General features: G+C 35.3%; 3 protein-coding genes, 1 long non-coding RNA gene and 1 pseudogene across 6 annotated transcripts; 1 reads left to right on the top strand and 4 right to left on the bottom strand.

Annotated features, from left to right (window-relative positions):
- Positions 1-12,293: 12,293 nt before the first annotated feature.
- LOC113299041 (glucan endo-1,3-beta-glucosidase-like) lies at positions 12,294-14,360 on the top strand. Its single transcript, XM_026547968.1, has 4 exons — positions 12,294-12,377; positions 12,709-13,685; positions 13,776-14,085; positions 14,182-14,360. The coding sequence occupies exons 1-4, from the start codon at positions 12,308-12,310 to the stop codon at positions 14,202-14,204; spliced, it is 1,380 nt and encodes a 459-aa protein (XP_026403753.1). The 5' UTR covers positions 12,294-12,307; the 3' UTR covers positions 14,205-14,360.
- A 10,174-nt stretch (positions 14,361-24,534) lies between these two features.
- LOC113299040 lies at positions 24,535-30,481 on the bottom strand. 3 transcript variants are annotated; one of them, XR_003334551.1, is made up of 6 exons: positions 29,922-30,481; positions 29,726-29,787; positions 29,019-29,106; positions 26,724-26,858; positions 25,290-25,430; positions 24,535-25,092 (listed from the first exon to the last, which is right to left on the bottom strand). It is a non-coding gene; the product is annotated as an uncharacterized LOC113299040 (long non-coding RNA). The 3 variants fall into 3 exon arrangements; XR_003334550.1 differs by lacking the exon at positions 29,019-29,106 and adding an exon at positions 28,370-28,642; XR_003334549.1 differs by lacking the exon at positions 29,019-29,106.
- Positions 30,482-32,246: 1,765 nt separating this feature from the next.
- Positions 32,247-36,093, bottom strand: LOC113299039 (annotated as a pseudogene).
- A 568-nt stretch (positions 36,094-36,661) lies between these two features.
- Positions 36,662-37,120, bottom strand: LOC113295535. The gene has a single exon (XM_026543863.1). The coding sequence runs from the start codon at positions 37,118-37,120 to the stop codon at positions 36,662-36,664; it is 459 nt and encodes a 152-aa protein (XP_026399648.1).
- Positions 37,121-41,005: 3,885 nt separating this feature from the next.
- LOC113295533 lies at positions 41,006-42,431 on the bottom strand. Its single transcript, XM_026543862.1, has 3 exons — positions 41,669-42,431; positions 41,343-41,609; positions 41,006-41,040 (listed from the first exon to the last, which is right to left on the bottom strand). Exons 1-3 carry the CDS (start codon positions 42,429-42,431, stop codon positions 41,006-41,008), a joined length of 1,065 nt encoding a protein of 354 aa, XP_026399647.1.
- Between the last annotated feature and the right edge of the window lie 29,658 nt (positions 42,432-72,089).

The following is a 72,089-nucleotide window of genomic DNA, read 5'->3' as shown; positions in this document are numbered from 1 at the left end:
GTATCAATGTTTATAATAGACCAATAAAAAGTTCGCTTTCCTTAAAAAAAAAAAAAGAATAATTATTTCTTTTTCCATAGCGTGTATACATGCAGTTAATGGGAAAAGAAAATGTACCACGAACAAACAGAATAAAGAGAAAGATAGAAAATTAATTCGTAAGACTAATTTTGACATATTTTTGCCTTGCTACTTCAGGACCTAGGGTGATTATTTGGTGCCTATGACTAAAAAGAAAAAGGTCACTAAGAAGTAATTTCTAGAAACCCCTTATCATCCTATTTATGTTAATGCCTAATACACCCTTGTTCATTAGTGATGATTAATTAAGTTAGTATTAGTTAAATTAATTAGTGTTTGAGTTTGATTATGATAATTGTTAGGGGGAAAGCCACTTTTACTATAGGGAAAGTTGACTTTAGTCTAGTCAATTTGACTTCATGTCAAGATGGGGTGGATTGAAAAAAATGCTTCCCCTTTCATCAATAATTATTTTTTTTGTTTTGATGGGCAAAGTTATATATTGGCATTTCTTCTCCGGCCGATACAAGCCAGTAATGTATTTTATGATCGGTAAAGTTATATGTTGGCAGTTCGAAAGGCATGAACTCGGCACTACAACTGGAATAGGCCGACCAAAAAGAGGCTAAAATCCAATAAAACAAACAAAACTAAAGCAATACATTACAACAAAACTAAATAGACTCAAAAGAATTACAGGCGAACGAAGAACTGAGTTTTCGTTCTGAGGTGTAAAACAAGCACATTCATTTCATCACATTCAATAAGTGATTTGATATTCTAAATAATTAATTCCAACATCTAGATTGAATCAACACAACTATTCTTCATTTAAACCTGCCAAACCAAAAATTGCACAATCAAATCTAGATAGAGATTTTGTCCAAGTTAATCGTTCCCAGCGCTTCCTGTCTCTTCTGTCATTTGCTAATTTTAAGTGCGCTGCTGCGATTCTTTATAGAGCTAACCATTCCCTTCCGTAGTAGACAACCACAGTTGAGAAGGCCTCTGCAGTTGAATGTGATTTACAGAAAGCCGGATCTCCACTGGCAGTGGAACTGAGTAATATTCATTAACTGGGTCAGTTGATGCTTTTTTTGGCTAGTGATGTTCAGGGTATGCAGGCCTTGTTCAAAATTATGATTTTCTTTAACTTTAGCATCGTTTTGGATTAGATTAGGTGGACTAACAAAATATCCCGTTCTTTCGTTGGATTCTTCAACTACGAATAAGTGATTAGTGAAGCTCTTCATTGCACGTTCTAGATTTATCACAAATACGGTCACTTTCTTCCATTGGGTTTCAATTTCTAAACTGTTGATATTAAGAATAATATACTACAGTAAGCATTTGATATTATTAAGGATCAGTCAGTATAGTTAGTGTAAAGGGTGACATGGAGTAATCAACTTATTTTTAAATCAACCCAAAGTCAAATAAGCTTGACATAAGTCAGCTTTCCCTCTAGTAAAACTGGCTTTCCCCCTATCAATTTACTTTGATTATAGTGTTAGGATTAGACTAGAAATTCATTTCCTCTTTAAAGGTTTGGAGGAAAGAAGGACCAGAGGGGAAAAAGAAAAAACTAGGGTTTCTGATAATATAAATAAGTCTCTGAAACCATGATTAAACGGACAGACTCTCGTTTACGTAGAATTTCTCGAGCTATCACTCTCAGGAATTCATCAATCCATCAGAACTTATTAGAACTTATCAGTTCACCATTATTGCAGAAACCTTCAACACACCTACAATCCTCGATCATCATTGATCCCACACAATTCTCAGCTTCCCTCCTACAGATCAACCCATCTCCCTCTTTGCGACCGAATTGACTCTGGAACGGCCATTGTCTTGGTTTAGGCCGGAGTCATACAGATTGATTTCCCGAATCTAAGCAACCCCTTTGCAGCTGTGCATCTGTGTGAGGATTAACATTTTGCCTGGTTGGCAGCACGCTCGAATCTCCACTTTCCCGAAAAACCGGCGACCCATTTTTTCCCATCCACAGATTGGCGACCACAGTGGGAGATTAATCTCTCGGTTGTAATATCTCATTTTTCACAAGATGGTCAATCTTAGGTCAGGTTCAGTCCAACAACGCTAGCACCAGCAACAACAGTGGTGGTACTCCTGAAACCATTCCTGCTTCTTTCTTAGCAAAAATGAAACTTTATAGTGATGATGGAGACTCCAATAGTGATGAAGAAGTGGGTGCATCTGATAATCTTGATTTCGATCCTACCGAATTGGATAATTTGTTGAATGAAGAAGAGCATGTCAACCAAAGAATGCTTGAGGATATTATTCAAGCACAAGAACAATATCGTTGGGAAGAAGAAGGTGATAATGCTTCAAATAAACAGGTATGAGTTGTAACGATCTACAAACATGTATTTGCACGTCTCGATCGCCTAAAAAGGAACAAATTTTCAAAAAAAATTCCAAGAATCGGTTTATTCGATATCAACACATAAACCGATTCTGGGTAAAATCCCCAAATTGGGTACAATAATCGGTTGTTGTTCATCACCATATAATCCGATTGTAGTAAATTTTTGGCGCGATGGGTGGGTGACCAAAATCGGTTTTTGTTGGTGATGTACATATGTCGGTTCCTTCACCTGGATGTTCCAGTAAAATACACGAAGTTCACAATCAGTTACGTATATATGTAATCCGATTGTGAAGACGAAATGTCTCAGGAAAAAAGAGGAAGAAACTCGAATTACATGTTATGCAACGTGAACCAATTGTGGTATTTGGGAATTTTTCTCTGAAATCATCAAGTCTTTAATCGGACTTTATAATTGCTCGTATAATCCGATTCCTCTTAATCGGTTGTCTCAACTGTGACACATAAACCGACTCTAAATCCTCAACTTGTCGATATATGTTTTAGATTGTTGCAGCGTTCGACGAAGATCAGCCCAAACCCGTATCTCTGCTGGGTCCTGATACCTATGCCCACTATTTCACCGATTTAGACGGGAAAGAAAGAAACGATGCAAAGCAATGGTTTATAGACAAGGGCATAGAGATCAAATGTGCAATAGTTTTAGGTCGTCATTCAAGTTTTGATCTTTTGGAAGTTGTTTGTGAGAGAGGTGGAATGCAAGAAAGTCACTGGGCAAAGAACAAACCATACGTGAAGAAGACGACAAGGTAATACATTACTAAATCAAAGAAGTTTGGTTGCCCGTTTAAGATTATAGTTAATATACCCAATTGACCCAGTAGTAAGGTATACAATATCCATAAAGTGATGAATGGTTGTCATAATCATGATGATTCGGAATCTCTTATTGGATACGCGGCCGTTTGTGGGTTGAAACCACATCAATTGGAAACGGTAAAGTCGATGAAAGCGTGTAAACCAAGTGACATCCTTAGGAAGATTAAGGAGGATGATAAGAATAACTTATCCACTTTGAGGAAAATAAGAGCATCCTTTAGGAATAGGGAATAGTATGGTAGAGAGGTTATGGAACAATCTCAGTGGTTAGCCGGTCAACACGGATACAAAATGAGGAAGCAGGTATTGGAAGGCAAAGTGACTCGTATTTTCTTGGCGCATCCGGAGATGATCAAGTTGGCCCAATACTTCCATCAAGTTTTGTTAATAGATTGTACTTACAAGACCAACAAGTAAACATGTCGTTGTTAAACATTGCTTGCCATACTTCCGGCAAGCAAACTTTCATGGTAGCATGAGGGTTTATGGATCGGGAGAATGATGTGAGTTTTACTTGGATGTTAGATACCTTGAAGGAGATTTAGCGTGGCGATTAAACTCTGAGGATCATAGTAACGGATAAGGACCAAGCACTAATGAATGCCATATGAGTGGTTTTTCCGGATGCTAAGCATTTTATTTGCACATGGCACATACAATGCAATATTAGAAGTAATTGTAGGGGTCATATCCAAAATCCAAAGCCACAAGAAGATACCGCTCGTGAAAAGGCCGAAGATGAGCGTCTTCAAAAACTAACTCCGGAACAACGAGAGGAGGAGGAGAAGAAAAGCAAAACATAGTACAAAGCAAATGGGTTACTATGGAAGGCTTTTCAACATCATTGGGATTTAATGGTATACTCAATGTCCATGGCCGGGTTCGAATCTTATTTGCGTTGGTTCATAATTATAGCGTGGTTTCTTGCTTGTCTGTTTAACGAAAGGACCCCAACCAACTGGAAGCCAAAATATACTCTCATCTTGATGTTATTTGGGAAGATCCTTGACTATGTAATAATTTTTAACTCATTCGGTCTCTTCCTCAATATCTTCATTCTTTCCCTTAGTTGGAATTGCCCTTGACGTTTCTTTGCCTTGAGTTTCTCTTCATATTTTGTCGCAGCTGATGATAATGATATGGTTTCTTTTGTAGTTATTTGTTTGCTTAACACTTCATCCATTACATTAATATATTTTTTAGGTGATGAAGACGAAGTCGCGTTTGTAGTTGTTTGTTCGCTTCTTTTGCGTATCTCTTCTTCCATTGCCGCAATTGATTTGGTTGTTCGCTTGCATCTTCTAAGTATGTGTTCGATTGAATTGGTAATTGATGATGATGGACTTGACATCTTCAAACTAAAAAAATTACAATGGAGAAATATTTCTTTAGATTAGGTAGTGTATGATAGAGAATAGGCTATCCTCTTTATATACACAAAGTACAAACGGCTATAATTTCAAAAAAAAAATAAATAGTCGTTAACAGTCACAATCGGATTATATAGATGCAATAATAATCTTATTCTTGATTTCTCTACAAAACCGAACTTGAACCCAGAATCGGTTGATGTGTGCATTAGCGTAAACCGATTATGGTTGATGTTCATCACATCAACCCAGAATCAGGTAATGTAGGTGCATAATAAAAACCGATTGCTTGTAACATCAACTACAATCGGACTAATATGGTGCACACATAAACCGATTCTGGGTGGATTTTCAGAAAATTTGATGAGTGAATTTCAAAGATTTAGAGGTAAATCATTGTAGAGTACCTCTTAGAAGGAATGGATTAAAGGGATTTAACTCAAGTGGTAATTGAATTATTGTCCCTACTTTTGATGGTCTATACAAATATCCTTATCACATAATAAATGTATCCCTACTTTCTTTAAAAGAGATCAATTTAATCATCAATAACAACTTTACCCTCATATACTATCGATCTCACCAATTTTTCTTTCATTTTTCCAGATTCAGATCCAAACTCTCTCTCCTCTTCCACAAACAGTGGCTACCTTCTTCGTCGCACCACCGCCATGCCAACACCACCTCCACTTCCGCCATCACCTCTTATCACCATCAGTATCACCGCCTCCTTTAAAGAATCGGTTTAGATCGATTTCCTCTTTATTCAGCTACAAATCTCAAATCTGGTGATTGTTTAACGAGAAACAATGATGGTATGTACTTGATTTGCATTCCCTTCTCGAACCCTAGTTTTTATTTCATTCTTCTTTAGATCGATAACAGATTCAGGTAAAAATGATGAAATTGATGATGGAGATTTTAAGTTTGTTACTTGATTTTTCAGTTTAATTTATGATGATGGAGATATCGGTGGAATTGATGATGCAGATTTTGCGATGGTTCTGGTTGTATTTGATGATGTAGATGGAAGAAGGTTAAAACGATGTAATTGATGATGGAGATTGTGGTGGTTCTGGTTGGAATGATGGTTGTGGTGAGGCAAGAGTATTGAAATTGTTGATGAAGATAGTGGTAGTATTGGGTTTTGTGATGGTGATGGTGGATATTCTGTGTGATTGTTGGTGTTGTTTGTGTTTAGCTTCAGATGGAGGGCTTGGTCTTGAAGCTGTTGTTGTTTATGAAGCTACAGGTGATGATCTATATGTTTTTACGAGATCAATTGTTGTTGTTGATCCCATTTAATGGATCAACTGCTGTTATGGATCCAATTTTTTATGGGATCAACAACTGTTGTTGATCCATTTATGGGATAAATTCCTGTTGTTGATCCAATTTTTTAATGGATCAACTACTGTTGTTGATCCTTTCAACAACATTTTCTTGGATTAGTATAATCATGCTTGTAGTTTAAATCATTTAAATTTCTTCCAATGTTGAACTTGTGGTGCAATGGTAGCATGACTGACTCCATGTCAGATGATGCGTGTTCGACTCACGCCAAGTTCACTCTATTTACATGGATCAACTTTCATTGTTGATCCATTTTAGTGGATCAACTACCATTGTTGATCCCATAAATTGGATCAACTTTTACAGTTGATCTTTTTTTTCCGGATCAACTACCGTTGTTGATCCCCTTAATTGGATCAACTTCTACTGTTGGTTCCATTTTTATTTGGATCAACTACTGTTGTTGATACAAAATATCTGAATCAGCAACGGTGGCGGTGGTAGTGGCGGTGGTAGTGGCGGCGGCAGCGGACTAGTGGTGGCGGCGGCGACAGACTAGTGGTGGTGGAGGACTGGTGGTGGTGAAGGAGTGGTGGTGGCGGTTGGTAGGTGGTGGTTGTTGAACGGTGGTGGTGGAATGGTAGTTGAATGTTGTTGTTGGTGGTGGTGGTGCTGGTGGTGGTGGTGGTGGTGAAGGGGTAGAGGAAGAAATTTGTTTTGAAATAAAGAAAAATATTATATGGATGAGGGCATTAATGTAATCTAATTTTAAGTGGATAAGGTTATTAAAAAGTAGAGACATATTTATTGTTGTATAATGATATATTTATTGGGTGTCAAAAGTATGAACATATAAATAATGTACCCTTAACTCAATCACTTGAATTGTTTGTTTTGGGGTTTTTTTCCGAAGCCCAAAAAGAAATTAGATTCCATTTATTGTTTGTGATTGATTAGGTTTTAGTTTTGATTTTGATGTAACTTGAGTTTTGATTAATGATTTTTGTATTTGTTAATTAAGTGATTATGATTTTATATTGTATTTATATTAGAATAATTAAGTTTTCTTTAAACAAAAGTTAACTTAGTATTTTTACCATCATTTAGACACCCTATATTCTTCTCTTTAGGTTGGTTGAAGAAATTCATAGGCCCCAAATAATCATCATAGGTCCCAAATTAGCCAGGTAGTTTTGACATACAAGTTGTATTCAGCCATATTGTATTTAACCTATTTTGAAAGCATTCTTTTAGTAGCGAAAGAACGTAACCCTGAGGATCTAAGCTTCTTTTGCTAACTTATCTAGCAAAAACAGAAAATGTTTTGGAACAAAATTAATATCTACAACAACCAAGAAAAACAAAAATCAAAACAAAGTCCAAACTGGTTTTGGGCATTCCAATTTTAAGTATCTTGAGATTGGTAACTAATGCAGGCATTCACCAAACTAGGACAGTCCCTGAATAAACAAAAAGAAAATGTGATGTCCAACTCTTTGATCCACTTAAGTGCTGCATGGTGAGCTTTGAGTTCTGCATCTAAGGTACAAGTAGCCCAGCTACTTCCTCCTCTGGCCAGTCTATCTCCATCTGCCAAATTTGACATCACAATCCCATAGCTCGTTGAGTTATCACTTTCTTTAAAATCAGCATCAAACCAGATTTTAAATTGAGTAAATTACTCTAAGAAATAGAGGAATAACTATTTTTTGGTTTAACATTCTTTAAATGGTTTGCTTGTTTTAAAACTAACAAGTAGAAGCACGTGCGTTGCACGTCAGCACTAGTTTTTCACGCTTAATTTCCATTTGTTCAGAGAAGCGAGCCTGCACCACTGTGCACCAAAATCCCAACTGAAAAATGGGTTATTTAGACAATTACAAACACAATACTCATTCATACTAAATACTCCCTCCGTCCTATTTTACTTGTTTAAATTGTGTTTTTTTTAGCAAAATTGTTCCAAAAAACTGGTATATTTCCCATTAACATTTTCTTATTATCAAGAAAGAAATAAAAACTAGGATATGAAAACTAGTATATTAAACAAATAATTTGGAAGATCGATGGTGTATGTGGAAGTAATTTGAATTTCTTTCAAGTTTTTGCAAAATCCAATTTAGGCAAGTAAACTAGGACGGAGGGAGTAAAAAAGAGGGTGGAGCTGCATGACCGCTGAAGTAATCAATGAGTCAGAGCTTTTGCAAGGAGACACACTTGAGTGTCGAGTACTATCCATTCCTAAAAACAAATGACCAACAATGTGTTAGGATGTTTAGATTTTGTAGAGGTTTTGTAGAGATCTTTCTCTTTTATGGAAATTGAGTTTGGTCTTTACTCGTTTCATTTTATTAAACCACAGACAATAATTGGTTCTATTTTCAGTTAAGCATTTCCATGAACATTTATAGTACACAAACTTAAGTCAAGCCGAAAGTTTGAATTTAAGCCCAAAGAAACCACGTCTGTTCCAATTTGAGTGAATAATACTTGAGGTGAGTTCCTGAACAGTTAGATCATGTTAAAGAGATCGATCATGATAGCAAATTACTTCTTCACTTACCTTCTTTTGGTTTCATTAAGTAATAAAAATTGGATCAAGTTCAATAATAATAATTGTTCATGCTCAGTGAATTAAAAATATCAAAATTAAAGATAACCATTGATATGTACTACATAAAATCGGAATCCAACATATACCCATTTCAGAAAGCCACAGAAGAATTAAGTTAATTCTTTCTTTTAATTAATGTATTTTGAAGAGAGAAAACAAAGAAAATAGAAATAGAATTTGGGGATTTAGGGTTAGCAATTCCTCACCTCTTTTTTTAGTCTTCAAATCTCGATTTCTCAGTCGACTAAATCCCCAAACCAAATACTAAACCTTAGATTTCAGTTCGTCTCTCTGATCTTGGTGAGAAGAGAGGAATAATTTTGGGTGGAAATTTGATTCTGCTGCTATTAAGAGGAGAGATCTAACGGCTTTTGTTTGAGAAGGAGATAATCCAACGGTGTATGTAAAATAAACGGGTCTAACGAAAGAGACGTTCATCAACGAAAACAACGGCGACGAAAAATACGTGCACACACCACAAATTTGGTTAGCGTTTTTGATTTTGCTTGCTGCTATTAAAGTGGGGGAGATGCTCAGAAAAAATTATCTCAGATTGAATCTTTTTAACAGATTGTTAGGATCAGGTTTAATGTTCTCGAAAACCACTTTATTTCTGTATTTACAAATGGACAAAATGATAATGCAGATATTAGGAATGCTAGAATGCAGGAAGAACACCAATCTTTTTTTTTTTTTGCTTAATCAATTAAATTTTATTACTCAAAAATTATGGATTACAAGAGTTTAAGCCCAAAAGAAAACCAAAAAAAACAACAAAAACAAGGAAAACTCAAAAAACTATGGCAAAGCCCAAAAGCCCAGAACTAGCAGAACCTATAATAAATTTTGTCGGGTGATTCCATTGTAGCTAGGAAATTTGGCTCTGTGGAAAAAATAAGACTTGCACCCCTCTCCAAACCTGCACCCTTTTTAGCAAAAGAATCAGCTGAGAAATTTATTTCTCTCAAACTATGTACAAATTGAATCCTCCATAGTAACTCTTTTATTTTATTCCATCTAACTTGACAAAATCATGGCAACTTCCCAGTAGAGAATGCATGTAAAGCTGCACTTGAATCAGACTTTATTACTATATCCAATTTATTATTTTGTACTTCCCATTCAACAGCTCCTATAATGACCATTACCACAGCTATGAAATTGGTTGTAGTCCCTAGGCCTCTTGCTTCTGCATGAATAAATTCACCCTGATCACCCCTGCAGATTAATCCATAGCCAGCTGCACCAGGATTTCCCCTAGAACCCATCACAACATATCAGAGTTTGATTCATTCCAGGTAGCTTAAACTTAATCTCCACAATCCTCTGCCTCTTTATTGGTTGATGCTTCAGCTCAAAAATTTAAAAATCATCATATCAAAGCTGCACTCCCACATAAAACTTTTTATTCTTATTGCACAGTCTGAAGTATATTTCTTTATTCTTTGTTTGAATTTTCCCAAATCAATCTTGTCATCTTCATAGCAAATTTCGTTCCTTAAGAACCAAAGTTCCATCATTGTTATTGAAGCTGTTAACAACCAAATGTCTTTCACTTCATTACTCTTCAATTTTGCAAAACTTTTCACATCTTCATAAGACTTAGGAATCTTGAAAAGAAACACATCTCCCAGCCATTTCCACACCAATTGACTAAAATTACATTGCCACAAGATGTGATCAAGGTTATCAGTATTCAACTTACAAAAGTAGCATTTTGAAGCTAAGTTGAAACCTTTTCCTTGCATCTTTTCATATGTTGCACAAATGCCTCTTACCATTTTCCAAATATTAGAACAGCCAATCTAAAATATTAGAACAGCCATGAGAGTTACACAAATGGCAAATCCAAAAATATGCAATTCAGTTTCAAGACCAGTATTGCACAATTTACAACACAAATATGCACATATTTAAACATTTTGCCACCTAAGGGGAGCATGTTAGAAGCCAGAACATTTGTATTCTAGGCATATAGGGGGGTTTCCAAATTTGACTCCAGATGTAGTTAGCATTAGCAATTTAGCATACAAGTGACAATAACACTTATGTAGAAATAGAGGTAGCAGGAAACAAAGCTAGTCTTTATAGATGCGAGAGTCTATAAAAGGCCATGGGATGATTTTTTTTTTTCCCCCTGAATTTAAAGTAATAGCTCGAATCTCAATATGACAAACGAGATCAATGAATTCGGATACTAAGTTTAAGCTCCAAGAAACATCATTTTATAAAATTAATTTGAAAGTATGGGCTATCATTTAGTGGTTCTTAATGGTGCGATCAAAACCAAAGATCAAAGATAAAAAAAACGATAAAATTTGAGTTTAGTCCGTAGTGTCACGGCTACGGTAGTATATTTAGTGGAACGGTTGTATAGTCTTCGTTTGTTGTGGAGCGGTTGTATACTCTTCGTCCTATTGAGGCCTACGTATAGTTTGAGACGTACGTATAATTTACGCGGGTTGCGGGGCGTTGATTAAAGATGCGTCTAATGTGGGACTTACGTATAATTTACGCCGGGATAAGAGACGGAGGTATTACCCACGCCGGATGGGGCGAATGATCATATAAACGCCTGGAACCCGGCGTACGTTATATCTCCGCTCACCACACACAGCTTGGCTGAATGAAAGAAAGGAAGACAAAGTGGAGAAAATGGGACTGTTCGACTTCTTCATTTCTTATTATTTCACACTTTACATCATGCGAACTTCGCTATTTTATAGCCCATCAGAATTCCCAACTAGCGATACAATGAAAGACACGTATGAGGACAAGTGTTTCCATCAGTTTAAAAACTTAAGAGTAAAGATTAGTCTAGCTAACCCTTTTGGAGATAAACTTGTTGATGCTTATCTGTTAACAGGTTGGTGAATGAGTCAGGATTGTTCTTCACCGGCGTATAATGGTGGGCCACCCATACACTCATATTTACACGATACACGGAGAGTTTATCATCGGGCGTGAAGTTTATGCACGCCGGATGTGGGACGGTGACTTTATGAACGCCTGATTGGGGCGTAATTGGGGCGTACTTATAGTCCACGACTGATTGGGGCGTACCTATAGTCCACGCCTGGCATGAGGCGTACATTTCAACAACGCCTAATCGCACGTACACAACCGCTCTATTGAAGCGTAGTTTATATACACGCCTCATCATGGAACGAGGATTATACATCCGTTTCATGTGAAGCGCACTTTATAACTACGCCTAATGGCAAACGTACATTATACGTTCGCTCGACTATGTTTGGTTTTGGTCTTGGTCCCAGACTAAATATAGTCTGGGATTTGGTTTTGGTCCAGTTTTTCCTCTTTAATCCGTCCCACTGTGTCACGTTGCTAGACTATATTTTTATGTTTGGTCGTCCACTGCAGTTGCTCTTATGCTTCAAAAACATAAAAATGAAAAAAAAATTGGTGGTTCTTCAACGCAAGTACTGTGGTACACGATGATATAACCAAAAATTCAAACAAAAGCTCAATATCAAACACAAGGTAGATTCTATCCTAGTTTTATAAGAAAATCACGTTTGTAAATATTCATGACTCGGTAAAGCAAATGAAAGAGAAAAAAAGCATGGGTAAAGTTAAAAGTAATGTTAATCAAAAGGCACAATTCGGGGTATATTGAAGTTTCTTCCACTACACTTAAAACCATAGCATCAAGAACTCCTACATCTAAAGAAAAGCATCAACCCTGATTTCAATTACTACTTCTTTACCCATGGTTACTGATCACAATTCATCATCAGCCTCCTCACCTCAGTCATGGAGAAGCCTAACAGTGTCGTTACTGCCTTTCTCCTAGTACTACTTGTCGCAGTTACCCTTCTCAGAGGTATGTACACATACTTCGTTTTTTCTAGAATCATTACACCTTGATTTGATTATCAGTTTACTTGAAACATTGACCCAAGAAACAGCCTTTTACTCTTCTTACGGTTGCTATAAGTCGTCCACAAACAGTTCTCTGGTATAACTGCAGTTCAGGCTTTCAACTTGTGAGCATTGAGTTTCAAGATAGGTTCCTCAAGAAATATATTTCTGCCGCAGTACTTTTAATCCTATACATTGACACATTTGTCTCCATTTTTTTCTTTAGTACTTCAACGGTTCTACTGTTCTACGTTTTAAAGTGTACTAATAATATTATGGCATGTTTAATGCAGGGGTCCAAGGAACCATTGGTGTTAACTATGGTACAGTTGCAGACAATCTTCCTCCACCATCACAAGTTGCACGTTTTCTCCTCGAGAACACCATTATTAATCGTGTCCGTCTCTTTGATGCTAACCCCTTCATCTTACAAGCATTTGCTCATACTGGAATTGCAATCACAATTACAGTTCCTAACAAACTAATACCAGATCTAGCAAATTTACCTTTTGCACAAAAATGGGTTAAAGCTAATATTCTCCCTTACTATCCTGACACCAACATAATCCGAATATTAGTCGGTAACGAGGTTTTATCGGCAGCTAACAAACAACTCATTGGAAATCTTGTCCCCTCGATGCAGAACCTTCATACCGCTCTCGCTGGTGCATCCCTCGATAGAAGGATAAAAGTCTCTACCCCGCATTCATTAGGAATTCTCTCCTCTTCAAGTCCCCCTTCAACGGGGAAGTTTCGAAAAGGCTATGACGATGCTGTACTTAAGCCGTTGCTTAACTTTTTAAGAGCTACGGAATCCCCTTTTATGATAAACCCGTATCCATTTTTTGGATGCTCAGCTGAAACACTTGATTACGCATTATTTAGACCCAATTCTGGTGTTTTAGATGAGAATACACAGCTCATGTACAATAATATGCTAGATGCCCAACTAGATGCAACTTTTTCCGCAATGAAACTTGTTGGTTTCACTGATGTCGATATTGTTATTGCTGAGACTGGCTGGCCATCTGCTGGAGATCCATCTCAGGTCGGTGTTGATGCTAGAAGTGCAGCTCAGTATAACGGAAATCTCTTACGACATGTAACCTCTGGTATTGGTACACCTCTTATGCCCAACCGGACATTTGAGGCCTATATGTTTGCACTTTTCAACGAAAACAGGAAACCCGGACCAGTGTCCGAGAGAAACTTCGGATTGTTTCAACCTGATCTGACTCCTGTCTATGAGATTGGGATACTACGACCTACGGTAAGTCTTAACTATAAACAGTTATAAAGATATTAGCACTGCACAGCCCTTAAGATGTTGAGAAAACTCTTTTCATTCTGTTTGTTGCAGGCAAGAACATCAGTACCAGCTGCAAACCCAACTCCAGTTGCATCACCAATAAATCCAGTTCCTGTTAAGTCTAAAAATTGGTGTGTCCCTAAGTCAAGTGCTGAACAAGATGACTTACAAAAGAACATTGATTATGTCTGTGGTTTGGGTGTTGATTGTCGGCCGATCCAAGAAAGCGGTCCATGCTTTTTCCCTGACACTGTTCGGGCACATGCAGCTTATGCCATGAACATGTATTACCAAGCTATGGGACAGAATACTTATGATTGTGACTTTAAACATACAGGGGCCGTAACTACCGTTGATCCAAGTATGTATTTCAAACTAACAAAATGTCTGATTGAAGTGAATTTTCCTCTCCGCTAACACAGCTTCTAATCTTGTTTTCTCGTTCTGATTCTTTCAGGTTATGGAAACTGTAAGTATTGATGTTGGCAAATATGATATTCAGAAGTAGATACTTCTGTGCGTTTTTGTATCTCAGTATTTAATCTTTATGTATTTTATGATACATTGATACTCATGTGATCTTCTTGTATTCACAGCTATTATAGTGAAATAGGTTTTAGAGTGTTTTGACATATTCCATTTAGAACCAACCCATTTTGTATAAATGCTGAATTTATTATCAATATTTATTTATAATCTCATAAAACAAACATTTATAAAGTTATGAACGTGTTGTCAAAATTAAGGAACTATACCATCTTTTAATTTCTGGAAGAGGCTTTCTCAAGACCAATTTTGGGCTGTGCACACAAGGAAAAAAAAAAAAGAACTTACAGCGGATTCGCTCTTCCTCTTATAAAAGTCAGATGTGGGTGAGAAGTCATGCCGCTTACAGAAGATTCAAAACTACAGGTTGACGTAAAAGGCACATTGTAAACAGCGGGAACAATCTTCCATGAACACAAAAGATAATACATCACATACTTGAACAAACACGTGCAAGATTAAGCAAAGAGACTTGTTTTATGGTCCGACATGCGAGATGCTCATTCTTTTATTTTTCATCATCCATGTTGTATGTGTCCTCTTAGACCTAGCAACTACCAGAGTGTAACTGGGGAGAAGTATGGCATACATGATATCCAAAAATGACTTCATCCCCAAATAAAGAATAAACCATATCCTTGGCATGCAAGAATGAGGCACCTGTAGTCTGGTCTGTAGACTCGGGCTTTAGCCAGCCGTATAAGCACAAGTTACTCAGTCTAAGTAATGTGACTTGTGTTGAAAATGGCAAGAAAAGGAAGCCGGTGAACGACAGAAAAACTAAAGAGCTGCAACATAATGAACCTTCTTCAAACAGCAGACTGGACAGAGAAAGTAAAAATACCTGACCATATGCTTGTGTATCCAATTAAGCAAGCCATACGCTGTCCATCCATCATATATGGGAAATGTTTCACTTCTCTTTTCGGATCGCATGTACTAACAGAACAAAACTCAAAAGGAGGTCGCCCGGCAGAAGCATAGGATAATAGGTTACTGAAAATTTATCAAATAGCTTTGCATATATCTGCACTGTCACACATTCAAAAAGTAGAGGGACTTATCACGAACTCTTATTGAAAAAAAGAAAATACTGAAGAAGGCATCAATTTAGGGTGTTTTTATGCTTCTTTCAGCAGACATGATATAGTAGATAAATGAGCCAACTTGGAAGCCTAGTTAGTAAGTTAGCGAATTATACTTGTATAATTCGCGAATCCGTCCGTATTGCCCGAATCCGTACATATCAGCCGTATAACTGAACCTCCGACTTAGATTCGCGAATTTCCAACTCAAAACGAATTATACGCGTATTTACGAATTACCGAATCATACGGCCCGTATAATATTTTGCCACATCCTCACTAAATTATCATTTTTTATTATATTTTTGACTTTTAAAATTTTACATATACCAATCTGATTCCAATACCACCAACATACATGTTATTTGCTAATTGTAATTCATATATCATATATATAGTTTATGTCAACTATTAAATTACTGTATCTAAGGAGGGATTATATTAAAAATGGTTTTTTAACAGGTTAATATATGCCGAATTTTGTACCCCGGATTCATATCTCTAAAACGAATTATACACGTACGTATGCCGTTCCGTATTACTGCCGAATTACGAACCGTTGACCGGAGTTTTGACGGAATTTGAATTTTACAAATCCGTATATACTCGTACGTATCCCGTTCCGAACGTTTCCCGTACCCCGAATTGCTAACTAGGCTTGGAAGATGCGAGAGTGGCTACTGTAGAAACTCTTTTAATTAATACTCGATTATTTAATAAACTCTCTTAAATAATATTTTTGGCCGGTCCCCAAAATCGGGGACAACATGCCAAATTAATAATTCGCTAAAATTATAAGATAATACTTTTTTGAGTACCTACATAGGCCCCATATGAAATATAAATTAATAATCCATTATATATATATATATACATATATTCAATACATTAATGATTTATGAAGATTTTTTGAAAAATGATTTGATGGTCTTCTGTTTTTTGCTAAAATCAATATCGCTTTGAATTTCTTCTCTAATTTTTCTTATCATTGTAAGAATTTTTGGTGTTGTTTTCTCATAGTTCAGCAAGAAACTATTCAATGTGATTGCCGCTTTAATAGCCTCGTTTCGTGAAGGGGGCTCTATCGTAGAACTTTCATCATCTTCTTCCACATCTTTATCAGTTTCCATAATGTTCTCGATTATTTCTTCATCGGTCAACAACTGTGTAACTTCATTTTCTTCTCGATAATTTAGGACATCTTCGACATTCATTTAATTGTGGTAGCCCAACTTCTCGATCAAATTTTGCAAGTCTTGAGTGATTTCACTGTCTGTATGTTCATCCAGATTGTCTAAACTTGTATTTAGATATGTAATAAAAAATATGATTGGATATTGTGTTTATAACAATATGATTTGATATTGTATCTATATAAGAAATAGAAAAGATATGATTGGTATTTTGCTTTTTTGAAGCATTGATATGGTATTTTGTTTGTATTAATTATTTGATATGAAATTTATCTATAAGCTAATAAATATTAATTAATATATAAAATATTAATTATTAATTTATCGGTTAATTAATATCTCGCTTAATTAATAAATTTTGATGGTCCCAACAACATTAATATATAGAGTTTGTACAGTTTCTTTTGTTTTTGCACTCCCCAACTAGCTATACATGGTAGTGAAAGACTAATAGAGAAAGGTCATAACTGTAAAGTAGTGAACTAGAAACTTCCATGCTAATATCCCAGTACATGTTCAATTTGAAACGGCCACGATACCTTTTTAGCACAATCATCTCTTGCCATGGCCCATGAGTATAATCCCAGGATGCACTGCTTCATGCCATTGGAAAGCCTTGCAACCCTTTGGTATCAGACGCTTCACAAATGCTAGTTAAGCAAGCAAAAGGGCAGATAAACTACCAAGAATGCAATAAGTACTGCTGATTAAAAAAAAATGTATAGTGCAATTGCGTACTACATAATTTATATATTTATATACCTTATAATTCCTGCAAAAACCAAAAGCAGGGATTACAATTAATGGTACTGCATATAACAGCAATATAGAGAACAAATAAAACCTGGTTCAGCAGTATTAACTTTATCTACATACGCCTAATTAAGTCCTAATTAAACTATCCTTGATCCTTGCTATAATTTTCACATGGCGTGTGCTCTTGGTGCACAGTACAACTCAGCACTGGCAACATCTGACTTCATTATTTTTATGCTCAAAGAAAGAAATTTTAAAAATTTTGTTTAAACTAAGCATTTTCCAGCGTCACCCACTATTTTTTCCTGGCATCATTAGGTGCTATCCTGAAAAAATTAGAGGTGATTTTTTTATTCCCAATCAATAGACAAGGTTATAGGATGTCCAAATTTGCGGAGATTACCAAAATACCCTTATATAATCGGTAGTTAAGAAAGTGATATTATCTACCGATTACTAGTATTCTCAATGTTGTGGTCGTTAGCAATCGGTAGATAGGTGAAGTTCATAAATAACTTCATAAACTACCAAATTATTATAGTTCCCAAATTCGAAAAAATTGAGATTTTGGCAAAAACAAAATTTGTGGCATCTTAATAATCGGAGGTTCAATTCCCTTATTTAACTACCGATTATAGTAGTTCCCAAACTCGAAAAATTGATGATTTCGGCAAAAACAAAATTTGGGGCAACTTTATAATCGGAAGTTAATAAATATCACGAGTCCGCGGATTGCGAAAATAGAGAAATGCAAAATTCCAATAATTTTTGAAAACTTTAAATTTGGGGCACTAGCACAATCGGTAGATAATGAACATCACGAGACTACCGATTGTACAATTGGTAGATAATACGTATCACGAGTCTACCGATTGCGAAAATAGAGAAATGCAAAATTCCACTATTTTTTGAAAATTTTGAATTTGGGACACTAGAACAATCGGTAGATAATGAATATCACGAGACAACTGATTGTACAATCGGTAGATAATACATATCACGATTCTACCGATTGTGCATATCTATTTGAATAGAAAGGTATAATCGGTTGATAAAGTACTTCTTATCTACCGATTCTGAGACGTTAATGATGTTGAATACATTTAATCGTCTCTTTAATCAATATTGAACCTTGAACATGATATTTTTCATGATGTTTGTCACCTTTTTGCTCCATGAAAGTGTCGCCTAGGGTTTCCTCTCCACAAAAGTTTGGATCATTCAACATATACCACAAATCGTCTTCTCCATACGGTAGTGAAGCTTCAACATTATGTTTTTCACTTCTTCTTCTTTCTCTCCCTCTTCTCTCTCTCCCACCAAAAACTAAAACCAAACAATATGAAAAAGTTGCCTAAAACCAACTATATACGACTAAACTTCCGATTATAAAGTTAACTAATGATTATATACACCGACACTACCGATTATGATATAATCTACCTATTAAATACACAAATACACCCGATTATATAATTAACTACCGATTATGGGTTTCGTAGAAAAACAAATGAAACAAACCACATTAAACTACCGATTGTATTTTTATCTACCCACTAGGTATCACCGGGGCCTACGACCCCGGATCAACCTTTGATTAGTGTCATACGTCATGCAGACTCGGTATTTAACATAGGATTTTTTTACTTGGTATGTTCCATTAAAATGCTCTAAGACTAAGATGTTTTTTATTATCCAGGTACCCCTACTGATATAATATGGTTTATATTATCTAGGTATCACTATTGATTATTACCTAAATTTATTTCTTCCTATTTTTTTTATTCGTTTGTTCTATTAAATTATGGATATGACCAAGACCATTGATTAAATGTGAACATCACCTTTCAAAAGTTAATGACGGTGAAAGTATAAGGTGACTTATGAGGATGGTACTGGGCATTTTATCCAACTATGTAAAACATGCCAACACGGTCGGAATATATGGAATCGTTTAACAAAGTAAATTCTTTAGTGAATTGAACAAATCAACAACTGCAATATTTACTTTAATAAATTATTCTAAATAAAAAAGTTTGTAAAATTTAACAGCGGTAGGTCTATATCTTATGAAAGCAATCAAGAAAATTTATACCAAAGAGAAAAATAGTCTGATCTGAATAAGAATTCAAATTACTAAAACAATAATAAGGTAAATAATGAGGTGGGTAATGCAAAAGCTATTGAAGTGGTCAAGCTGTGAAGGTCTTTTGACGCAACAAAAACCTAGTGAACCATATAATAATGTGAACAATATAAACTTGAGTTATAGCATACCTTATCAAGAATATAAATGACAAAAAATTAGGATTTCAATCTTCTTTAATGCGTTGAGAAATGGCAGATGTATAGAACTCTTTGGTAATTCCATTGTCCTTACATAAAACGGTTGTTTAGTAGTTATATTCTTTCTCGAGTCCATGTTTTTTCTACGTTGGTTATGTATTTCCATTTTGGATGTTTTGAATAGACATCCAAAATGGATTTCAATCTTCTTTCAGTTTGGATTTTAATTCATCTAGATTTTCGTAGATTGGTGTTATGTATTTCCATCTCCTGGGAAAAGACCGATGAATGCTTGTAGTTCACACACCCGCTTCTATAACCTAATCTACACAAAAATACGATCATATCCTTGTTGATTTCCTTCAATGTTTTATTGAAGTTGTCTTTCTCATATTCAATGAACTTTTCATTCTTCAAATAAGACTCAGGCATCTTACTATCATGTGACAATAAAAGGCCAATGATGCAGTGACATTTATTTTCATGCTTAACCTAATCAATATCATACAACATCTAATAATGAAAATATTCAATACCATCAATTCTAACCTTTTTTCATTTTTTTTAAATATTTTTCAAATTTTTCTAGCTCAATACTTTTGTTTTTTTTTGTCTTTTTCATAATCATCCACCAATTTTTTTTCCGAGTACATGTGTTTAGACAATTATTTTTATATTTTAATGACTCAAAAGGTTTAAATCTTCCCCAATTATCAATGTTGTTTGTTGCTCTAGATCATGCAAAAACTATTCCAGTTCGCAAAAATATTACACAAAGGATACGTACATCTTGTATTGCCTTTTTTTCTCCAGTTCACAAATAGATTTCAGAAAGAGTATATGCCTCTTGTATGACACTTTTTTTATTGATATGTTTTCTTTAATTTTTGTTTTCCTTTTTTACCCCTTACCCCAACGCGAGAGAGTTTCGAATGTGGGTCGCTGGTATCATCACCCAACAACTTTACCATTGTACTACAATCATCACCCAATAACTTTTCCATTGCACTTCAGTGACACTTGCATGCCTTTTGTTTTTACATTACATGGCTAAGCAAGTTTTATAGGTTCTCCAAATCCAGTTCATATGCCGATATTTAGGACTCATTTAGCTTGATTGCTCTTTTCTTGGCCTTCTCTAACTTTGTTGCTTTTTTTTGTGCTTCACTAACTCAACTCTCACCTCTTTCCTGTCAAGTTCATATTCTTCATTTTCTATATTTTCTCTCATTTTTTTTCCTAGTAATTCTTGAAGTGTTGCATATTCTGTTCTTTAATTCTAAACCATCCAGTTAAATGTCTAAAATTTAAAAGAGATGGAAATAAAATGTATATATTTTCCTAAATTTTCTTCACGTTTTCCAAGTCAATAAAATATGTTATTTCTTTTATGGCATGTCAAAATGCAAAAGTAAACCCTAGTGTATTAGGTTTCTATCGGAGAATGTCATTGACATATGCACGGATTCTTTCTATGCTTATCGCCCTTTTATGTTTTTTCCTTGTTAATATCTCATCTTCAATTTTTGTCTTCTCCAAATCTGCGATCAAAACCTTAGTAACTTCATCAAGACTTTATTTCAGAACTATGTGATATGTGCACCAACTTTTAGCTGGATTCCATTGATTAAGAATCCTGGTTATTAGAAATGTTTATGAAATTCTACGTTGATGTATTTCGTGTAGGTTTGTTATTGTTTGAATCCATAATTAAATATATATATTCATCTCTTGGCTACGTAAGTGATAACGGAGATGTGAGTTGGTATTATATTCGTTCTCAGTTTTCAGTGTTGCAATAATCTTTCTTTTTTAGATAGTTTGGATCCTCCCATAATTTCAAGTATGTTTGAACACGTGATGTCGATGAATATTTTTGAGATCTTAATTTTGACTTGTTTTTATCTATATTACTTAATTTTTATTACTTTATAAAAATCCTTATTTACAAACTTGAAAAGGTGTCTTAATGCCTGTTTACTATGTACAAAACGAAAAGATATGTACTGACGTATGTATTTAACAATCCTTACACCTCCACAAATCTCAACGTTGATGTGGAAATTAAACATCCTAGGCACATTAGGTTTAACATAATGACATCTATATTGTTTGCGTTGTATCCCTTGCAGATGATCACCCACTTCCTTCACTGCATTGGTGACAGATTGGGTATACCTTCGTCTTGGGTTGTTTTATCAGCGTGTTTCTTTAGATATCTACTTCTATTTACCATGTAACATTTATTTCCATACAATCTGAATTAGAGATGGGTCATATTTTTTGAACAAATTTTTTTACAGATAGGTTTCTCAACCTATTCCAATGTACTAATATTTCTAGACCATTCAAGAATAACAGAATAGCATATGAGGCAAACCACGTTTCCGAAATTCAGTCGGAATATATATGCTACGGATTTACCAAACTTATTTCTTGATTTATTATATCAACTGAGTATTCAGTCATCTCTCTTCAACTTGCAAACATGGTTTATCAGATTGGGACAATTAAGCTCATTTTTTGTTCGGTTTTGCATCCAAGAAGATATATGGTTGATGGTTAAAACGTGTAATTTTTATTAAATATTGATAAATATTGAACATATGCCTAGGACCACCAATGAATTTCACATTCTTATCCATGGGACTGCCATTACTTAGATATCACGTGCGGAAGAATACTTAGCACATAACAGGATATGTTGTCAGAGAGTATTCTGAATTGTCCCAAAAACATCTTGGTCCAGCTGGGGATTTTGTTTTTCTCGTATACTAAAGACATGATTAGTTTTGTATATATAAAGTTGGGGGAAAGAATGGTTCCCTTCCTTCTCCGAGTACTAATGCTCCTCTCATGCGTTGAAGTTCCCTTGTATTGAAAAGTACTTTGGACCATTTCCTTTTAGAGATCTTTTATCATGACTACAACCAAGATTAGTAAATGCATTCGAAGCATTATGGTACTCTCACACGTGGATAGAAAATTATCTTGATAGTGCATCATCTCTTTAATTTATATGAATCCCTCAAGTATGAGAGGTTCAAGCAACAGAGAGATTTGCACTTTTTCCTCACGACAACATCTTTTATTGATTGTTTTTTTTCTTGGATGATATGGTTAATGTCTCTTCAATCTAGTGCATTTCCCCACACAAAGAGCATGCATGTCCATTTTTCTAAGATAATTTTTATAGACATGTCAAAGTTCTTATTTAAAACGCTTTGTGTACCCACGTCGTCATCTTCATCTGATAAACCAAAAAAATTATTTGAACCACCCTTGTAAAACTTTCAACAACAGTTGTTCAGTACATAGACAAAGATGGACACAATCAATATCAGATATTCTTAGAGTTACATCTAATAGTAAAAAAACCAAGTAAGAATTGAGTAGAGAAGTTGTGTTCATATATGTATGGAACCCAAACCGCTATCAATTGAACCCAAACCGGTATCAGTTGAACCATCATGCTCCGTACTAAACCACGACAGTAGTAACATTTAAATTTCAAATTGTAGATTAATGCCAGAAGTGTACTTCGTGCGAGGCCAGATCTATTTTTTTTTGGAGAGGTTCCTTTGTACGACGTGCTTGTTGTACAACTCCTCGATATAGAAATACAATACTAATTCCGTGACTCTTCATACATTCGATGGAGAGATGCTTACCCCACAGTTGTACTTTCCTCCCTGTATTACAGTACATTGGTAAAGTCATTAGATGATGATGCCAGTAACCTAAGTTCGAAATTCGTTAGCACCAGTCTCTTTATTGCTTGGAAAAAAAAATCAAGTCAACGAAGCTGAGTCAACCCAAGCATTACTGTAAAACAACCAAATCAGTTTAAAATCAACACTTATCTAAATTCGCTAGCAATCTAAATAAACCGTACATAAAATTTTAAGAAAACAAAATAAGTAAAACCCAGGTGGGCGAACCAATAATTTGTCTTTTTCCATTCACGTGTTTCCATATCATCAAAAATTACGTGATAAGATTCTTACCACATAATTAATGTTTATGATAAAGTATAGAGGAATATTTGCAAGGCTCATCCTCCATAATATCCTTCATTGGACTCATCGAGGTGTAGTTTCAGATTCCGTGGAACTGGTCTGCAGTTATGACAAAATTTGGAACTGAGATGTTTTCTATCATGAAGTAATCATGGTCAAAGGTTTTCTTTGTTGCTTTCATGATTTTGTTAAATAAATGTGTTAATTTGTTTTGGCAATCATTAAATACAACCCACCCTAAAACTGAATACAACCCTTTCAAAATGCCATTCACCTTATTGACGTGGGTAACCAAAACGTTCCTCTGTCATCTTCCTCACTCGCACAATAGAGTTTGCAGGCAAACAAAAATTCCGTTTATTCTTTCCTCATATCACAATAAAATCGGGGTGATAAACCTGTTATAGAAGATGATCGAGATTGAAAAATCACCTGGCAAACGGAAGATTTAAAAGCAGAAATTCAGATCTATGGATTTGTTATACTTATCCAGTAGTAAATAAATAAATTACTTGATTATAAATTGAATTGATGCTATAAAGATCTTTCGGTTGATGGAGACTTAGTTTTTATTTCATTTGTGAATCCATTCGGGTGACAAAAACATAAAAAGTTGTTCGAGAGATTCTACTAAAAATTAGCACAGAGATGGCTAGGAACTGAAGTCATAATTAATTTGATTTAACTAATTTATGGTAACGGAGAAATCAGATTTGAGGATTATTGGATCTAGAGTATAACATAGTGAAAATGAGAAAGATTATAAAGGTGAGTCTTGTCTACCTACATTAATAAGGTTAACAATAATTTGAAAAGGTTGCATTTAGCTTTTGCGTGGTGGATTGTATTTAGTCACTGCCGTTGTTTTTCATGTTCATTTTTTCCGTTGCATAGAATTGTTAAACAATATGGGTATACAACAAAATTCAGTAAGCACATCACTGACTTTTTCAATGCTGGAGGACTATTATACAGAAGATACAAAGACAACCACACAGAAAGAAAAGAAGAAAACAAAGCCTAGACCATGGGCTGAAGCCATTTCTTCCGAAGCGTTGGCCAGAGCCGTTTGCAACTACTGTATAAAAGAATTCCCTTGATTAAAAGCATAGACCTGGCGATCCCGTCCTGCAAATAGTTGGCAGATTATATGAACCGTCGTTGGGGAGAGTAAAAAGAGATTTTTCACCGCGTGATTAAGACGGCTCGTATAAGCCATTATTGTATGTGCCATTATTGATGAAAGGCATAGCCTGGCAATCCCGTCCTGCAAACACTTAATGAAATGATGTTAAAGACATTTGCTGCAAATCCTATATTCCTTGCTCCTGATGTTCCCTTCACTCTTTGGCCAAATAAATCATGAAATTTATACATTTTCAACCATTCCCTACACTTATACAGACTTCAGATCTTGTACCAAACTACAGACATACAGAATGGGACAAACCTAAGATGCTTGCTTTTTATCAATGATGAACATCTGTCAAACAAACAAAACAATAACAACAACATAGTCAAATATCTAGCTAGCCAACCACCAAATATTCTATCACCCATTAATTACTCATAAACAGAAAAGCTATATGTTATGTACAAACATCTTGATTAGAGAGGGGCAGAATATGACCAACTGACTCTACAGAATAGAATAGTTTAAAATAGATGAATTTCATTTACCTCCATCAAAAAGAGCAGCAGAAACACCATTTTTGGTTTAGTTTGCAAAAAAATTTCACAATTTTGTCTTTCAAAGTTATATTAAGCCTGTTAGTATCGCGCCCTGAAATCTTCCACCGTTGTTAAATTTTTTGGCTCCACCTAAAAATTAATACATAGAAAATTAATTAAAATATGTATTTGGTCCAGTAGACTCTTACTTAGGGAAGTTGAATAATCTCTGTAATTAAGCATAAGATATTAGTATTACTAACACAAAAATGTACATTTGTGTCAGCAATAAGTGCAACAAAATTGATTCGGAGAAGATGACATGGTTAGTTCAAACAATAAATTATTTAGAAGCCAACTTTTACTATACTCAACCATATTAACTTTGGTTAAGCAGTCGGCACAATAGAGTTATATGGTTGCACCATAATTTTCTAACTCAAACCTGGTTAGTATTTGTATGCGCAAGCACATATGCTTGTGAAAGCAAAAGGCTTGGACGCATAAACACTAACCCACTACAATCATCAGGGATAACACAACTCCATAATAAGCAACACAATTGCGATGTTATGCGGCAATTCTGTAGGAAGCCGGAGGAAACTTAACCAAAACAATTCTTGCCGGTATATACAATAAAATAACTAAGGTTAATGTCTAGGATGTACATCCCAAAATATTTACCGACTCTCATGGGCCACCCGGATTCCGAACTTCCTTGGCTGCACCGACATCCATTTACTATTAAAGTTTCCAAATTAATTGGTTTGCAAATTGGGATGACATAGTCTGTATTTCTTAGCATAATTACGAGCCAACCCAATATTTCTTTGCATTGGGATGTAGTGACTTCATGATTTTTTTTACCTTGAGTTAGTTCTCTAGCTTCCACTGTGCGAACAACGAATAAACTGCCTGTGAACTTCCATGATCCACTTGAGTAGTTATAATGGTGTTTTAAGTGTCGCTTATGAAAAATATTAAACCTTTAAAAGTACCCCTTGTATTCTAGATGCATTTGTAAGGGAACAACATCCAAGAATTGACTTATGGAAGAGAACAAACTACCTGGAAACTTTTTCAGAAAATTGGAGGTGCTACTACAATAGGGGATTAATTAGAGTCTTGTTCACATTGTTCAGTTTCAATTCGAACCCTAATACAGAAAATAAGATGCATTAATTAGGTGCCGTAGAACCTTTTTTTCTAGCCTAACAACTCATAACGAGAGGAAAAGTGAACCACAATTTTATCTTTACATTGTGATCAAAACTGAACATGACTAAAACACTGATTGAATGAGGAAAAAGGTATCGCATGAAATTCGTGAACCATTAATGCAAATGGTAACAATGTGGTTCATCTGAATGATGGATATCGAAGAAACCGCATGGCAAAAAATAAAGAGTGAGAGAGCGAGACATATTAATCTGATACTCATACCTCTGCTGCAGTGGAAGGGAAATGTTCTATACACGATCTTCAAGCGTTAGCGGCACGGTTGATGAAGATAGAGAAACGGTGTTGTCTCCAAATAATATTGGATTTGGTTCCCTTCTGAAGATAGCATTGTGTTTCCTGAAAAAGAAAGAAAAAAGTGAGATCACAAATAGTCGAAATTAGCAGATGTTACAGAACATGAAATGGGTAAACAACTTCAACTGTCTGGTATTGAAAAAATCCAAACACCTATTAGATATGATCAAGCCAATTCTATGGAGGTTCATCTGGCTCATATATATATATAATATAAAGAAACAATACGACTGAAGAAAAAAAAAAAAGAAAGTGATGTCCATAACTTGAAGAAGAGTAAAATTATTGCCTATATGTATGTGCATTTGGACATTACAACGGAAACTATCCAAGGTCGACGACAAATCAAAATTGAAATAAGATTAACTAAATAATTCAATAAGCATTAAATTAGAGAAATTATATCTTTTGGCGCGCTAAAGGGTAAAGCAGCAGGTGGAAACAAATCCAATTTCAGGAATAGGTGCATCCTCCCTCTAAGCCTCTCCCAATCCTTAATTAAAACTAAATGAAAGGGTTTTAATAGGAACCACAATACTATTCTTCTTGGAAAGTATGAATAGCAGCTTCTATAAGAATCTAGCCATTTTAAGTAATTATTCAAGAACTAAAACAATAGGTCGTGGCACACACTAAGGGGATTGATTCTCTTCTCTTTTGGATGGCGCATAGTTAGCCCTATTCTAGACTTTTGGCCATTGAACAGATAAGCTGATGTATCAAAAGGAAAAATGCCAAGGACACATAATCGTCGCGAAGGCCGCTAACTTGAGCCTTGTCAAGAAAATGCAAGATACCCATGATTACTTGGAGGTCACAAAGAACCATCAAGACGCCATACAAATAACGCATATGCTTTATAAGAAGGTTGTTTTTCCCCGTCTTAGAATGTTCTGTCCATGTACGGTTAGAGCTAGTGTTGGTGCTTATAGTCAGGGATAGAGAAAACGAACAGTACAACAGGTGAATCCTGAATGCTCAAAAATGGTCAGTGAGAACAAAATAATGCAAGGAAGAGTAAATCCAAATAAAGCAAAAGAAAATGATGAGACAAAGTGTATGGAGTCTCTGTCTTGTCACCACCTTTTTTCTGCTTCTAATAATCAAACCTATTTAATTTGGCTAGTTCGAATCAGGTATAGGTAACCATCACCCAGTGGCCACCTGCTATCAATCCGTTATTTTCCGTACTCGATAGACTAATTAAACACTATTTTCTGAATCATTTTATGCTTAATTCTCTGACTATTCATTTCAATCCTGGAATCACTTTCTAGTTTAAGTTGGAATCCATGCTAACAAACCCTAAGTTATTTAAAAGAACCATGACAATACAAATAGATATGAACTTGAAGCAAAAGGGAGGCTAATGAATCTCTTTAAACAAATACAAAATATAGTGTCTTGCGTCAGTTAAAAAATTTCAACATCTGCAGTGAGACGATTTAAGAACGAAAGAAGAATAAAATCAACGAACAACAACTCTTGTTAATTAGATGCTAGCTAAGACCTTACAAATAAATTCATGAGTAACAATCATGAAAGGGAAGTACCTTACGGAAATATCATATACGGAAAGGACTTTGTGTTGCTTAGTGTCTGGGTCAATTCCAAATCCAAACATATACTTGTAAAGTCCATTTTTTTTCTTCTGAAGAAATTGTATTTTAGGATTAGGATCAATACTGAGTTCTTGAGAACTTGCTGGTTTAATCCACGGTGTTTTTTGTCTGGTGCAGGGATTATAGATGAGAACAGAACCATGTTCATCTAAGTTGACAAAACAGATCAAACCCCCAGAATTCTCCTGATCTAAAATCTCAAACCTGAAGAACCGAGGCAAAAACTTTTTCTATTAGGTGACTCAAGGTATAAACATTCTTCACATGGCGATCTCCGAACCCACAATTCTCTCTAGTTTTCATACAGAGCAACGAAGAATCGCACCAAAAAAGAACAACAGTGACGCAAAAATCTAAGGTCGTAGAGGTAGACTCCAAAGAATATCTTGACGGACACAGACAGCTATGGGCAAAATCATAAAATGAAAGCATTTGAAAAAAAAAAATCTTAAGGCGTTTGATCTCTAAATTCAACCATTGCAAAGGCCTAGAAGTTACATAAGTTATTTTATTTTTTGATCGACAGAAATTACATTAATTTTAATAGAAGAAACACCACAGGAGAAAGCAAAAAGCCTACTTTCTTTTGGATTATGGAACTCCAGATTGAATATTTTAAGCCATCATTAATTGTCTCCAATCCACCGTCATTCATCATCCTAATCCTCCTAATCATACTTTAAATAGATTAGATATTGTAACAAACAAAATGGTTATGTTACCCATATGCCAACATGGAAAAGTGAATCAAACGATCTAACTACTTAGCAAGTAAATCAAAAATGTAACACAATTCTTCAAATGCTTTGATAAAATCAGTTACTCAATTACCCCAAACACTTAATGGTTGAACCATGGGAAGTTTTATATACTAACGAAATACCCATCAAGAAATTCTTTCCCATACCATTTATGCTTGAAATTAAACAAACAATTATTTCCCAAACAATGAAATTGATGAAAATCCCATAATTTTTTGACAACTGTTATCCCCTTAGGCCTGCTTGTTACATGCAAAACTTACTACTGATTGCATATCTTGTGCAAAGAGATGGTAAGTGTACAAATAAACAGGCATGTCTTACGCAGATAGATGGTAAGTGTACAAATGAACAATTAGCATTGCAAAGCCAATGACTAACAATATTTTGCTAGTATCTAAGATTTCTCATACAACGACTTCCATTAAAACCACGTGAAGGAATTATAGCTGAATACTCCATTAATACAGTAAAATCTATTACTAATCTATTTGGAAAACAGTTATCCTAACAGAATTTTGCTTACCAAAGTGCACTGCCCAATTAGACCTTGACATGAGAATATTGTCACCCTTGCTCCAATCCTAGCTGCAACAACAGAATTTAAAGGTTTTTGTTTTTGTAAGTTAAACAATCAATTAGTGAGTTTATTCACTGAAGGTGCTACAATCCAATTGCAATGACCAAATAAAAAAACATATTTATATGTTTAAGATGCTTACTTTTGGTACCTGCGAAGAATATGTGAATTGATCATCTATGGCCCATGATACACACAGTATTAACAATACCCCAGAACTACTCAATAGAAAAACGGTTTCAACTCCCAAATTTTTGGTACAATTAAACAAAAATCTAAAATTCTCGACTGAAATGCTTTAACGCAAACCAAAAAAAATAAAAATCAAACAGGTAATAGTACTCGACATAGATGGGTACATGTATGAACCCTGAGATTATTTTATAGTAATTTGACTCATATTGACAACAAATTAAAAACCCTGAGATTATTTTATAGAATTTACCCATTAATCATGTATGAATCACCTTGGCAAGATTTCCATAGATGAAGAGGGGTTTTTAATATTAGAGAGTTCGATCTGATTCTTCATGTATGAATCGTGATGTTGAGATTAGTTACTCCATCCCATTGTTGATTAAAAAGAGGAACCTTAAACCTAATTCCGAACAGAACAAACGCAAAAAAAAAGGAGAGAAATTTCTCCAAGATCGGTATTGTGGTAGGAAAATAAAAGAAATTCGGGTGGTTTTAGTTTTAGTGTGATTCGTTTGTAGTTAATATATCGTAAGATTTCCATATTTGAAACAAACTACCACCGGAGCTAGGGGTGTAAATATTACCCGAAAAAACTCAGTCCGCCCAAGCCCGCCTGTACCTGAAATTGCCCAAAGCCTGTTATGGCCCGTTGCGGGCTACCCGGCCTGGCCTGAATTAATTTATTGGGCGGTCTCGGCCTTTGCGATTAATTATGATGCCCGGCCTGATACCCGGCCTGGTGCCCGGCCTGAAAGGCTTCTATGTGCTATTAATCATTTAATATCCTCTTAAAAAGACTTAAAAGTTACAATTTTATAATTATCAATTTTGTGTCAAGAAAAATAAAATATATAATTGTTTTTACTTATAATTAACCTTTTCAAAACATTAATGGTAATATATTTTCTTATTAGAAAGTTTATTGTACTCTAATTAATTATTTATTATAGCCTAAAATTAAAAATTTGTCAGTGTAATTTAAATATAAAATAATACTAGCACTTTACTGTATGATATGTGATGTTGGAAAGGAAAGGATATTGTATTTAATACTGTTCATTTGAAAATTTAAACTTAAAAAAAAAAATCAAAATAGTGGCCTGTCCGGCCCGATCTGGCCTGCCCGTATAAAAAGCGGGCTTTGGGCGGTCTTTGGGTAGCAAATTATCTACTTGTACCCGGCCTTTCCGGCCTGAATTTTTTTACGGGCTCACAAATATTAAGCCTGGCCTGCCCGGCCTGTCTTAGTTTTTGGGTCGGGCGGCCCGTCCTGCCCGAATTTACACCCCTAACCGGAGCTTTTGTTTACCATGGGTCTTTCGTAGCCGCCCAATGACTACTCCATCCGGAGCCTTCGGATCAGGTCTACGTTAAACGTCATCCGTCTGATAGTTTTTGTCATAACAATAATTGTGTATACAAATACACCCGATTATGGAAATAACTACCGATTATGGAGGGTATTTGAACCGATTATGGAGGGTACAAATACCCATTATAGTTTTATTTACGTTTGGGTGATTTTTTTTGTCTTCTTGTCTCACCCTAATTCTAGGCTGTATATTTTTTATGTTGTCTGACCAGAAAATAATCAGACTTGTATCAATTTATCATAAACCTTTGAATATTTTGAGTGAACCCTAAACACTAGTGACAAAAACAAATACGCTGCGATATTCATGAATACAACGAACATGAAAAGATAACTAAAATTATTCAATATGAATACAAGATTAGTACTTGGCAAAAAGAAGTTTTCCCTTTCATAAACAACAAAAACGGTAGATTATACTCTCTTCGTCTCCAAGAAGAAAAGGGAAGGAGAGAGATTCACAATTTAAACTGTAAGGGTTCAACATTGGCGGTTGAGAGTAGGACTGTTCATGGCCGGTTTTGGTTCGGTTTCTAGCCAAACCAAAACCGAAACCAATACTATCGATTTCTAAAAATCTAAACCAAACCAATCCATTAACCATTGGTTCGGTTTCTAAATGATTTCAGCCGGTTTCGGTTTGTTCAAGTGGTTTTTGGTTAACCGATAATTATGTCAAACGACTCGAACAAAAAAAAATACACTAACTTACAGATAAAAAAATCGTAGCTGCTGATAGTATTGGTTTACACAAATTTACATAAAAAAAAATCAAGAATAGTTAAAGTTTATTCTAAATCTAGAGATCAAAAAAACATATATAATATATTTTAATTTAGTTACTGCCGATAGTAGCAGCAGTGACTGTTGTAGTTAGGGATGGAGAAGGGAAGCGACTGAGACAAGGAGAAAAAGGGAAAATATCATAATGAAATATTAGATTTAGGGTTTCTATTTATCCTCTAAATCAATGGATAGAATCTAATACTTGTAAATCAAGGTAGAAACTAAGTTTAAAAATTAATCGGTTTTCCAATGGTTTTTGGTTCGGTTTTAGAGATCAAACCAAACCAAACCAAACCAAACCAAAACCAACACTATCGGTTTTCCATTTTCTACACCATAACCAATCCATTAGTAAATGATTCGGTTTGGTTTCTATCTAATTGGTCTGGTTCGGTCTGGTTCCAGCGGAAAACCGAAACCATGTTCAGCCCTAGTTGAGAGAGTTTCTAACTAAATTCCCAGCATTAGTCAAAATATATTACTGAGAATAGGAATCATTTCCCAGTTCTAACTATTCACTACCGTTCTCTCTGATCTCAGAAAACTCATCGTGAAATTCCGTAGAAGTTTAAAATATTTAACTCTTCAAAGCTCATCGTGTGAATCATCATCTTCTCCGTCTTCTGATGCAGCTCCACCAGAAGGTCCACCAGATCTTTGGTAAACAGCTGTGATGATAGGGTTACAGACAGCCTCGACCTCCTTAAGCTTCTCATCATAATCCTCCTTTTCAGCACTCTGGTTCTCGTCAAGCCATTCAAGTGCTTCCTTCACAGCAGCTTCCATCTTCTCTTTCTCTTCAGATTCCAACTTTTCTGCAAGTTTGTCCTTGTCACCGATTTGGTTCTTCATGTTGTAAATGTAGGTTTCTAAACCGTTGCGGGCATCAATCTTCTCTTTGACCTTCTTGTCTTCTTCGGCAAACTCCTCTGCTTCCTTAACCATGCGTTCAATTTCCTCCTGGCTCAAACGACCCTTGTCATTTGTGATGGTGATCTTCTCTGCACGTCCAGTCCCCTTGTCTTCAGCCTTAACGTTCAGGATACCATTAGCGTCAACCTCAAATGTTACTTCGATTTGAGGGGTTCCCCTGTATTTTAGAGTAGACTAATCTAGTTAATACTTGTGCCAGGATAACTAAAAAATATAACAGGGAATAACACCATAACTACTAAAGAAAGAACAATGATAATACCTTGGAGCTGGAGGAATTCCAGTAAGGTCAAATTTTCCAAGCTCCCTACAGTCCTTTGTGAGACTCCTTTCACCTTCATAAACCTACAAGATATCACAAATTACATCAAAATATATTTCTGAAGTTGTCTTTTCAGGAATTTTATTCTTACCCACTAGGAGTTCAAAAATCAAGTATGCTCTAGAGTATTGTAATACCTTGATAGAGACAGTAGTTTGTTGATCCTGGTAAGTGGTGAAAACTTGAGATTTCTTGGTAGGGATAACTGTGTTCCTTGGAATCAACTTGGTCATAACTCCATCGACAGTTTCAATACCAAGGGTGAGGGGTGCAACATCCAACAGAAGAATGTCTGCGTAATAAAACATAGAAATATGCTCAGTCACACGCGAAAAGTAAGGGGGGAAGAATCTGCTGATTTTTGTTTTCTGCAAATATTTAAATCTCAATTCAGTAGCACAGTAGATAGTACCTTTGGTTTCTTCACCACCTTCTCCACTCAAGATACTTCCTTGTACAGCAGCACCATAAGCGACAGCTTCATCTGGGTTAACTCCCTTGTTGGGTTCTTTACCGTCAAAGAAATCCTTTAGTAGTTCTTGAACCTTGGAATTCTCGTACTACCACCAACAAGAACAATCTCGTCGATCTGGTTTTTCTGTAAGCCAGCATCGTCCATTGCCTTCTTTACAGGTCCCATGGTCTTTCTGAAAAGATCATTGTTCAACTCCTCAAATCTAAGCTCGGGTAAGTGGTTCAGAGAAATCTAAGCCATCGTATAAGGACTCGATCTCAACTCGGACCTGGTGCTGGTTACTCAAAGCTCTCTTGGCACGTTCACACTCCCTTCTCAATTTTCCAAGAGCCCTGTTGTCCTTGCTGATGTCCTTGCTGTGCTTCTTCTTGATCAATTTGATGAAGTAATCCATTATTCTGTGGTCAAAGTCCTCTCCTACATAATGGAACATTAAAGCACATAAATCACTGTGTACAATTTGAACAAATGAAATGGAATATGAAAGTAAAGACTTAAAAAGAACTAATATTACATAAATGAAAAGGCTAGCATGTTAAAAATAATACCTCCCAAATGAGTGTCTCCATTTGTGGCCAAAACCTCAAATACTCCATTGTCAATTGTCAAGATACTGACATCAAAAGTTCCACCACCAAGATCAAAGACGAGGATGTTCTTCTCGCCACCCTTCTTGTCCAAACCATAGGCGATAGCGGCAGCGGTTGGTTCATTGATAATTCTAGCAACATTAAGTCCAGCGATAACACCAGCATCTTTAGTTGCTTGCCTCTGGGCATCACTAAAGTATGCTGCACATTCCAAAACAAACAAAAAAATTCAGGATAAATATCAAAGCATATCACATACCGTTGTAACTAAGTTTGAGCTTTTCTTACCAGGGACAGTAACAACAGCATCCTTAATTTTCTTTCCGAGAAATGCTTCGGCGGTTTCCTTCATCTTAGTTAGAATCATAGCACTAATCTCCTCAGGACTGAAGACCTTTGTCTCTCCATTCTTAACCTTAACCTGGATGTAAGGCTTTCCATCCTTGTTCACAATCTTATATGGAACGAGTTTCATGTCCTTTTGCACCTCTTTGTCATCAAACCTGCCAAGATAATTTAATTAGGAACTGCTTGTTAAATTTCCTACATAAGCCACATTGATGAGAATAAGAGAGCAGTTAAAAATAATTTACTTTCTTCCGATAAGCCTTTTGACATCAAAGATGGTCCTCTCGGGATTAACAGCTGCAAGATTCTTTGCAGCCTCACCAATAAGTCTCTCGTCATCGTTAAATGAAACCCATGATGGGGTAATCCTGTTTCCTTGGTCATTTGCTATAATTTCAACATGGCCATTCTTGTAAACACCAACACAGGAATAAGTTGTACCAAGATCTATTCCAATAACAGTTCCCAAATTGGATGCTTCCTCTATAGCAATAGTAAATGCAGACAAGCATCCTGTAAAAAAGATTGTACTCAACATTAGCACAATTTCATGATGCTCAGAAAAAAACAAGAAATTTCCCAGTGCTTAAACTAATACACTCTAGAAACTAATGCCAAGGAAATTACTACAAACGGTGGTTATAGAATCCCAAAATTACAATGTTTTCTACAGACAATTGTACTAAAACCCTACATCATTTCTTACAAGCTTTAGACCATGAGAATAGGATAAGAAAATCAACAATGCTAACCACATGAGAATAGCTGCCGCCTGCCAGAATTAAGAGCTCTTTCTAAGGAAAAAAATTAACGTACCAATATCCCAAAGGCAAACTTTCAGGTCTACAAGTTGTCTTCAAATATCACAATTTCGAGCTTAAACATAATAAATTCTAATGAAAACCTGACAAGTAACAACGAGAGATCTACAGTTTTCGCAGTAATCAAATCATGCAAAACCAAAAACCTTGATTCGATCAATGTGGATAAACAAATTCACCTAATTCTAAAAAATCTAATCAGATCTACCACATTTAAAACCAAATAACAGCAGAACCACATACCACTGATCAAATTTCAAAAACATTCGTAAAATTATTAGATCTGGATCAGAAAAATAAAACTTACCACATAATACGATTGCTAATACAATCAAAGAACTGCGACTCCTCCACGAGCCACCCATGACTGTTTTAGATTCAATGAAACACACACAGACAAAACGTAATCCTTAGAGAAAATATTCAGATTTTGTTCTTGTGTTCGGTTCTTTTTCAAAATGTTTCAGTGGAGAACATGAGTAAACAGAATCAGATATATATACTTTCTTGTTATGAAGACTAAATAAATAAATTCTCATAAAGACACGAAAGCTTCGTCATTAGAGATGATGTGGACCAATAAGATTTCGTTGTACTTGTATCTTGACCAATAAAAATTTATAGTAACTTAAATCTTGACATGGATATGTTCTCCACCGTTGATTTTTGAGTATCAACGTGTTCGATGGCTGGTATGTCTGAAGTAGGAATCCCCTAGAAACACCTAGACTTGGTTCTTTCATTCAGGTTAAGGTTAAAGATGGAGAGACAAAGGTCTTCAGTCCTGAACTGCGACAAGATTATTTATGGACGACTAGTCGAAATGTCAAAATTAAGAAGATGAAAAATGCGTCCAAACTCTGATAATATGAGAATAAAATTCGTCGCTCTTTTAGATCTCGAAAATCGTCTATAATCGAATCCAAGCTAAATGTTTCAGCGATATCTTTTTCAATGCATACAAGTAAAGATTCGTTTAGAAACTCGTCCTCCATTTTATTGCGAAGCTGTGTTTTGACAATACGCATAGCAGAAAATTATCCTTTTGTTGTTGTTGTAGGAACCGGAAGTGTAAGCACGAGCAGTCTGTAAGTAAGCAGATAGGTCATTGACTGCCTAGTCTTTACCAACCAATGACATACATGTGAAATGCTTGATAAATCTTTATACTCCGGATGTTTAAGAACTCTGTGCTCATAATGTTGCAGTTCCAGTCTCAAGTTCAGTTTATCATAATCTGAGAAGTCCTCGGGGTAAAATTTGTCCACCAAGTTACAAATGTTATCGATATTTAAAGCTTCATGCGCTTCACGAGGATCCATAGAAGAACTAAGAACAAGTAGCTCCATCGAACTCTCTGCAAAACGACGGTTAATTTCGTATAACTGAGAATCTATTGCAGCATAAAAGATTTCCCTTCGATAATATTGTTCCACTGTCAGTTCATTTTGTTGATACCGAGCTCTCCCTCTTCCTGCTACATAAGGACCGTCCATATTTTGCATATCTATAGATCGTTTCTCACAAAACAATTTCACTTCATTAATCAAGATGTTCAATCCTTTGTCCTCAACTTTTGGAGCAATGCTTTGGTTGATGAAACACACTGCATAGCATTCAAAATATCCTGGGATTGTTTTTGCAAAGTCTGGCAAAGAAAATCAGTGATCTCCATAATTGATTTCATGAGATGTAAAGTGAAAACAAAATCAAAGCAAGTCATCGATTCATATGCATCTGCATCTCCTCGTTGCGCATAAGTTGTTCCATCATCAATGATGTTAATTAAAACTTCACATGTAGGAATAAACATACTGATTAGACTTGTAACAGATTTGAAGTGAGAACTCCAACGGGTATCTCCAGCACGTTTAATGTGCCAATTTGATTAAGTCGTTTTCCAGTTTCCAACTCATCAATAGAAATCAAATGTTCAATTTCGGTGGCTTTAGCTTTCCTAAGTTCATCATTATGCTTGCAAGATGCTCCAACAATGTAACAACTGAAATTAGCTTATAAAAAAGTTATGAATTGGAATTACCTCTCTTGATGTTGCTACTAATGCCAAATGTAATCGATGTGCTGAACAATCAAGAATTGAGTTTCTTTGATAATAATACAGAGAGGTAAGAACCTCTATTTATATTTACAGGGAGATACAATATCTAGGGAATCAATTATAATTAAGATGATTGACCCTTGATTGACTCTAACGTATATCAATGCTAATTATTTTAGTAAACAAAATATATGATATCAATTACACAACTTCAATCACTCTTGACAGAAGATATGCAGTTGTACATGATTTATTACTATGTACACGTCAATACCCCACTCAAGTTGGAGCGGGTGCAGAAATTTGACAAACGCCCAACTTGTTTACTAACTTCGTGAACTGGTTTGCACCAAGAGGCTTCGTAAAGACATCAGCGAGTTGTGCAGCGGAAGCGATATGGCGTGGATTGATAAGTTTCCTTTGGATCTTCTCACGAACAAAATGGCAGTCTATCCCAATGTGTTTGGTTCGTTCGTGGAAGATAGGATTCTCTGCAATGTGAATGGCAACTTGACTATCACAGTAAACAGAAATAGGGGAAGTAGAAGGAATGCGAAGATCATTGAATAAATAACGTAACCACTGCAATTCAATGGTTAAAGTAGACAAAGCACGATATTCTGCTTCAGTAGAAGAACGAGATACGGTTGGCTGTTTTTTTGATTTCCAAGAAATGGGACTATCACCCAGTAAAACAAAATACCCAGTTGTAGATCGACGGGTGGTAGGACAACCAGCCCAGTCTGAATCAGTAAATCCTGTCAACTGTAAAGAACTACGGGAAGAAAGAAGAATGCCATGTCCTAAAGTTCCCTTAAGATATCGAAGAACTCGGATCGCAGCATCAAAATGTGCAGTTCGAGGAGAAGACATAAATTGACTTAAATAGGTAACCACATAATTAATATCGGTCCTGGTTACCGTAAGATAAGGTAAGCGACCAATAAGGCGCCTAAACTGTGATGGATCTTTAAGTTGAGCACCATCTGTGGGTAATAACTTTAGATGTTGTTCCATAGGAAATGTTGATGGCTTTGCCCCGGTTAGGCCAGAGTCACGCAAGATATCAAGAATATATTTGCGTTGACATAGAAAAATTCCATCAGAAGAATGGAAAACCTCTATTCCCAAAAAATATTGTAAACGACCCAAGTCTTTAATTGAAAACAAAGTTTCTAAACGAGAAATTAGACGAGAAATAGCAGTAAAATCATTTCCGGTAATTACAATATCATCGACGTAGACCAAAACATATAGAGATAAAGATTTTCGATGAAGAGTAAACAACGAATAATCAGCAGTAGATTGCTGGAAACCCTCAGCAATAAGAGAGGACGAAAATTTCGCAAACCACTGGCGAGAGGCCTGTTTAAGACCGTAAATAGATTTTTTTAAACGACAAACTTGGTTAGGTTTACCAAATCTAGGTGGAGGACGCATGTAGATTTCCTCATCAAGATCACCTTGAGGAAATGCATTGTTAACATCAAGTTGGTGTAAATGCCAACCTTTTATGGAAGCTAAAGAAAGCAAAACTCTAACGGTAACTAACTTTGCAACAGGAGCAAACGTATCATGATAGTCCACCCCTTCAAGTTGGGTATAACCTTTTGCAACCAAACGAGCTTTGTATCGCTCAATATTACCATCAGATTTGTATTTAATTTGTAAACCCATTTGCAACCAACAATAGACTTACCGGGAGGAAGAAAATCCATCTTTATCCAAGTGTCATTGTCCTTCAAGGCCCGAACTTGTTCAACCATAGCATTGCGCCATACTGGAATATGCATAGCAGCCTTAAAAGAAGTTGGTTCTGCTGTGTTCAAAACTGTGGTCAAGAAAATTTTATGAGAAGGACTAAAATTATCAAACGACAAATAATTTGTAAGAGGATAAGGTTGAGATTCGGAACACTCAACAAAAGAACAAACATAATCTTTTAAGTAAGAAGGTAAATTGTGTGATCTTTCCGATCGTCGTAAAACAGGATTAGAAGAGTTAACAGGATCAGCTGTGTGATCAGAATCAAGTGTGGGTTCATGAACATTACTAGTTTGAGAATCAGGTGGAAGTTCATGTATGTGGACACTTGTTTGGGAAGGGGATGCTGATGCATGAGTGTTAACATTAATTGGGAAGTCCTGAAGTGGTGAATTGTGTTGGTCTGCTGTAGTATGTGAAATGGGAGAAGGTGGTGTTGTAGACAAAATAGGTGCGGAAGCAGGTGAACGATTAATAGTGGAATCTGAAGGGTATATATTTTTATGTAAATGTGGTGGAAAATCAAAGAAAAAATCATCATATGTAGATGACGTAGTTGTAGATGGTTTTGAGAAACTAGTCTCATCAAAAGGAAAAATGTCTTCATAAAAGACAACGTCACGAGAAACAAACTTTCGACGTCTTTCAATATCATAAACAATATATCCTTTTTGAGAAAAAGGATACCCAAGAAAAATGCAGGGTGTAGCCCGTTGATCAAATTTAGTTTTAATGTTGATATTGTGAGCAAAACAAAGACACACAAAAACACGTAAAGCAGAATAATCTGGTGGTGTACCAGATAATTTTTCATGTGGAAATATATGATTTAAAAGCTGTGTTGGCATTTTATTTATTAAGTAAAATGCTGCCAATAAACATTCCCCCCAAAATTGAATAGGAAGGTTGGAATGAAAACGAAGAGCACGAGCTACTTCAAGTAAATGTCGATGCTTTATTTCAACAACACCATTTTGTTGTGGAGTATAAACACAACTGCGTTGGTGAACAATTCCCATTTTAGAAAAATAAGCTTGAAGTTACTTTGATAAGAACTCAGATCCATTATCGGATCGAAATTTTTGAAGATCAGGAATTATAAATGAACCCGACCCGGTAGACACACGACGAACAGGTTTCTTATATTGAGTAATAACCTGGTTAAAAAAATAAAATAAATATTTTGTGGTTTCTGATTTTAATTTCATCAGAAAAACCCAAGTACAACGAGTGTAATCATCAACAATCGTCAAAAAATAACGATCACCATTCAAAGAAGGAATCGAAAAAGGTCCCCAAATATCACAATGAATTAATTGAAACGGAGATGTACTAAAAGTAATACTTTTATTAAATGGTAAGCGAGACTGTTTTGCCATAGAGCAGATTACACATTTGTGTTCCAAAGTAGAATGCATATAATTAAAACGATTAACTAGAGAGCGAAAAACGACCTAAATTAGGGTGCCCAAGGCGAAAATTCCATAGATCAAAAGGCTTATTTTTCATAAAAGAAAGCACCGAAGAAGAGCGCAATTGATATAAGCCTGAAACCAAATCACCCTGACCAATAAGTTTCTTCGTCGATCGGTCCTGAAAACGACAAGAATTATGAGAAAAAGTAATTTCACAATTTGAAGAAGAACATAACCTACTCACTGAAATAAGGTTATATTTAAAGGATGGTAAATAATAAACATCCCTTAAAATCAAAGTGGGGGAAAGATTAACAATACCAATATGAGAAATCAAAGCTCTTGTACCATCAGGTAATAAAACACCCATATTAGGCGTGGCAATTTTATAGGTTGAAAATATTTTTAGAGATGAACATGCATGGTGGGTAGCACCGCTATCAATAATCCATTCAGTATCGAAGGAACATAAAAACGTACCAGTGAGATTCATTTTAGGTTGTTCGTCTGCTGTAGCAGGGAGTGTCGCAGCAAAAGCAACCAAGCGAGCCAAATGATCAGCGGATAATCCAGGGAAAAGCGGACCATCAGTAGTTGGTGGAGGAATCATCCCTTTTGATGCATCATGTTGTTGTGGTAGCACACCTTGAAGAACAACAGAAGTGGTAGCCAGAGTTGTGCCATCCTTGCGCTTATATTTTGGTGGATAACCATTCAGTTTGTAACAACGGTCTCTAGTATGACCATCTTTATGACAATAATCACAATAATAACTTCTCTTTTTGTAGTTTTGGAAGAGTTATCACCTTCATGGCGAGCAACAACAAGGGTAGCCGATTCAACAATCGGAATGGTATTAGCCAAAGATTGTTGAACCTCTTCTTGTCGGACTAAATTATAAATAGTTAACAAGGGTGGAAACTCAATACGCTGCAAAATGTTAGAACGGAGACCAGCATACCTATCATGAAGGCCTTGTAAGAACTCCATGGCTCTATCTTGGTTAAGATGATCAATAGCATCCTTGGAATTAGCACAAATACAAGTACTTACAGGTCTTATAGCATCCATTTCATCCCAAATAGCACGAAGACGACCATAAAAAACCATCACAGACGAACCATCCTGCTTAATAGAAGCAAGTTGTTGTTTCAATTGATATAGCTTTGGAGCACAAGACTCAACATGCCTGTTCTCGAGATCTTTCCAGAGAAGATAAGCAGTAGGAGCATAAGAAGCACTATCTTTAATGCTAGGAAGAATAGCAGCATGAATCCAACTGATGACAAGACCATCTGCCCGCATCCACTCTGCGAGTTTGGCCGGATCAGTTGGTTTGGAAATAGATCCATCAATAAAACCAATCTTGTTCTTCACACGCAAAACTCTCATCATTCCTATCTTCCACGATGCAAAGTTATCACCGTTTAATGGAGGGCTACAAAGAACAGCATTGGGGTTGTCCGATGGATGGACAAAAAATGGATCACGATAAGAAGCAGTATCCAAAGAAATTGAAGTTGACTGCCTAGTAGGGATTGAAGCATTAGGACTTTGTTCTCCTTCCATAATCAAAAGACGAAAGAGGAAAAAAAATGATAAAAAAAAAAAGTTTCCCACAGGAATTTGATCAAACAACTTAAGATCAGATGTTCCTGCTCTGGACCATCAAGAATTGAGTTTCTTTGATAATAATACAGAAAGGTAAGAACCTCTATTTATATTTACAGGGAGATACAATATATAGGGAATCAATTATAATTAAGATGATTGACTCTAACGTATATCAACGGTAACTATTTTAGTAAACAAAATATATGATATCAATTACACAATTTCAATCACTCTTGACAGAAGATATGCAGCTGTACATAACTTGTTACTATGTACACGCCAATAAACAATGAACGTAGTAAGCATATGGGCAGTGTTTTGAAATTAAAGCTTGTAATCCGTTTCATTCACCCTGCATATTACTGGCACCAATGCACCATCATAGCCTTGACCACAAATATTTTGCACATCCATATTATGATGAAACAATATTGAATATATCGCGTTCTTTAATGTCAATGTTAAAGTATCAGTTACGTGAACCAAACTGAAAAATCGTTCTTGCACTAACCCATTTTTATTTATGTACACGCCAATAAACAATGAACGTAGTAAGCATATGGGCAGTGTTTTGAAATTAAAGCTTGTAATCCGTTTCATTCACCCTGCATATTACTGGCACCAATGCACCATCATAGCCTTGACCACAAATATTTTGCACATCCATATTATGATGAAACAATATTGAATATATCGCGTTCTTTAATGTCAATGTTAAAGTATCAGTTACGTGAACCAAACTGAAAAATCGTTCTTGCACTAACCCATTTTTATTTAGGAATCTTAAAACGATAGACATCTGCTCCCTGTTTGAATCATCACGAGATTCATCAACAATAACTTACTTTAGTAGATAAGACATGCAAAAATTCTTTTGAATTTGCAGTGACGCGCAAGTATCATTTTTTTGGAGCATTAGCTAGCACTTCTGCAGTTTTTTCATTATTATTTCCCAGCAGTTCTACCATTTCAAGAAAATTTCCACGATTAATTGAACTTTTCCCTTCATCATGGCCTCTGAATGCCCAACCTTGCAAAGCAAGCCAACGAACTGATTCAACTGAAGTTTTAAGTCGCAAACGATTGTCTATAACTTGTTGAGAAGTATACTTAACGCATGTTTTATATGTTGTGTCTGCTTCATTAAGGTAGCACATGAATTCTCAGCGATTCGATGGGATGAGTTAAGACCTGTCCCAATATGCTTCAGAAAAGAACATTCACTTCCAACTTTGACTTTTTCCAGTTTCGGAACCCATTAATTGTGAAAGCATTCTGCCCAAAACGATTAGATTGCTTGTGAAACGGAAAACATGGGAGACAATAAGCTGCATCTTTTGTGGGGGATATTCTAACCAACTAGGAAGTGATTCGAACCACGAATAACAAAAACCACGTGGATGAACTTCTTCTCCATACTTTGGGTATTCTGATCTTTTAGGTTGGTACGGACCAGCAGTAATATATGCTCGTCGAATCATATCGTGCAAATCAACATGATAATCCCAAATTTGTCGGCATAGTCTTGGATCACGTTCTAACTTGGAACTATCGAATTCACTAATTTGAACTCTTGTAGACTTTAATAGCCTCGGAGCAGGGACGTTAAGACTAATAGCCGGCGAATCATTGTCTGAGTTATTACTGGTATTTTGCCTTTTAAAATACCCATATATTTTAGATTGATTTTTCATCTGCAAAAAAATTGAATTCAAAATTGAAATAATACTAGTATTAGTTAGAAGACATATTAACTACAACACACAATGAATACTAATGGGACCATTTTTTTTTGGTTAAATTGCATTACAAAAATTATGGTGGACGATATATACCTTTAAGTGCAGCCAGCGCTTGGAGGTGGTGGTGATGGAGGAGAACTTGTAGTTGCTGTTGGTAGTGGGGTAGGGCTTCTGGTGTTGTCTTCCATGAGAATTAGTGTTAGTACAACTCTCTGGTTGTTCCTAAGGATTTGATCCACTGGAATCCAATATATGATTTTGGCTCTTGAGATTAAACAATAATATAACTAATTAGAAATTAGTAATTACAATCGATGCTTCAAAAACAAACAAACAAAAATACAATATTACAATCATATATAAATGTAGCGTACATAGCTTGTATGCGTGTTTCAATGATTGAGCGTTTCCGACAGAGGACTTCCAATTTGTTTACGAATTAGGATCCTGTTTAGGTTTTAACTAATATATATAAGACCGACCTAAACTATTTTCCTAAGAAAGTATCCAATCCTAATAAAGTTAATAAATCTTTTAAGAATAAGTAGAAAAGTAAATTCAAAAATATTAAGAGCTAGATTTTAAGGAAACTTAGGAAAGTTACAACAAATTTTAAGGAAAACATTAATAACGTGAGAAATTTTGGAAGAAATCTGCATATATCCATACTTAATTGACTTAATCTTGGAGTGGCCATGGCCACTCACAACTTCCATATGGCTCCGCCGCTGACAACAAGATAATCACTTCATAATAGTTACAGTACAAGACCGATTCAACTATAGGATCAATATCAAGTGTTTGGATTAACGTACAGTGTATTTATTTTTAGTTGTAACTAAAGCAATAATTATAATTGCGGAAAGTAAAAGCAAAAACACAACAAGATTTTGTTAAAGAGGAAACCGCAAATGCAGAAAAACCTCGGGACCTAGTCCAGTTTTGAATACTCTCATAATTAAGCCGCTATACAAAGACACTATCAACTTCGTATAGGAGACACCAAGTAAACTACCCCTAGTTACCTAGTTTTCTCAGTGTCCCTGTGCCTACGACCGATCTAGCCAACACAGAAAAAAAATCTTTAGATAGAGTCCACTATCTTAACTTGCTTCAGTCTCTTTGAAGACTTTAAGTACTCAACCCTTTCGACCTCTTCCAAAGAATCCAAACAATAAAGGATTAATTTGTTTGGTAACCACTCTCCCATCTCAGGAAATTAATCAAATACTCCCTCCGTTCTATTTTACTTGATGTTTCAGGTTTTTTTTTATGTTCCAAAATAGATGAGTGTTTAAGCCTTTTTCCTAGATTTTCACTAATTTGCCCTTGCTTTGGAATCATACCATACCATACCATTAATTTTCATTGAAATCGGTAGATGGATAATTAATTTAATTTTTAAATCCACTCCATGGAGATATATACTCTATCCCATGTAAATTACAACGGGATTCATAATTTACACTAAATACAGAACTAAAAACTAGGTGCTTTGATTTTTAGGAAGCTATTAATATGGGTAAATTTGGGAAAAATGTACTTTCTATGTTATTTCTTAATCTGCGTGAAAAACTCTGCAACATCAAGTAAAATGGAATGGAGGGAGTATATTTTATGTTGATTGTAACAAAGGCTTTTCTGTTTAAATAGATTAAACTTCTTTGCTAGGTTTTAGATCTTCCAAGATCTGGATTAAACAAGTTAGCAAGATCAAGTCAAACAGAACTACCAGATTCGGATACTAAAGAGTACCACCAAATGATATCTTGTCGATCAAAATACGACTAGTCAATAATCAGTCTATCAAAAGATAAACTATATCTAGTCGGATCCCATCCGATCAAGTTTTTGCACGATGCAAATTAGGAAGATACAAAACCAATAAAAAAATCTTCTTGTCTTCAATCTTTAATAGTCTTCTAAACCTGCACAATAACAAACTTGATTCTTGACTTATGATCGATCATGCACATAACGGAGTCTGTTAACAATGGATGATCACAAGTCAATGTTATACTCTTGATCTAGTTTGAGTGACCTTATGTCAGAAGAAAAGGCACTAAGGAATAATCAAACTAGGTGAAAATCAAGAAATAACTACCGTTAGTCTATCAAATCAATAATTGAAAACTAAAATTACAATATGATTCTAGTTTTCCACCAACGGTACTAGTAGACGCTTCTTGATCCCAAAGAAGTCTTTAAACTAGAGAATATAAGAGATTTCACTTAATTAGGTTACTCTCCTCTACAAGATAGTATATGTTGGAGTAGTGCTAGGTCGAACTCGCAAGTGTTGCTATCTCAAGCTTGTTTGTCAAGTTTAGTTGATCAAAACTATATACTTAATTTATAGTTTACTATAGTTATGTCTCGGATTATGATAGAATGTGTAGTTGAGCTTTAAACTTCACGACGTTCACCAATTGGAAAAGAAGATCTACTGAGGAGCTTGGAGGAACTTCATCAACAAAAGGTATGTGGGGACTAAAACTTGTCTATCACTCAGAAGTTTATTCTATTCTATCTTCTAATGAGACTAAGTCGTATAGCTATATAGACTTTTACCTTATACACATTTGGTATTTCGAGCCGAGTTTATCTCTCTTATCTATTTGTCGAAATATGTGTTGGAAGTTTTTTGCTTAGTTATATTCATCGTACTCTTGACGAGTTTAGTTGGAAACAATCTATTTGTTGGAAACTGAATATTAAGTCAAAAGATGATCATCTGAAAATTTTCTTGAACATGTTATATGATTTGTGTGGGACAATCATTTGATGTTATCTCGGGAATTTTCGTATTGATTATTCGATCACTTGAAAAATACTTGAAGCTAATGGTATGTGTGAGATTACCATTGTCGTCTTCCAAGGATGTTTCAATGATTGAAATGAGAGTTTAGAACAATTACCCATGTCTGCATACAACACGGTATGCATACCTAGTGCGCGAACTGTATTGTGATGATTCAGGTCTGGAACTCTTGTTTTCGTACCTAGTATGCGAACGGGTTTACCTAAGTTGGGTCCGGGACAGTTGTTCGCGAACCGGGTTTGCGAACGGCTTGACTAGGCCAAGGTCCGGAGCTGCTGTTCGCGTACCTAGTTTGCAAACACAATTGGTGAAGTTCTAAAATTGGTTATGTATGATTATCATACTCATGAACTAAAACATTTATGATTTAAGGAATGCATATTAACTTTGCAAACTGTGGCTTAATGTTCATGAATTGAATCTTTTATAAGTAGTTTGTACGATTACGAATCAAACCGATTTCGATTCAATTTGTTCATATATATTTCTATGAGATAGTGTACAATTGAACAAATCTATTTGAAACATAATTAGATTCATTTGATTATCTATCATGATTGATTGATCTTCATTTTTGATCTAGAAGTGTTAGATGAATACGTCTAAGACAAAAGTGTTCATATGACTAACTTCGGTTAATTGTTATTGAGCCAACTCAATATACACGTTTAAGTATGGTAGCCCATATCTAAATATAAATATATCTCATTTATGTGTAACAATCTAAGACCATCTAACTATGGAGATTGATTGCTTAATTTCTAAGCAGACTTAACTTGAATCTTAAATCAGGAGTTCATCTAACGGTGAATATTGAATGCTTTGTTTCTAAGATATCTTAGCTTTGATTGTAAGCAACCCTGATTTGAAAAAATATATAAGGGTGAACTCTAGCAACTGGAAAACCTAATACCGTCACTTTCCCGTATCCTAGTTGCAAACTAGAGTCGATTATCCTTTAACCTAGGTTTTCCAAAACCATTATTAGGTTAACGACTTGAAGACTTCATTTGGGATTCGTGAAGCCAGATCCAACTATTTTTTCTGTAGTTGCGTATTTTGATCTTACTGGTTCTATTGTATTGATTTTTATCTTCTCTAAGATTTACTCGAGATTTATCTCTGATAGGTAAGATATAAAAAGTAACAGTTCTTCGTCTCAGACTTGTAATTCCGCGATAACTTCTCTTGGTAATCAATTAGGTTATTGTGAGGTGACTACTATTTTTAGGATGCTCTTCGGGAGTATAAGACCAGGTTATTAGTTGGTTCATGTTCACCTTGATCTTTGTATCAAAAGACAGAATAAACAAAATAAAGGATAGACATATCCGTGGGAGACATATTTGTTTATAAGTCTTCGACTTTGGGTCGTAGCAATTCTTAGGTTTAGGTGAGATCATCTAAGGGAATAAAGTGCGCATAATACAACGTGGTTCTAGAGGCGTGAGGAATGCGATTGTACCTTAATCTGTGTGAGACTTGGTTAGGGCTCAACTACATTCCAGTCTGATGTTAACTTATAGTAGGCTAGAGTCTGTAGCTGCTTAATATAATGTGGTATTCAAATCTGGACTAGGTCCCGTGGTTTTTACACATTTGCGGTTTCCTCGTTAACAAAATTTATGGTGTATGTGTTATTTCTTTTCCGCATTATGTTTGTTTATATAATTGAAATATCACAGGTTGTGCGTAGTTCAATCAGTTGATAAATCCAACCTTGATTGTTGGATAGAACTTGACAGATTGATACTTGGGCATTGATCTTTGGTACCGTCCAAGTTATTTCTCATATCAATCAGGGTCGCAGATTTCTATCTGTTTGATTTGATGATTGTATTGAGAAAGAGATAAAAACTCTTTGATATAATTCTTGATTGAGTCTCGCTTTTAAGTTGGTGCTCTCGAAATTATATTGGAGTTTAGTCCATACAGATTGTCGAACGAATTATTGGGTGTGGTTGTATACCCCCGCTTTTTCAATTGGTATCAGAGCAGGCAAACATGCTAAGACCTCATAAGTCTGTGTTTGTAGCTATCTGACTCTATAGACAGAAGTGCTATCTCTATAAATGTACTGCCAGTCCTCGATGGCTCGAATTACTTATGGTGGAAAATTGCTATGCGTGCCTTTCTTCAAGCGCGTGATTTTCAATCATGGGTTCGTGTTATATATCGCTATAATCCTCCATCGGTTACAGTAGACGGTGTAACTGTTGCAAAGGTACTCTGAGAATTACACGTTGTAGAAGAGAAAATTCTAAAAGTGTACAGTGATAATTATCCATTGATTGTCTTATTAAATTGATCTGTTTAAGGATATACTTTCCATGCGATAATCCTGTAGTCCCACGCATGTATCTAAGATTAACTTCTCTTTATTGGCAGTGTAAACTGTAAAGAATGATAAGCTCGAGCACGGAAAGCCTGAAACAGTAACGCATCAAGTTAAAACGTGCATTACACACATCTCCTTCCTAAATCCATATTTGGAGGATCCTCAGAGGGTTTTCCAGTTTGTGGCCATCACCAATTTGTAAATTACCCACTTCAAAGACTTAGACTACACATATTTAGTAAAATCCACCTTTTAAGCAAGTGTATATAAATGGTATTCGCCAATACTTGATAGGAGAAATCACTAGCTACACAATTTTCTTTGAGCAGTTGTTGGAGTCAAAAGATAGCATGAAGGAAAAACAAAAAAACATTAACTAGACACAAAAATAATGAACATGGACTTGTGTAGGTAACTATAGTACAATTAAAGCCGGTTACATTCCTTCCGTCCGATTTTAAACCAATTAAACAATTGTTCTTTGTTTACATATCGATTGGTTCAGCATACGAAACATGCAAGCAGCAAGACAACATCATAAAAAATTTGATAAACCTTATTTGGTACAAAAAAAGCTCCCATGTAAACACAAAAAAATATCTTAGGAAACACAAAGAAGAACAATCAGGTGTCATGAAACTACACTAATTGAATCTGCTTAATAATGCATTATAAGGGACTAAATGTGAAATTCAATATTGTTAGACAAATGGATCAAAAGAAAGAGAACATGAACACTATTTACAAGGTCCTAAACAACCCCCAATTCCATATACTGTAGAAAATCATTGAACAAGAAAACCTAGTTATATTTTTCTGCAATTCACCTCCTAGGATAAGCTCAATTTTGAGTGCAATGATGGCTCTAACTATGTACAGAATGTCTAAGTATATAAAAATTAGTCTTCATATATAATAGAAAATAATAAACCTATTACCTACTAACTTCAACTCGAATTTATGTTATTTCATTAATTTAGGGATTAGATGGAAGGAAGAGGCCTCACACACTAACCCCTCTATACACTTCGAAATCGATCCCAAAAAAAAAAGAAACAATCGGATTTTTGGTTAAGGTAAAATTGCCAATTTACATCAAAGGTTCACAAACATAAACGATAAACCACTACCCAAGCCTCGATTCTAAATCCCCATTTTAATTCCAATATACTTGCATAAGATTCACTTACCTAACAGTAATTTCTACGTCAATCAGATAAAAAAAACCCTGAGAATCCAGATTAATTTGAACTCTTGATACTAATAGTTGAATAACATTCATACCTTTTCGTGTCGAGATTCTTACCGCAAAGCAAAATTCTGACGGATTAAATGCTATCATCCATGTCATTACCTCAGATCTTCAGCACCATGTGACTACGTGCACTCGGTCGAAAGATGCGTGGGATATCTTAGAAACTGTATTTGAAGGGAATACCTCTGAGAAAGAAGCCAGGCTTCAAAACCTAAATTCTGATGAGGAAAACCTTCGTATGGCTGATGAAGAGTCATTTGATGAGTTTAATCACAAAGTGTCTGAAATTGTTAATGCATCTTTTGATTGGGTAAGACTATTCCTGAAAAGGATATTGTGATGAAAATTCTCAGATCACTACCAGCAAAATACGATTCTACGAAACATGCCATCGTCGAAGGAAATAACCTTGAAACACTTTCCAGAAAATCACTTATTGGAAAGTTAAAAATAAGGGATATTTTAACTTTGGGTCCCAATTTTGTAACCAGTGTTGCATTTGGGTCCTAGAAAGTTTGAAATTAGAGTTTGGGTCCCAAAATCACGGTTGACTGTCTTGATCATCTAAAAAATGGTTAAATGATTAAAATTGCCAATTTAAATATAACATTTCATTTATTTACTAACTATACCATTATCTTCTTCCCCTTCTTTTAAACCACAATATCGAAAACACCGGGCAATAAATATTTAAAGATTTTAAACTTGGAATTTTGTTCACTGGTTCAGATCTTAAAATGGGTCCTTAAGTAATTAAGTTCTCTGATTCTTAATTATTTTATTTTATTTGGAGTTTTGTAGTCTTCACATTCAAGGGGAGGAGTGTTCTGTAATCCTGGATTACTAGTACTTGTCACCTTTTTTATTACTACATGCTTGGTTGGTTATTTGATTACACATCCATTAAATATGAGTTCAAGAGGAAGAAATTTACCGACTTTCATGTCCTCTGTGTGCTTGATATTACTCCTCATAGGCTTTTCTCTTCTTTCCATCTGGTATAACTTGTTCTCGATGAATAGTTCTCTAATTTATAGAAATGTTGGTATATAATCTCTGATTTTCTTATATGCAAGATGGTGTTTGCATAATGATTTATTTTCTGTCGATAAATTGTAATCCGTTGGAGGATCGTTTGAATAGTACTTATCGTTGGAGTCTTGCTCGTATGAACAGATTCGTTAAATGGACCAATACAGTTTCTAAGCACTCACTAGTTTGATTACACATATTGTTTCTGAATCAATGAACAAAACCAGAGTCGATAAATGAAGAAGGTGTATTTAACAACACGTGTTACTCACGTTTTAACATAATCACCTTTCAATAACTGACACGTTAATTAAATAATGGTCAAGATAGTCAACTGTGATCCGGGACCCAAACTCTAATTTCAAACTTTTTAGGACCCAAATGCAATACTGATCACAAAATTGGGACCCAAAGTCAAAATATCTCTAAAAATAATTGATCATGATCAGAACACAGTCAGAACATCTGCGTTCAATGATATGACCAATACAGGTGAATCTCCTAACTTGTCTTGGGCTGATGAAGGTTGTTCAAATCATGTTGATCCTAACAGATCATTGATTACACAAAAGATAAAGGATATTGTGAAGAGAAGCAAAAGATTTAAGAAACGGTGCTCTCTCTCTCTGATGTTTCAGATGATTCAATACAATAAGTGAAATCATGTCAGTTCGTTAATAACATGCATACTTCTGAAGTTTGCACGGAAAATTCTGCTCTCTCAGCAGAAACTTCTAATAACTCAAATTCTGATTCAGAATATGAGTCTGACACTGAGATTTTGGAATTCTTGGATAAAATGAAGAAATTCACCAATAAAATCTTTAACTAAAGAATTTGTTGGAAAAACTTGAATCATCGCTTCAGGTGAAATATCTTGAGATTGATAATCTTGATGATGAATTTTCCAGAACCCTATCTCTGAAGGAAAGAGAGATTGATACCCTTAAGTGTGACTTTCAAAAGTTGTCTAGAAGTTCTGACAAGATCTCAGCAATGTTATTTGGTCAGAAGTCTTTTGGAAACTCAAATGGTATAGGGTTCAAAAGCAAGACTGTGAGCATAAACAATTCTTTTGTTCCAGACAGTTATGGAAAAATGGATGTAAAACGTTGTAATAAACAGGAAGTCAATCGCTAGAACAAAAATTCCTCTCTGAATTGCTTGTTTTGTGGAAACGCGGATCATGTTCAAAGTAAGTGTTGGAAATTCAAAAAGAACAACAAAAGAATTTCCAAACTTCAGAATGATATGCAAAAGATGAATCTGGCATCGGGTAACCAACAGGGATCCTCATATGCCAAGAAGAAGTCTCGAAGAACCAGAGTCAGGCGAGGTAAGAAATCTGTTTATACAAAGAACCTTGGTATGTCACCCTGTGACACTCGAAGTGAGCATTCTTCTCATTATGTTGCTACCTAACTGTAGTAAAGTTTGTATCCTCATTATTAACTTGAGAATATGAGGATTGCATCAAGGTTGCTCAAGTTTTATATAATTATTTTTTTCTTTGAATAAGGACATGTTAGATTAGTTTGTGAAGAGAATATTTTCTTGTTAAAAATAGATCATGATCATGAACCGTGAGGACTTTTTCAAAGTTCCTTTAGGGTTTTGTGTTTCCGATGGTATATTTATATTTGAAATCAAAATGCCCTTCACTCTTTTTCTTTGAAAGATACAGAATCATGGCTCTTGTAATCAGAGGTACTACAAAAAAGGATGCAGTAGAAGCAGTTAATGTGTTTCTGTGTGAGAGGAATCCATTCCTCAAGGAAGAAAAAGGAGAAGTCTACAAATGGTGAGAAAGGTTCATCCTATAACTGTTTTTTATCGGTTTGTCATCATGATAATAACTTTAAGGCCATGGTAAAGGATTTCATCACCAAAAGAAATTATTTAAAATCTCAAATCATTTTATCTTTAGAAAAGATAGATCACTATGAAAAAATGTTGTCTCTGACAAAGAACACCTTGTGTGAACTTAAAACAGAGCATAGTGAGTTAACTAACATTTCTGAAGATCTGGAAGAATTGAATGATCCTATAATAAATGGATTCTTCAACAATGAAAAGGAATTCTCGGTAGACGCCATGAGAAGCTCTATGATGTCTAGGAAACTTCTTGTTAGGAATTTATTCTTATGTTTAATAAGGAGAACTAGGGTTTGGAGTAGCATTTATTGTGATTACACATAGCTATTTTAACGATTTTCATCTTGCAATGTTTTTAGATTTATTTATTTAAATTTAAAGTTTTTTGGAAGATGATTTTTGCAGTATTTAATCTTTTTGATTTCATATATTGCAATTTCTTATGAGATATATATGTGTTTACGTTCGTGAACTGTGTTTATCTCATATATGCTCAAAAGTTAAGTCTATTATGTCTTTATGTAGATATTGATGAAAGATAGAATGAACTTCTGAAAAATTCTGCAGTATTGCTCTTTCCCTTATCCACTTTTATGTGAAAGTACTGTATGGCTCCGTAAATTTTCTTATGTTGAGTGTTTCCGATTAAATTAATCAATTAGGTCTTCTTGTGGTTAATTTATTCGAGCTTACTGGATACAAATCCATGTGGTTTTTTACTGTCCAAAGAAATCCTTCTTTTCTTGTAAAAGTAAGGTCGCTCATGTTGTTTCTCTTAGGAATGACACCAAATGGGGGAGAGTTCTTAATTGAACTTGCGCTTAATTGCCACATCTTTTTGGGGAGTGCGACTTTGGAATATTGTAGGAGTTATCTTGTATCTTTGTAAACTCCTTGATGAATACACTAAGTTTCAACTATGTGAAATCATCGAAAGAAAGTTGATATGTTCTCTTTTAGTCATGAAGTATCTTTTTGAAAATTTTATTATGATCCCGTAGGTTTTTTACATTTGCCAACTTATATTGACAAAAAGGGGGAGAATTATTTGGTAGTTCACACTACATACATATGGTGTACGGATCATTATGTAATGGGGAGTGGTTTTCATTGTAAGATGGAAGTATTGACTAAGGGGGAGTAATACATATCACCATAGTATTATTTCAAAGTTGTTATACAATTGGAGTTTTATTATCTATAGCAATACCATGACACTGTATAACAATGATCGAGAACATTTGTTTTCTTATTGTTATGGCTACGGATCTTCAACAAAAATGATGCTGAGTTGAACACGGCGTTCACCAATTGGAGAAGAAGATCTACTGAGGATCTGGCAGGAACTTCATAAACAAAAAGTATGTGGAGACTAAAACTTATCTATCACTCAGAAGTCTATTCTATTCTATCTTCTAATGAGACTAAGACGTATAGCTATATAGACTTTTACATTATACTCATTTGATATTTCGAGACGAGTTTATCTTGCTTATCTATTTCTCAAAATATGTGTTGGAAGCTTTTTGCTTTAGCTATGTTCATCGTATTCTTGACGAGTTTAGTTGGAAACAATCTATTTATTGGAAACTTAAGTCAAAAGATGATCATGTGAAAATTACCTTGAATATCTTATATCATTTGTGCGAGACAGTCATTTGATGTTAACTCGGGAAGTTTCGTATTGATCATTCGATCACTTGAAAAGTACTTGAAGCTAATGGTATGTGTGAGATTACCATTGTAGTCTTCCAAAGATGTTTCAATAATTGAAATGAGAGTTTAGAACAATTACTCATGTCTGGATACAACATGGTATGCATACCTAGTGTGCGAACTGTATTGTGATGATTCAGGTCTGAAACTCTTGTTTGCGTACCTAGTATGTGAACAGGTAAATACCTAGTAAGCGAACGAGTTTACCTGAGTTGGGTCCGGGAAAGTTTTTCGCGAACCGGGTTTGCGAACGGCTTGGCTAGGCCAAGATCCGGAGTTGATGCTCGCGTACCTAGTTTGCGAACACAGTGGTGAAGTTCTAAAATCGATTATGTATGATTCTCATACCCATGAACTAAAAAATTTATGATTTAAGGAATGCAAATTAACTTTGCAAACCGTGGCTTAATGTTCATGAATTGAATCTTGTATAAGTACTTTGTACGATTACGAATCAAACCGATTTCGATTCAATTTGTTCATATATATTTTTATAAGATAGTGAAATAATTGAACAACTCTATTTGAAACACAATTAGATTCATTTAATTATCTATCATGATTGATTGATCTTCATTCTTGACTTAGAAGTGTTAGATGAATTTTTTTTTTTTTTTGCTTAATCAACCCAATTTTATTACTCATTGAGGAAGAATTACAAATCAAAAAGAGCTAAAAGTTATTTACAAACTCAAAGACAAAAACTGAAGCAAAAACAAAAACAGAAAAAAAAATTAAAACAAGCCCATTAACCAGTACTAAACAACAAGCCCAATATCTTCAAGGTTCAACAGAACCTATAGTATATTTTGTCAGGCATTTCCAGTGAAGATATAAAACTAGGTCTTGTTGTTAGATGAATATGATGAGGTGTCAAACTCACAAAAGATATATTCCTTACTCTTCGTTAAACTAACTAGTAGTATACGGATAAGCAGGTTCGTTCCTAAGGGAGAGTTGAGCTAAAGTTATTTATTAAATTTCTGAAAAATATTAATATGCAAAAACTACGAAACAAATATTAGCAAACAATAAGGATGAAAATGATTAGGGGTTCTTTCTCCACTAGTGAACATGAACCTTTTTCAAAATACGTTTACTAACAATCCTAGAAAGTTATAAGTTCAACAAGTCCACTAAACTTCAAAGTCACTTCGTAGAATAAGTTCTCTACTCGTGTCTAGCCAATCAAGCCACTTTGAATAAGCTCTCTAGTGTAACTTAACTAACCGGTATGTTCTATGAGTCGAATTCATCCTAACCACATGCTCGTAAGTTCGACATGTTAACTTAGGGTTGTCAAATACACATCAAAATCCACAACATCCCATTGCAACGTTGATGTTTCACTACTTATGATTAAATCACCACAACAATTACGGATTACGGTTCAATAATCTAGCATTAGAATTGCAAACAAGTTATCTAATTGGCACTCAAACAACCTGCAAATAGTTCATGGTCATAATCGCCGTAGAAGACAAACAATAAAACAAAATTGAGAAGAAAGATCAACTTGATAAAATATCAAAGGAAAGTCACATAGTTTTGAAATAACCCTAACCAAACAAGTATTTAGCTACTGGAGTTCATGGAAGATAATCAAAACACAAATTCAAAACCAATTAAGCAAACCCAAGACGAACAACAGGTGAACTGGTGGTGGAATGGTGTTGTGCTGATGTTGGCTGCGGATGGAATGGTGACAACGGAATATGAACTGTTGGTGGCTTGGTGCTGTAGTGAGGCCTGGGAACTGGTGTTGCTGTTGTTGGTGACTGCGAAGGTGATGTAGCTCTCTGCAGGATCAAGTGGTGGTATGGATGGAAGGTGCAGGTGGAGATGCAGTTGGTGATATGGGAACTGTGTCCTGGTGGTGATGGATATATGCAGTGGACTGGTGGAGGAGATGCAGGTGAACTGGTATTGCAAACTGGTGGTGGTATGCAAGTATGTTGGGATGTATGCATGTGATATACGTGATGGAGATAATGATAGATGAGATGGGTTTGAGAGGAGCAGAGCTCCTCTCTGTTGGTGGTGGTGAAAGCAGATGGTCGAGGGGGTATATTCTCCCCTGTGAATGTATTACGCCTCCTTTTATATAGCTTTCCTACCCTGCAAAGTCGTGACCTAAACAGACTCCTACAATCCTCATCATTCACAAATATTTTAGCTTCTAAATCTCATCCATTCAACCCCCTAAACTCACGGCCAAGACAACACCTCTGACTATATTCACGGCAGTAAACTCCTTCCAAAATTGAGACAAATATGCGCCCAAGTATTCATATAACCTTCTAAGTCTGATCCTATTCAATGCCATACACCCCTGTCCTCATCCCATAAGCTCAAGGCAACCAAACGAACCGTGGCTAGCACTGCACATAACTAGAGCATAATTGGTGGATTTATCTCATTCTTTCTTGCTGCCAGAACTGCACCAAATCCTTACCAACTCATACCCTCATTCTCTATCCTGTTGGCTTTCAAGATCTGAACATAACTGCATCCAAACATGTCTTGCACACAACTATTTCTCAGTCCCTCTGCTGGATTTGAACAGCTCATTCGACCCTTGATAAGTAGATGCAATTAATGGCAATCAACATCTGCAACCCTTCAGCTCAATCAAACCCAATACAACTATAAATTTGTAGCACATTTCCATCTCTGCAAAACCCATCTTTTCCGTGGCATTCCTGACTTCTAAATTAAGCTCATAACCCTTGTAAACACATTGAACCAACATGCTTTACTCCTCTGCCATCGGACCATGGCTAGCTGGAACAAACAATTCAATTTCCTTTTATTGTAGAGGCTGAATCGAAGCTAAACTGAGTCTAACCCACTGTTTCCAACTCATGTTGCCTGTCCTAGATTGTCTCAACCTCGAACATCTCCCTCAGCTGAAGTTAGAAGCCACTGGAACCCATGACTAACAACAAGAAGAACCTTCCTTCGGCTCGTCTTCTTCATCATAAAAATAAAAATAAAAAAGTTGAAAAAAAAAGTTTGAAAAAAAAATGATGATAAGAGAAATTTTTGTTACTTTTTGGTTTTTATTTATTTAATAAGCCATAGGGAAGGAAAATATATAAGGAAGTCTCAAGCGACAAGGATTTAAGGTAAAGAGTTACAAATTGTCAAGGAATTACGAAGTTCGAGAGTTTATCATCAATAGTTGAAGCCGAAGATGAAGACCAAGATGATGAAGACGAGGAGCCGAAGAAGTTTTTATTGGATGCTGTAAGAATGGTGTTATCATCATTGCAATCGGATGTGAAAGTGAGTAAGTAATCTCATCCTCGATAATAGTGGTTGATTTCCTTTCTTAGAGATTGTTAGAAAAATGGTTTTTCAAAATGTCAAAAGATGTGGGTTTTTAAAATATTTCGGAAGTTGTCCTTCCCACCATTCAACGTGTTGCAGGAATTATCTCTTCGTTCTTACCCGCACACATGTGAGAACCATAAAAGTACGTCTTTTGAGTGCAATTTCATAAAACCCTTTTTGGTGAGGCAGAAGTCGAGGCGAAATGCTTATTGATCGCTCTCAAACACGCGTTCTCTCATTATGGTGTGGTTATTTCTCACTCAACATTTAAGAATGAGAATATATTTTTTAGTATTTCTAACTTCTTATTACTAGCATGCAAAAACTCTATGTCCTCATAGCTCTTTGGATGCTTGGGACGCTGGAACGCTTTGAAATTGTAAGTTTTAGTTTGATTTGCTCGAGGAATAGCAAAGTCTAAGTGTGGGGGAATTTGATAGGTGTAGAATACACCCTATTTATTATCAATTGTTTATGCTTTCTTTGTTATTTTTCTTGTGAATTATGTATTTTACGCGTGTTTTTGAGTTATTAGGTACTCGGGAGTCGCACGGAGGAAAAGTAGAAGAAATTACCGAAATTAAGAAAAAGGCGCAAAAAGGCCATTTCTCAGCGTTTGATAGTGGCAGTCGAGCCAAGGATAAGAGGCAATTCTCTTTTGAATAAGTATTATAAGACAGCCAGTAAAGGTTAGGGGGGCTGCTAGCTGGGTATCCCTTATCAAGATGATCGGGCATCAAATATAACCTACTTCTATAACCCTAGATCGAGAATTTATTTCTCAATCATTCCCATTTCCATTTGCCTGAAAGTGAGAAAAGAAAGCAGCGCAGCTGCTGCCATTATTACCGAGAGATGAAATCAAATAACTAGACAGAAAAACAAAATAGAGAGGAAAGGTTCTTAATCCATATTTTAGGGTTTACCCCTTTAGGGGGAAGCCAAGCTATTTTCTTCTTCTCTTATATATAAAGTTTATGGGTTTTAGTAAATCCATGTGTAACTAATTGTATTGATTAAGGATGAATTCAATGTTCTAAGTGTGAATCTTTGTTAGTTATACAAGTCTTTTTGGAGTTCTTATCATGATTGTTTATCTTTACTATATCTAGGGTTTATGAGTGATTCTTGGATTGGTTTGGGATGCATACTAGATTGATCTATTAATTGTTCTATAGCTAGTAGAAGTTGGGGGGATAAGTAACCGTTTCTTGACTATTTACACAAGTAGAAATCGTGAGACCTTGCCGATTTTGTGGAGCAATTGCGGGTGAAGGCAACGTTAGCAAGTAGACCTTGATCTAAGAGTCTAACTACTGATATCAACCTAATAAATTTTAATTAAGACAAGAGAAATAATACAAAACAAAGTGAAATAAAACAAACCATGGCCGTGGGAAAAGTACTTTACCGCTTGATTCTTCACAGCTTGTATCGTCTCGAAATCATAAACTTCAATAATTCTCACCTTTTGATTTTCTTTGCTCTTGTTAATAAGTGTTCAACTTGTATGTTGCTTTATTTGAATATGAAATTTGCTCTTTTTCTTGTTCCGTTGATTGTAAACCTTGAATGTTTTCAACTTTCCTTGTAGATTTTGATGTCGCTCCCTTGTTGATGATGATGGTGTTTCTATGGACTTGTTGTAGTCGAGGGAGAGAATGGTGCTAACTGAAAAGGCGAGGGTACCCAAATATACCTCAAGCTAAAACTTTTCCTACCTATAAGTCCTTTATCCGAAAGTGATTGCCTATGGACTGAGTCGAGACAATACAACTAATCAGTTCACACTTCGTGTGATCGTCTATGGATACGAGATCCAAACAATATAACAACGAAGTATGTTACTTGATAAAAAGGTTCGGACTTAACCAAACACAATAGGATTCACTTATCAAGTAAATAGGAATTAACGTTTGTGTAATTTACTTTAATTATAATAAAACAATTATAATGCGGAAATATAAAGTAAATGACACAGCAAGATTTTGTTAACGAGGAAACCGCAAATGCAGAAAAACCCCGGGACCTTGTCCAGAATTGAATACTCTCAGGATTAAGCTGCTATACAAAATTACACCTAACTTCGTATAGTTGTGACCAAGCAACTAAACCTATAGTTCACCTAGTTCCGTCTGTATTCCCATGCCTCCGACCTTAGTCACGTACTTGGAACAATTTCTTTGGTTCGTATTCCAAACAGTAAAGGAACAACAAATCTGTTTGGTATCAACTCTATTCAACCAAGTGATATGAGTCGGACAAAGGCTCTTATGTTTATCTTATGTTCGTCAGGTTCTTAGATCTATCTTATGTTCAATTACCGAAGTAATCGTTTAATATTAAGCCAATAACACTATTAATCCAAAGAATTGTGTTGATGCCGATATACTAAATTAATCAATCCAATCTATCACAAAGATAAACCGATTATTAATTGGATCCTCTTTTACCGAAACAAATATTTTGCACACCAAATATTATGAACCCACAAATCAGAAATCTTCAACATCTTCTTCGTCTTCAAATCTTCTTAGATCTTCAATAAACACCTGCACACAACCACTTGAATCTCTTGTGATCAATCACGCACAGAATGGAGTCTGTTAACAATGGATTATCACAAGATCGTCTTTAGAACTAACAACAGTCTAAAGATCCCTGTCGAAACTCTGAACCAGTTTGAGTGAATCTTATATCAGAAGAGAAGATTCTCAAGCATAAACAAACTAGGTGCAATCAAAGTTCAACCACCGTTAGTCAATCAAATCAAAGAAAAAAAAAGATAAACCGCAATTATCTAGTTTCCCACCAACGGTACATTCTAGAGCTTTTCAATCCCAAAGAAGACTTTAAACTGAGCGGCCGTAAGAGATTTCGCCTAATTAGGTTACTCTCCTCTCCGAATAGGCGGCTACACTAGTAACAACACAACAAATAGGAAGTCTGTTGTTACGAAGGATTATTTTGCAAGAAAGGCAAACTTCAAGTATTTATAGACAAAGAAGTTTGAAACCAAGGAATTTCCAAAACCGAAAATATTCTCAAGATATTCATTAAAGCACAAATTCGGTTTCCATAATTCCTGGAAATGTTCTGTCCAAAAATAATGATCGAAATCTCTCGGAAAATCTCTAATTAGTAAATGCACATTACTAATTCTTATTTCCCTACAAAATGAAGTTAAATACCTTAATTAAAATATTCTTAACTTATTTATGTTTCGGTCCTGGGATTCTGTTCCCTTAGATATTAAGAAATAACTTTGAATAATTAAAGAAATAAACATTCATAGCACGTGTTCAAATTATGTCGACATCTTAACTTTGTAAGTTCTCTTTCACACTTACAACCTTGAAACCGATTTTACACACTTCCAAACAAGTTTAGAATTGGTTCATCTGACTTTCAAGAACCATGCGATTTATCAAATAACATTCAATCAATCATGGGTTTAACGGTTCTACCAAAACAAGTTTCGGTTCTACCTTCCATGTGAGTACCGTGCATAGTCACACTAGCTTTCCACTATTCGGTTGACTAGGTACTAGGATCGGTTCCCCTTTGCCTAAAAACGTGTTGCACATGTTCATAGGATCGGTTCCCCTTTCTGCTATAAACCTTGCTGCACCTCATACAAGGATCAGTTCCCCTTTGTGATGTGTTGTACCTGTTACTAAGATCGGTTCCCCTTTCCCATATTTGGTCAGATAAAAAATCACAAACCCGATCATACCATCTCAGGTGATTACTTAAGATCGGTTTCACTAAAATAAGTCATACCAATAATTAAGTCAGGCCTTTGTGAATAGTTCTACCAAGAACACAACAAGTCGTGAACGGTTATACTCAATCACACATATTGGTTGTTCATAAGATATGTAATGAATAACAAAACCAATAACGCCTGGCGATTTCCTTTTCGATTCACAAACAAGTTTATGAACTTACTTCCTTAGAACACATTAAAACATTGTTCCCTAGGATGAAATCCTCACCTCATACCCATACATAATCACAATAGCATTCAAATGATTATGGCGATGTCTTATCTACAAAGTTTAATGGTTAAGCAATAAACCTCGTATTGTATTCCTTAATACTATGTCTATCTAGAGTTCAAATATGCTTCGCATTTTTGTTTTCAATATGCATGACTCGAAAGATACGTTAGGGAATGAAACAGTTCAAGTCAAATATCACTAACCTCAAGTGGAAGGATGATTGTTGTCGTTGTAGCTCCTTGCTTCTTCACATCTTCAAGTCTTCGCAATAGTTGTAAAGTCTCAAATCCTAATACTTTCAAGCTAACCTATACGAAGTTTACTCTAGTACATAATCAAGCGACTCTTAACATGAGTTTTGATTCACTAAAATATGACAACCAAACTTGATATACCAATGCTTGGTGGGTTCAACCGAGCTATGCTCTAACAATCTCCCCCTTCGTCAATTTTAGTGACAAAACTCTTACATCATATGGATAAACAAATTACAGTAATTCATTACACATACGCTTGATTCCCGAATTCAACAGCACAATAAACTGCTTACATTCAATCCTTGAAAATGCAACAACATCATTATAATAACAAAGCTAATACTCCCCCTAAGGAAGATAGGTAGATATTCAACCCGCACGTCTTTTTTATACCACTTCATATAACATGTTACTCCCCCTTAGTATGTGCTTTCACTCTTTCGTTTAGATAAAACGTTTAAGCACCAATGTTCTTTTCCTTAGCGATACCAATCAATATAATATCAATGCTAGTATCACTTGTTTGCTCCATATATTTCTCCCCCTTTTTGTCACAAAATGACAAAGAAACGAAAAAATAAAGGACAACACGAAAATAATCTTACAAATCTCAAAAGACTTGCAACCTGTAGAGTTAGGCACGAGGGTTCCGCACATCATGTTCTGATAACCAATATCAAAACAGAAATTACAAGTAGTTTTATTTTGATATGTTACCAAGGAAACAATTGTCCGAAATAATTTTTCCATTTTAGTTTAGCAAACCAATAATAAACTAAGCACCTTAGTCCCTTTGCTAAACCGATTGTACAAAAACAATCGCTTAATTCGATAATACCAAAATAAAGATAACTCTATCTTTCTCATCAGGTTCTAATTATCCATAAACTTAGACCTTTAAATTTTAAACAAGACAAATACTAGGTTAGTTAACTAGCATTTCTTGTTAATGCATTCGATTAGACTTGAATAACCGACACCTCACTTCAATAAGTCTAACTAAGATCAGAATTAACTTAGTTTCTCTTATCCGGAATCGAATTGGACTAAACAACTCATCCCGTACACCTTTTATTTCGTTAAGACATAAATAATTTATACAAACCAACATAAATCAACTTGCATAATTATTCACCTCAACCGGAAGCAATTGAAACAACATAGACATTAAAAGCACCGCAATTGCACCGAAATTTTGTAAGCCTAAACAATTGATACCACACAATAAAGCAAGATAACAATATTTTTTCTTAACCGGAACCAATTGAATCACACACATCCACACACACATCATGAATAAAACATCAATTGAACCGAAATTTTGTTAAGCAAAAGCAATAAATATATATGAAATAAACTCAACCTTTTCTTAAACAAGAAAACAATTAACTAACAAGATTGTTACCTCAAATTTCGCATCCACTTCTCCAATATGATTGCATCTTCGTCCAGAGAGAATTGATATCAGAATAACACATGTTGTCATCCTTATACAAAAACAAAAGAATAACAACAACCAACCTTTACCAGAGAAAAGTTGAAAATCGGTTTTTAACAATCGCAAGCAAAAGTTGAAAACCGTCGAAACACATATGCTTTTATGCTAAACCAAAACCGATTCAACATATTGTGACTTTTTCACATATTGTTTCTACCAGAACCCCTCATGATTCTTTGATAAAGCCTACCAACACGGGCTAGAACTTAATCCCGCTAAATCAAAAAGTCACCCAAACCACAAGGGTTCACAACATATGAGATCGAATATTAAGGTAGTAAAACCGAAATCAAACATCCCATAAACATACATAGCAATAAGATAAAAGCACTCAAGCACATGATATGTAAACCGAAAACTATCACAAGAAAAATTATAAATCAAATAATTTTATTCATAATAGTTTTATTCATAATAGACCAATACAATCAATGAAAGAAATCAAAAATTGATGTCTATTATTTTAGATTAAGTAATACACCAAATAACTTAATCTCTAACAACCTTTAGAAAGGTGATTTTCAAACATCATCTTTTATTTCCTCAAATTTTTCAGGATCTTCATCTACAGCATCTCGACTGATATCTCGTATTCTGCACACAGTACCTTGGTTATGTTCACAGGCTAAAGCATTAACCTTTCGATTAATATTCCGAGCATACTCCCTATTACCGATTCCAAGTTTAATCAGTTTTCTTTGGTTACGGATAACAATTCTTAGTAATGATGCCTGTCTATGATGAGTTTCAATGGTACTGAGGAGGACTTGACGTAGATTGATAATATCAACCTTAGCATCCAAGCTATTTTGAACATGGAGATAAGTCACATCTTCCTTTTCATTATCAGTATTTTCACAACCAGATTTCTTGAAGGTATTATCAAGATGAACACTTTCCTTTAAAGTCATTCCACTCAAGGCTTTCAGAAGTTATGCTTGAGATCTGGTTTGGGAATACATCCTTTTGTATAAGTTCTCAGACAAGTTGAGTACATATACTTGAAATACCTTTAACACATTCCAAACATAGATATCAACCTTAAATAAATAATTCTGACAAGATTTGAAAATAGTCTTCGCATCTAATGTGTTACGGAAACACAACATTCTCCAAAGATTATCTCCAAAAACGTTTTTTTTTTTAAGAGATGCTTCAAATATATACGCAAATCCTTTTTACACAAGTTGTTGTAAGACAACCTTTCTACACATAAGAATGAATAAAGTATTCGTAAGGTAAATTGTGTATTCTCTCTATCTTGAATAAGAGAAATTTGTAGGATTCATATTTCCCAGGTACATGTGCTTCCTTGTATCCGAAGATTGGTCATTGTAAGGATGCACATTCTAATGCGATTAAGCATTAGGATGAGGAACTCCCTCATCATATACCTTTAAAGGAGAATCTTCCTCCTTTGTATTAGGAGCATAAACATGTTCCTTTTCTTGGGTTTTGAACCCATCATCTTTGTTAGGAAAATTGCGAGATGCAATATCCTTGATTACATCTTGTGCCCAGGATGGTATATTCTTTGAACTTGAACCCGTGTAGTCTAGATCTGCCAGTCGACATTTTGCTAATGTCTCTTGTTCAATACGTTCTATATGTCCTCTTAAGGTATTCATTCCTTTTTGGAAATGTTTTTCTAAACATCTGTTCAGATCTACCTCTTGACATGTTTCAGTAAGAAGCTTTTCAATAAGGACCTTATTCCTTATTTGTGAATGTTCCAGCGAATGAGTAAGAATTTCACACTCTGTAGTCTGTTGATGAACTTCCTTGCACAGGGCCAGTTTTTGTTCCATATAATCTGCCAGATTATTTTAAAGACTGAGTGTTTCTCGCTTTCCTTCACATATTCTTACATTTAGTTGAACAATAAGTTATGCGACATCATCTAGATTGTCAATAACCTTTCCCTTTTCTGAGTATTTTTCAACATGTTTGAAAAATCTTTCCAACATCTTTCGAAATTCAGAACTTGGAAAGACAAGTGAATCAAATCTCTTTTCAGACGATTTTTCACTTGGAGTCGAATCCAAAACATGTTTCATGAGTTTCGAACTCACTCTTTTCTGATCTGTAATCTGACATCTAGTCAAATCAACAATCAAAGACTTTTTATTTGATTTACGAAAAGACTTTCGAGACCAATTTCCATTGGTTTTCCTTGAGATCTTATTCTCATTATCTTGACTTACGTTAACTGAACCATCCTTTGGATTCATTCTTATAGGTTGGATCGCACCAAACACAGATTGTTAGATCTTTTCTTGTTTGCCTGCTCTGATGCCAATTGAAAAGGCGAGGGTACCCAAATATACCTCAAGCTAAAACTTTTCCTACCTATAAGTCCTTTTCCTACCTATTGTCTATGGACTGAGTCGAGACAATACAACTAATCGGTCCACACTTCGTGTGATCGTCTATGGATACGATATCGAGACAATACAACAACGAAGTATGTTACTTGATAAAAAGGTTCAGACTTAACCAAACACAATAAGATTCACTTATCAAGTAAATAGGAATTAACGTTTGTGTAATTACTTTAATTATAATACAACAATTATAATGTGGAAATATAAAGTAAATGACACAACAAGATTTTGTTAACGAGGAAACCGCAAATGCAGAAAAACCCCGGGACCTTGTCCAGAATTGGATACTCTCAGGATTAAGCCATTACACAAAATTACACCTAACTTCTTATAATTGTGACCAAGCAACTAAACCTATAGTTCACCTAGTTCTGTCTGTATTCCCATGCCTCCGACCTTAGTCACGTACTTGGAACAATTTCTTTGGTTCGTATTCCAAACAGTAAAGGAACAACAAATCTGTTTGGTATAAACTCTATTCAACCAAGTGATATGAGTCGGACAAAGTCTCTTACGTTTATCTTAACATAAACTCCTTCGTCAGGTTCTTAGATCTATCTTATGCTAAATTACCGAAGTAATCGTTTAAGATTAAGCCAACAACACTATTAATCTAAAGAATTGTGTTGATGTCGATATACTCAATTAATCAATCCAATCTATCACAAAGATAAACCGATTATTAATTGGATCCTCTTTTACCGAAACAAGTATTGTGCACAGCAAAGATTATGAACCCACAAATCATAAATCTTTAATATCTTCTTCGTCTTCAAATATTCTTAGATCTTCAATAAACACCTGCACACAATCACCTGAATCTCTTGTGATCAATCACGCACAGAACAAAGTTTGATAACAATGGATTATCACAAGATCGTCTTTATAACTAACAACAGTCTAAACATCCCTATCGAACTCTGAACTAGTTTGAGTGAATCTTATATCAGAAGAGAAGATTCTCAACCATAAACAAACTAGGTGCAATCAAAGTTCAACCACTGTTAGTCAATCAAATCAAATAAAACAAAAGATAAACCGCAATTATCTGGTTTCCCACCAAGGGTACACGCTAGAGCTTCTCAATCCCAAACAAGACTTTAAACTTAGCGGCCGTAAGAGATTTCGCCTAATTAAGTTACTCTCCTCTCCGAATAGGCGGCTACACCAGTAACAACACAACGAAGAGGAAATCTGTTGTTACGAAGGATTAGTTTGCAAGAAAGGCAAACTTAAAGTATTTATGGAAAAGGAAGTTTGGACACCAAGGAATTTCCAAAACCGAAAATATTCTCAAGATATTCATTAAAGCGCAAATTCAGTTTCCATAATTCTTGGAAATGCTCTGTCCAAAAATAATGATCGAAATCTGTCGGAAAATCTCTAATTAGTAAATGCACATTACTATTTCTTATTTCCCTACAAAATGAAGTTAAATACCTTAATTAAAAGATTCTTAACTTATTTATGTTTAGATCCTGGGATTCTCTTCCCTTAGCTATTAAGGAATAACTTTGAACAATTAAAGAAATAAACATTTAATAGCACGTGTTCATAGTATGTCGACATCTTAACTTTGTAAGTTCTCTTTCACACTTACAACCTTGAAACCGATTTTCCACACTTTCAAACAAGTTTAGAATTGGTTCATATGACTTTCAAGAACTATGCGATTTATCAAATAACATTCAATCACAATTATGGGTTTAACGGTTATACCAAAACAAGTTTCGGTTCTACCTTCCATGTGAGTATTGTGCATAGTCACACTAGCTTTCCGCAAATCGGTTGACTAGGTACTAGGATCGGTTCCCCACATATATATGGTATCTAACTTATATATGTTGCACATGTCTATAGGATCGGTTCCCCTTTGCCTAAAAACGTGTTGCACATGTTCATAGGATGGGTTCCCCTTTATGCTATAAACCTTGATGCACCTCATACAAGGATCGTTTCCCCTTTGTGATGTACTGCACCTTTTACTAGGATCGGTTCCCCTTTCCCATATTTGGTCAGACAAAAAATCACAAACCCGATCATACCATCTCAGGTGATTACTTAAGATCGGTTTCACTAATAAAAGTCATACCAATACATAAGTCAGGCCCTTGTGAATAGTTCTACCAAGAACACAACAAGTCGTGAACATTTATACTCAATCACACATATTGGTTGTTCATAAGATATGCAATGAATAACAAAACCAATAACGCATGGCGATTTCCTTTTCGATTCACAAACAAGTTTATGAAATTACTTCCTTAGAACACATGTAAAACCTTGTTCTAGGATGAAATCCTCACCTCATACCCATACATAATCACAATAGCATTCAAATTATTATGGCGATGTCTTATCTACAAAGTTTAATGGTTAAGCAATAAACCTCGTATTGTATTCCTTAATACTATGTCTATCTAGAGTTCAAATATGATTCGCAGTTTTGTTTTCTATATGCACGACTTGAAAGATACGTTAGGGAATGAAACAGTTCAAGTCAAATATCACTAACCTCAAGTGGAAGGATGATTGTTGTCGTTGTAGCTCCTTGCTTCTTCACATCTTCAAGTCTTCGAAATACTTGTAAAGTCTCAAATCCTAATACTTTCAAGCTAACCTATACGAAGTTGACTCTAGTACATAATCAAACGACTTTTAACATGAGTTTTGATTCACTAAAATATGACAACCAAACTTGACTTACCAACGCTTGGTGGGTTCAACCGAGCTATGCTCTAACACTAACTGCAAATCGAACTACAAGAGGGAGGCTTTCATCTATAGACGTCACCCTCATGATTGACAAAATTAGCACTCAAAAGATCAAAGAGTAGTGCTTCTATTGGTGGGAGGTTGGGTAGCTCACCATTCTACCCGGGATTAAAGTACGGTGACACACACTCAAAAGAAAGCTTTTTTAGTCCGCAACAAAGAAAATTTGGTCGGTGCCTCACATGATATAAATACGGGTAGTCTCCACTAATGATTGATAAACAACTTTAATAATGTATTTCTCCCTGCTCCTCATTTGCATCACCGACATGATAAAATAAATTATTTAACACTCTAACAAGTAAGAAATCTGAATGTAGTTCACTAACACTTCCAAGTTCAGTTATGTCGGTCAGAATTCTCTATGTAAACATACCTAGAAGTATACTAGTGACTCTAAAATCTCTACAAGTTGGAGGTTTTATGTAATTTTATTATATATATATATATATATATATATATTAAAATATAATTAACCACTCCCCCACACTTAAACCTTACATTGTAAAGTTAAGTTAAGGTGGGAAATCCTTACATGATATGGAACAAGAAAAATAAATAAAAAAAAACACAAAACAAAAGGATAAGAAATACAAAACCTATGGGTTTCCTCCCATTTAACGCTTGTTTTAAAGTCGACGGCCCGACTTAGCTCTTGCTTCGATTCATTCCCCATATACTAACAATCCGAAAATTTGGGGATCCATTCATGGTACCTGTTTTGAAAATAATAGCTCCATACAAATGTTAGCACAAGGAAATAATAATAATGTTATCGCTCGATAGAAATTTCCCCGACACTTATTCTTGTCTACACTTGGAAGTGTATAAAGAACATATAATTTGGGAACTTCCATGTATTCCTCTTGGCAAACCTGTATAGTGTTAGAATCAAGTGTTTCCAATGGTGGATATCGAGAAACAAAATCATTCAAAAATACTTTCGAAGCACATACATTCACACCAATAAGAGGTAAAGGAGAAGAATCAATAGGCAAAGGGTTAGAAAAACCTTGCACAATCTCTTATTTTGCGGAATCCTCTTCATCCTTAGAGAATTCATATGAATTACTTACCTCTTGTATATCGTGGTCCTCTATCAAATCTTGCAACCATTCATCGTTTTCTACCTTAACCAAAGTCTTGGCATCATTATTATCATTAAAATATTTAGCAAGCTCAATTGGGTCTTCTACAATATCATTCAATTCGTTTCATTCTCAAGCATTACCTCTTCAACATCCTCGTCATCGGAATTGGGCCATTCCTCTCTCATAAAATATTCTTCGGTATAGATTGTAAGATCTTCTTGTGAGGGTGGTACACAGTTTATAACAATAGGTAAGTCACACCCAATCTCCTCCTTTTGAATAGGCGAAGGATCGTTATTATGATCCGGAGTTGGAATAACTTCCTCGTTGTTGCAACGCTCATATACTTGTGCGGATTCAAATCTTTCCCTAAGGAATGTTTTAAAAGCACTTATTGCTTCATCCTCAAGTTCTACCTTTTGAATAGGTGCTTGATCATTATTAAGATCAAGGCTCGAGTAAGCTACACTAGCGTCATCAAAAGTATCCAAAGGTTGGCCTTTTCCAACATAATCATCGATCAGATATTCACTACACACCATAGGCACATTAGAATAGTTATTGCTTTGATAGCAAAATTCTTCTTTATCCCTCTCCTCCTTGTATTGATCCATGTCTCTTCATATTTTAGCAGTGTCGTCGTGAAGTTGTTGGAGTTTCTCATCCTGAACTTGGAAATATTGAATCATTTGATTCTGACACTTTTTTACAATTGTATAGAAGGTATCTGCAAAATTAGAGAATTTTTGATCCTCGTCATAACTATCCTCCCATCCTTGTGATTGTCCACAAACATACCCGTCAATAGGTTGTTGATATGTATGAGAATATCCATAAGGTTATGTAGGAAATTGATTATAGCCAAAATATTGGTTTTTATTGTATCCTAAAGATGGTTGGAAGTTTCCATAATGTTGAGGTTGAAAACCGTATTGATTGTTGTAATATGATTGCTCTTGTTCACCATACATGGAAAACAAGTACCTGAAATAAAAATTCTAGAAAACAAAGTTAGAAACAAAAATAAAATCTAAAAAGAAAAAGAAAAACAACTAAAGTTGTTCCGCTGCTCCCCGGCAGTGGCGCCAAAATTTTGATGAGGTGTCAAACTCACAAAAGATATATTCCTTACTCTTATTTAAACTAACTAGTAGTATACGGATAAGCAGGTTCGTTCCTAAGGGAGAGTTGAGCTAAAGTTGTTTATTAAATTTATGAAAATATGAATATGCAAAAACTACGAAACAAATATTAAAGCAAACAATGAGGATGAAAATGATTAGGGGTTCTTTCTCCACTAGTGAACATGAACCTTTTTCAAAATACGTTTACTAACAATCCTAGACAAGTTATAAGTTCAACAAGTCCATTAAACTCCAAAGTCACTTCGTAGAATAAGTTCTCTACTCGTGTCTAGTCAATCAAGCCACTTTGAATAAGCTCTCTAGTGTAACTTAACTAACCGGTATGTTCTATGAATCGAATTGAT

Source organism: Papaver somniferum, chromosome 7 (genome assembly GCF_003573695.1).
Source record: "Papaver somniferum cultivar HN1 chromosome 7, ASM357369v1, whole genome shotgun sequence".
NCBI lineage: Eukaryota > Viridiplantae > Streptophyta > Magnoliopsida > Ranunculales > Papaveraceae > Papaver > Papaver somniferum.
Note: the sequence above shows the minus strand (reverse complement) of the source record. Positions and strands in the feature narration are given on the sequence as shown.

Coding starts and splice junctions, on each gene's coding strand:
- LOC113299041 (XM_026547968.1), top strand. CDS start 12,308: ATGGAGAAGCCTAACAGTGTCGTTACTGCCTTTCTCCTAGTACTACTT. Junction 12,378..12,708: donor CGCAGTTACCCTTCTCAGAG/GTATGTACACAT, acceptor TGTTTAATGCAG/GGGTCCAAGGAACCATTGGT. Junction 13,686..13,775: donor TTGGGATACTACGACCTACG/GTAAGTCTTAAC, acceptor TGTTTGTTGCAG/GCAAGAACATCAGTACCAGC.
- LOC113295535 (XM_026543863.1), bottom strand. CDS start 37,120: ATGGACGGTCCTTATGTAGCAGGAAGAGGGAGAGCTCGGTATCAACAA.
- LOC113295533 (XM_026543862.1), bottom strand. CDS start 42,431: ATGGAAGGAGAACAAAGTCCTAATGCTTCAATCCCTACTAGGCAGTCA. Junction 41,610..41,668: donor TGTTGTTGCTCGCCATGAAG/GTGATAACTCTT, acceptor ATTGTCATAAAG/ATGGTCATACTAGAGACCGT. Junction 41,041..41,342: donor ACCTAAAATGAATCTCACTG/GTACGTTTTTAT, acceptor TGTCGTTTTCAG/GACCGATCGACGAAGAAACT.